Source organism: Dermacentor silvarum, chromosome 10, assembly GCF_013339745.2.
Source record: "Dermacentor silvarum isolate Dsil-2018 chromosome 10, BIME_Dsil_1.4, whole genome shotgun sequence".
Lineage (NCBI taxonomy): Eukaryota > Metazoa > Arthropoda > Arachnida > Ixodida > Ixodidae > Dermacentor > Dermacentor silvarum.
This window is the reverse complement of record NC_051163.1, coordinates 13,838,693-13,910,781: the sequence shown is the minus strand read 5'-3', so window position 1 is coordinate 13,910,781 and position 72,089 is coordinate 13,838,693. Positions and strand designations below refer to the sequence as shown.

Genomic DNA, 72,089 nt, shown 5'->3' with positions numbered 1-72,089 from the left:
TTTAAACACCAAATATTCGTGTCCGAATATTTGAATATGCGGACAACCGGTTATTTAAACCGGATATCCTGAATATCCGATTCTTGAAATCCGCATAACCGGATAACCGGTTTTCGAGACCGGATTCACTTCCCTCTGGTTAAACCGGATAGCCGGTTTGGCGGACATTTGCAAGCACTAGTACGCACCTACTGGCACATGCTTAGTGACCCAAGTTGGCATCAAAGAGATTTATTGAAGACTAGCACGGGCCGAGTGGCACATACACTCAGTGCTCCAAGTCAGCGTCGAAGGATTTCTTCGAACAGCAGTGCCTACCCAGTCCCGCCTCTACAGTGACCCGCGTCGGTGTGAAAGAGGTTCGTTGAAGAACGACAGATATATACACATTACCACATAAGTTGGTCCGATGGTGGCTTTGGAACCCTGTTACCTCAGCACAGGAGCCCGATGCGCTAAACATTCCACCACTGACTACCCATTGACCCAGGTAGGCGGAACAATGGTTAGATACAGACACACATAGATAGATAGCCCCCGGAAAATGCGTGAAGTATCGTAAGAATGCTAACGCATGAAAACTGGTATGACTTCCGATAACGGCTGGTGCTTTAAAAAAAAGATATGCACATCCAGCGCACATGTTGTAATGTGACGCGAAGCTTTCGTGAATCGCTTCTCTCGTGCAGACGTGCTACGTGACGTGACGCACGCGCCATTCGTCTCGAAGAGCTACTTGCCGTTTGCACGAGAGTGCTTGCAGTTACTCTATGCCTGGCGCTATTTGGACGTATCTTGTATAGTATCTTGCCCTTGTGCCATAAAACGCGACATTAGCATCGTCCTTGAGTTGTGTCTGTTGCTGGCGGCTGGAACAAAGACAGGAGTCGATGTTGACAGCCATGTTAGTAGCCTGCCTACCTCATTTCTGACAGAAATGCTGAACTGACTGCCGCACCCAGGTGGAATGCATCCCTTCTGACGTGTCAGTCATAGCCTTTGGCACAGTGAAGGCAATCAAGTGTATTGATTGCTTCGATTTTATCAGTTTATTGGCAGGTCACGATCGCAACACATTAGGGCTAACCTTATGTGTTGCGCACTATTTTCCAGGGGTTGTCCATGAGAGGCTTTACATATTTCAGGAGTCTTGAAAATATGTTTTGGTGAACGCGGCTGCAATGACAAACTCATTTGTAGCAAATATGCACCTATATGGGGTTGCTTTTTCCCCCTTGTCGCTTAATATATCCGAAGGCAGTGTTAATTTTGTAGCTGAATACTGTCAAAGTATGATAATTGCTGCTCGAATATGTTCTTTACCACAAATTAAGTGGCGACGAGGTTTGTCTCGACAGAAAAGCCGCAGAAAGTTTCTGCAACTTTAAACCCATCGCGAGGATTGGCCAAGAATAAGTACATGCATGCCCAATGGCCCAAGAATGAGGCAGCCCAAATGAAAGAAATGTGAGAAAATCAAAGAAGCCGTTCATTCATTTCCTTGAAGAGGTGTGTGTGCTTTAGAGCCATGTGGCTACAATAAATGTAGAAGTCCTATGTCGTGATTTATTGTTTGATTACGCTCCCTGACATTCTCCGGCAAAATGTTCTGCACACTAAACTAGAGCATCCGGTGGGACACACCCAATGGACTGGAATATTTTTTTTTTTTTTTCCGGAGGGCGGAGTGGTCGCAAACGCGGCACCTGTCTCGTCCGCTTTTGTTGGAAGAACCACCAGCAGCTCTTCACGTTTCCTGATGGTCACCCTCACGAGGACTGACCGACAGTGACTCATCTCACATCTCACAATGACTCATCTCACGAGGACTGGCCGACAGTTTCTCATCTCGTTGCCTTTGGCGTCACTGTATTCTGGCTACAAAGGCTAATAGCTAATGCGTTGCAGCCTGAGTGTAATCAGGCTCTGGGTAGCTTTACTTAGCTTGTTGCCCTGTAAGCAACTCTGAGTGCGTGCCCTTTGCGCCTGAGTACGCTCAATCACGAGCATGCTGCGCACACTCAGCCGTGAGCATGCTCATGCCAAAAGGTACTAGTGCAGCCTTAATTGCAATGATACGCCAGCTCATTTAGGAAAACAGTGTAAACTAAGTATTCAATCTGTACTCCTCCTTATTGCTGTTGTTGAACCCTGTCCTTGGCGCCTTGTCGAAGAGAGTGCTTTGCGAAAGCTTTCGTGGTCTTTGCAAGTAGTCCGTGCTTGAGCTATATAATGGGAACAGAGGACCTGCATTGCGGGCAAAGCCGTCTCGACCTTCGCTTTCATGTAGCGTATAAGCGCCTGAAAAAGCCCGCACTTTGCGACCGAGTTCATTCTCTGCATTCCTAATTACTTCCCCCTCTTCCTGTCTACGTTTTCGATCTGACGCGAGTCGGCTCTATGAATAGACAATAGGTTGGCCAAGTTTTCCTCCAAGCCTACAAGAACGAACTAGGCTGTTTAACTGATGCGCTCACTCGAGAAAGCTAATCAGAACCAAGGCGGAAGTTTTGACTTTTAAAACGTGCAAGCGGCTCTCATTTATCCTTCAATACTAACTTTCCCCGGCGTTTGAGATTTGCTCGTTAATTTTCGCTCTAACAGCCTACACCCGACAGCCTTCCTTTGACGTCCATAGACACCTCTCACTGTATATTTGAGTGCGTGCAGTAAAACAGTTTGCACCTCTAAGGGTGCTGTCTTGTCGAATGATTAAACCCTGGCTCTTAAAAAGTAAGATCGAATCGATGATGGGGACAAATACAGTGTTGTTTCTTAGCAACTTTCTTTTCTTCTTTTTTTTTGTGGCAAGTAAACATGATGGCACGATAACAGATGACACGAAAATTGCGTGAAATCAATTTCGATAGCTATCAATGTCGAACTCTCGTGTCAGATATTTTAGTGCGCACCAAGTGGTCGCAGTTAGTATACTGCAGTTTTCAACGACGGCTGATACCATGGCAGGCGTAGTTTGAGCTCACTGTCGTGTACAGTAAAAGTTTTTTTAGCTTTTTACACCTATAAGATTGAGGCTGTTGGCTCCATGGGCCAAACGAGCCACAATACGTGGGTCACCATACATGCACACAAGTTTCCTAATCTCGTCCATCTAATCCTCTGACGGCCTCGACAGCGTTTCCACTCTGTTGGGATCCAGTTTGTTACTGTATCAAACCGCCATTTATGTGCTCCGCGCGTCACACGAGCTGACGTACTCCATTTACCACGCTTATTCTTAGTAATATAGAATACCATGCACACGTGATTGCTCTATGATGACTATAATGCGTCTTTGCATCTGCTAACGGTACGGGTGCCAGTTACTGTTCCGTCGGCTCATTGGAGAATCCTTAGCACCTTTTTAAAATTTTTTTTCTAGTCTTATAAGTTTCGGTGCACCCGCCGCTATGGCTTAGCGGCTATGACGTTATGCAGCTGAGCACGACGTCACCGTTTCGAGTTCTGGCCGATGGGGGCGGGAAAAAAATCGCTTGTGTACTTGGGTTTAGTTACACGTGAAAGAAGCACAGGTGGTTGAAATTAATTCAGTCATTCACTAAGGCGTCCCTCAAATGTACCATGTAGTTTCGGGACGTGAAACCCTACAATTTAAAGAAATTGCCGGCGCCACACTTGAGTACCGGCCGAGTAGAGTCATTACATAATATTGATTTTTAGGATATTGATAAGGTGCCCTGGATTATTTGTGAGCGCCTGTAAGATGCAATCCAGTTTTGTTCTGCTGATTTGGGCTCGCTCACGTATATGCTCTATTTCGAGCCACCTGAAGTGAACGAAGACAAAGGTTTTATTTAAGTGTACGCGAGAATTGAACTTTGTCGCAAGCCTGTTATTCACAATTCTGTTATAGTTTGAAGTTTCAAGTTTGGCTCGTTGGTAGTTTATGGTTATGACGCCAGCGCAGGAGATTAGGCGAGCACGAGAACTATTGTGTAATAAGGGGACAGACTCCAAGTTATAGCGAATAGAGGTACACGATTTATTACGCTCTCGATTCTCGAAGACGCACGTGTCCGTTTTCTGAACAATGAAATTAGAGTAAAATAATTACATTTAGCCACGTTACAATAGCGACGAGTATACTCCTTTCTACATAGCAGTGACATCAAGAAGCAAGAAACATAAAGGAAGATAAAAAGAAACGTTAGAAGCTTAGCAAATTGATCACGAAGATCTTCAGTAAGAGTAATCGGCATTCTCACGTTGTCTGAGATTCACAGGATCACGTCCGTGTCGCTATCGGTGAAGCTTCGCATCACACCGGCTTCGAGATTGGCCCGTGAACAGCTTGCCGGTGTGCGCCTTCTATTAAGAGATGATCGTTGAAGGTCTGCACCGGTGCATGACGCCTGGATAATCGCCACTTTTTGTGTGTCGTGTGCCTTCAGATGTGCCTTACGCAGTATTCCCTTGCCCGGGCATTATTAGACAGGAGCGAGCTCTACACGTGTCCTTTAATCACATAATTTACTATGCGCATACTGCCCTGAGTCACCACTAAGCATTGTCAAAGACAGGGCTACTCCGCCCGCGGGAAGTATCACTCCGCGTCACACAGCTTGCTCGGTTAGCCACGCCAAATTTCTTATAGAGTGTACGTACACGAAGTGCTGCTGGGCAAGTTTGGACCGATTGCTGATTGATTAATTTATTTATTATGTATTGGAAACGTTGGTAAGAAGTGTTACTGGCTTCTCCGGAGCGTTTTATTGTTGAATGAATGAAGGATGATCATTAGTTCAGTAAAATCTTTCAGCCTTTTAGCAGTTCATTACAAAACGGGGGCGGGGGGGGGGGGGGGGGCAGTTATTTGAATAAAAAGACGGGTAAAAAAATATACCGAATGTGCTACACGACTTTTTGAAAGGCACTAAAAGACATGTGCAGTGAAGTCCTGCGTTTTCTTTGTGTGTACGTGTACTTTTGCGTATTTCAACATGTGTCTTTAGAAGTTCAGCTGTATTAATAGCCTTCTCTATAGAGCCCGGTTTCCCGTCTAGGTACTTGTTGCTTATGTCTGTCATTATCAACGCATGCGCCGACCTATGATTATGGTGTCTTGAGTTTTGTTCTTGCCAAACTCTTAAACAGATTTCTCTGATTGTCTTGTAGCGCACGCAGGTATCGTCTTTCAGCCTGTCCGACGAGCGTTCGACGCTGCAACAGTGGTGAAAACACGTAATGGGACAACCCTAGCTGAACTGGGAATACAATTCTCTGGAAGCAGTTTACCGTATTTGCTCGCATAATGAAGCCACCTTTCTTGTTTTTTCATAAGTGTTGACGTCAATATGGGGCGAGGTTTCAATACGCGTGGCATAATGTTTGGCATATATATTTTTTTTGTAGAAGTTGAAATTGTAATAGTCGTGGCGCACTACCCGAGCAACACGAAAACGTAGCGGCGAAACGGTGAACGGCTGCATGGTGTCGACGAAATTGCGCGATGGACATGTTGCGAACGCTCGCGTCACCACTGTTAAGCATCCTTCGTTTCAAAAGGTTGCTTGCTATATCACGGCGCGATCCGACGATTTCATTACAGCCGACAGTGCCAGCGAATCACTCCTAGATAAACAGATACTGAAAACTGGTTCCTAGAGGTCAGTCACTGTCAGCCGTGCGTGTTTTTATTCCTGGTAAAAGAAAAAAAAAGTTTCTTAAATTCACTGTCTGTCTGTCTTAAGGACAAAAGTTGGGGGATGGGTTCATTACGCAAACGGGTTCGTTAAGTGAGTAAATGCGTTATGCAGCGTCTACGTGGAACATGTTTCGCGCGCACTTTCAACAGGACCGCTATCTTACGCTGCTCCGGTACAGCGTCAGAAACGTGTTGTAGTATGTATAGTGCCCGCTTCGAGGGACTGCCACGTGCAACCCAATTTGGCCAGGATGGAGGCCGCACGTGGGCTCCTCGCGGCGTAAGATATACGCACGAATTCCCGCGCCAAAAATAATATGCCGCATGCGGATGTGTATTTGATCACCTCACAGTCAGGTGCCGTTGCATTTGCGAGGAAATGTATATGCCCAGATCGCGGACTCTAGATATGACTTCTTCAGTCATGAAATATGAGCGCCGGTCGTTAAGGCTTCCGCATTTGTATGTTTGTGTGGAGAGAGAGGGGAGACTTGACTGAAATATAAAAAAAAAGGAGCATCAGCATGGATGCTTAAGCCTCTGCCGGCCATCTGGCATATTTGTTGAAGTTAATTATTCATGCGTAGTCTGCTATCATGTATTCTTCGGTTTTTAACAAAATGAACAAGAATATCCGCTGGGCATAGGTGTGCTAGTTAGAGATAAGTTAAATGGCCTTGTGGCAAAATAAAGTACATCGGTTACCAGCGCTTGTGCAGAGCAACATGTTGAAATTTCCAATGAACGCGGTAATGTCTTCATGAAAACATCAGAAATAAGATGTAAAGTAATAGCACGTGGTAAATCCAGTGAGTAATGTAGTCTCTGTAAAGCGCAGTCCCCTGGGTACTGTAGGAGTGATAGTCTAATATTAGGCGGATTATGTTTCTCTAGCACCGAAGGAAGCAAAGATCGCACAGAGTGCCTGCCCTTATTATAGGTGCAGGCGTTCGGTGATAATGACACAGCTTACACGAAGCTTAAGAAACATTGTCCTGAGGAAACGAGGTAAACCACAAACTACGGCGACGAGCACGTGGAGGAAATTATCTCGTAGCTATCTCGTGATAGGGGCGCTGTCCGATATGATGGAGGTGCATCGGCAGGCGAGCATCATAAATGAGGCAGGAAACTTCTGGACAAAAGCCCGTACTTATTCCTCCGAGAGGCGAGTCGGTCAGCCTCTTCATTGCCAGTAATACCCACGTGCGATGACGTCCAATGACTGAATAGGGGTACACCGCGAGATGCAATTGCGGAAGCATTGTTGGCAACGCGACGCACGCTATAGAACTGTTACTGCCTGGTTTAGGCGACTGAGCGTTGCGCGTGAGTCACTCAGAAAAACCTTGCAAGCTCTGAATTTCTCCTCTGTGTATTTGAGCGCTACATCGATGGCTACGGATTCAGCACTTGTGACCGAGGCTGAATACGATATACGGACGATACGACGTGCTGAACTGTTTCTGGGCGAAAGAACGCCAGAGATGCGCCCTTGTGGTTTAGGTATAATTCAGGTGTCAGTGTATATATCGGTGAGGTGGCATTGCACGTGGCCGGAGTGTTCTTCGGATAGATGGGAAAGCGTTAGCTAGTACAAAGCCGGCGCTAAAATTTGCTACTTATAGTGAATACGAAAGACGTAGAGGCACATCGGGAACTTTACCAATGCTTAGCGACAACATCTGTGACGAGTCATGCTTATCAGTGATACTCACAAAGATCACCGCCATTTCCATCCATAAGACAATAGTGATTGATTATATTATCCACTGTAAATTGAGATACGAAATTGCTTTCCGTTAGCAAATAATGTAAACTTGCATTAAGAGCTATGATTGTTTTTTTTTTCCTGTGGGCACTGCCCACACAACCAAGAACAGGTTTGCTTGTCTATATGTAGAGTCACTGTAATTGACGGGGTTCAGCAGGGCCCAGTGTTCGCGTCATTCAAACAGCGCAAGAAGACGCGATGCCATTGAGCGGCCGTGCAAAAGGAGACGAAACACACACACACACACACACATCCATGCGCATGTTTTGTCTCCTGCGTTGTGTCTTCATGCTCCGTTTCATCATGCACTATTATGCCAACTTTCTCGACAAGCTACTATTCATCATCGTTTGCCTATTTTATGTTTACTGCAGGGCGAATGCCTCACCCATCGATCTTCAAATACCCCTGCATTGCTTCAGCTGACTTCGCCCTATTGCGCAAAGTTTTTATTTATTTCACCACACACCTACTTCCCTGCCGCCTTCGACTGCGTTCCCCTTCTCTTGGAATCCATTCTTTCTCTGTAATAAATAGGCCACCGGTTATCTGCTCTACGCATTACGTATATCCTGCCCAACACCATTTCTTCCTCTTAAACTCAACTAGTATATCGGCAACTCTGACTTGCTCTCTAAATCCACACCACTGTCTTATTGTATCTTAAATTTACATTTATCATGTTTCGTTCCACCACTCGTGGCGCAATATACAGCATCTTCTCAATCGTCTTCGTTAACCTTCAAGTTGCTGTCTCGTGTATTAGTATGGCGGAATACAATGGCTGTACACTTTTCCTCTCAATGATAACCGTGTAAGCTGCCGGCCATGACTCGATAGTGCCATTTACTCTTATGCGGGTCTAGTACTCGGATAACTGCAGAATCGGCAAATGTTCAGCGGTCTCTGCCACGCAGTGGATGTTTCTTCTTGTTCTCTAAGGTACAACCATTCCGACCGCGGTAGTTTAGTGGCTATGGCCTTGTTCCGCTGAGCTCACGGTCGCCGGTACGATCCCGGCAGCATTTTGACGGGGGTTGAAATGTAAAACTCTTGTGTACTGAGATTTAAGTGCGCGTAAAGAACCCTAAGTGGTCAAAATCAATCCAGAGTCCCCCGTTACGGCGTGCCTCATAATCAGATCGTGGTTTGGGCGAGGTACAGCCTAGCCTGTCAAATAAGCGGATGCTTCAAGTGCTCAGTTTTAACAGCTGCTCAACAAATTAGCAGATATCTTCCTATTAGCACTGTAAAGTGGGAGATCACGTCCGATGACCACTCATTTTAGACTCCAAATTTAGTGTGGTAGAGTTTCAGACTAAGAACGCTAGTCGCAAAGCTGGCGCAGGTGTCTCCCCGCGCTACCGCTACAGCTATTAATCCAGCAGTGTTAATGACGCGCAACACGGCTTTGCCTAAACTTCATCCTTCTTGTTTCAAACACCCCTGAGTGTTCTGATGATGGCGTTTCTGAAGCTCTATAATGTTTTGTATGGCGACAGTGAGCCCCTTTAACGTCTCATGTCTGCCATTCGATCGTCTACCAAACATTGCAATCAAAAAGAATTGTTTATAACACGAAAAGTATATGTGCGAGGTGAGTGTTATTTACCAACGTCGCACACTTAAAAGGGTCGTGATTTATTTTAGCACTAGCTATCATTCAATGAAACGAATTAATCCTGAATGAAAGGCTCTACAGAAACGCTGGGGTAATTGAAGTCTGCAGTCTGACGAAATCTCATCTGGTCTGGAAGTATCATGAATAAACAGGGCTAGGCACTGACCAAAGGTAGAAAATTATTACAAACTCGATGTTATGGCCTTACACGGAAACCTTGCTCACAATCACATGCCTGCGATCACGTGTTTAGTGCGCTGAGAAAGTACGCAACAGAATGTAGCTAAAATAAGCAGAAAAGAAGCTGCAATGTTTTTTTCTTCTTTTTTCTATGAATGCATGCGAAATCACTGAAAGAAATCAGTGTGCCGGCCACGATTCTCATAGTGGTCGAGCGGTTGCAGCGACAAACTTCTTCATGATGCAACTCTATGCCAAGTGGACCCACCGCGGCGTTTCAGCGGCTCTGGCGTTCTGCTGCTTAGAACGAGGTCCCGGGTTCGAATCTCGACCATCGGCGACCGCAATCCGATGGGGGCAGAGTGAGAAAATGCTCGTGTGTACCGTGCGTTGGTTGTACGTTAAACAACCAGCTGTGGGCAAAATTAGTCCGGAGCCCTCCCCTACGACGTCCCTCAAGAAGCACTTCGCAGTTTCGGCGGGACGTTAACCCACACAATTTAATTTTCTATGTCAAGTGCTATACCTTGTGACAAACGCATCCTGTGCAGCAAGTTGCGTAACGTTCCAAGACGTGTCTCCTATCCGTGGCTTTTTAACCCGAGGAAAAAAATAAATAAAAATAAAATAAGGAAAAGCACGTTTGTCGCCCCTCTGAAGTAACCAGCTGTTTTCTTAAGCGTTTGTGGTCACGATCAAGGCAAACCTTGTGAAATCCGCTTTTGCACGCTTCTGGTTTACGCGGTGAGTCTCTTGTATGTGGTTAAAACTTCTTTACAGTTTTAAACTGACTCAGTACTTAACATGAGATGCCCGGGTTGAAGCTTACAAAAGTTCGTGCGGATGTTCGGTACTCCTGCAAGAAGTGCACTTCGATATTTGTAGGCTGCCATTTTGTTAGCATGTATTTGACTTCTTAGCATAAAAATGTCAAAGAAAATCTTTAGGTTATAAGCATTACAGAATTTGCGCGCTATAATTGGAAACAGTAAATTACTAAATCTACTACAGAACACCACTGAGCAGCAACGTGCGCGTATATTAATAATCGGAGTGACATGGCTTTGAACTTCAAGCTTCAATCTCCAGAGATAAAAAAAGAAGAAGGTCGTACTGTGCATGATGTTCATTCAAACATGATTCGAGCGGCAACGACGGCTACGTATTTTTTGAAGGGGCAAGCGGGAAAAGCGTGATATGCTAGCCGGTTTCTCACCTGGATTTTTCTCACGTCCACTTCCCAAGAATTCCGCTGCTCCAACGTGGCGACACAAAGCTGGTTTCCTTACCACCGCTACCACTCACATATTCCAGCGTTATCAGCTCCGGCAGCAGCAGCAGCTTTCCGATGCACTCTCAAGGATGGAGCCCGCGCACCGTGCCTGACAACGACCCGTCTTTTCTCTTCCGCAGCAACAAACCTTTCGCTCTCACGTTTTGCCACTGCAGGGGGACCACATGCGCTCTCGAGTTCGACGGCCCTGCAGGAGAGTGTGGTCCCTCCTCGCCCCCGTCAAAAGAAAAAAAAGTGCGGAGCCGGGCACGCGAACGAAGCCGATGAGGCTGACTCCGTGAAGCCCAGAGAAAGCGAAAGCGTCAACCGCTCTTCCACCCGGCGTTTCTCTCCCACCCGGCACAAGGAACAGGGGCGACCCAGTTACCTGAAGAGAGAGCCCGAACCGGGCCATACAGCTGGCCGCTTCCTCGGCTTACCGCTTCAAAAGGCGCCGGCCTTTCACGGCACTAGATGACGTACTATGCGCGCGAGCGCGCGTGTGTGTGCATGCGTGTGTATGTGATTGCTGCCGAGCGGGCAGCGGCGGACGTCTTTCGCGATATCCGCGTTGCTCACTCCTACCCCCCCCCCCCCCCCCCCCTTCCCTGCGCCCGCCTTGTGTCGCCTCGTGACTGTTAGGAACCACTTCTCGCGTCTCGGTCTTCTCCTAGAGACGCGTCACTCGGAACGCACGTCCTTGGAGCATCGCTGTGTTTGAGCTGACCAGACACGAATGTGTGCAGACATCGCCCATCCGTCTGGAGCTTGGGGCATTTAACTGCGCACGAGAGATTTTCACTGTCAACACCGATTGAAATGCGTATGGATATATATATATATATATATATATATATATATATATATATATATATATATATATATATATCTTTCGCTGCCTATAGCGAAAAGCAATGAGCGCGAGGATGCATGACGGGTCTGGGTGTGTCTCGAAACTGGCACTTGAAATGAAAGTACCAGAGTTGATCAGGAGTCCTTACTCTCGTCTGAACGCCTTGTTTAGTTCACGCACTTGCTGTGCCAAGGTACCACTGGTAAATGGCGAAAAAGCACTGAGTTTAATGGTCTCTCGGAAGCCTGTAAAGCTGTAAAGTTCACGTCAGGGGTAGCGGCCGGCTATGAGACCATCTGCCAAATCCGTTGTAAAGAGTTCTTTTAACCGCGTAGTCAGAAGATACGGGAAATACCTTCGACAAAAAAGCAGTGATCGTTGCTTCTGGTGGCAAGATGATACGAGCACATCTTCGGTACACGCGACAAGAAAACAAAAGAAGTTTTGAATGCTAATAATTGAATAAGTGGCTGACTGACAGAACGAAGCGGAACAAAGAAAAAAGCCGACTGATTGTAGAACTACAGGAAAGCGATTGGGTGGAGTGGCACTTGCTAATCGAATTATCGATGAATGTCCAACTGCTTTGACTGTCAAGACCGTAGTCCGTGTCAAATCGTGGCTGAGTTCGGATCAAATTATCTCCCCCCCGCTTAACTGATCAGGACTGCTGCGCATATTCAACGTGCGCATTGATTTTTATGTACCTATGTCTCGCGGTCTAGACAGACAAAGTACCTCAGCTAATATTTGCAATTCTCCTCGCACTTTACCAATATAGAGTCTTTCAACAAGTATTGCTACACACACCATTGGCCATTCGTTGGTATTCGTCAGCATGTTTTTTTCCTCCTGTCATTGGCGCCACGGTTGTCTATACGCCCGAACATTGTGATCGGAACTGATGACGGCAGCTGTAGAATCTCGCAGTTTCAAGGAACGCAGCTTTAATTGAAAAGCTTGTGCCACGGTAACCTTTAACAAAGACGTTCATTCTTGTTTTTTTGACCGCCTATAAATCGTAATTCATACAATTTCAGCATATTTTCAGGGCTACGTGAGGGACAGCGTTAAAGTTGTATTGCGAGAATAAGCTGATGTAGGCGATATCATGTGGCTTCGGTATCACCGCTGGCCCCCGCTTCTGCTTACAAGTAAGGGTCAATTCTGTCTCGCACAAACATTGTAGCCATCATATCGCTCTAAAATGCAGTTGATGTCATCACTTCAACCGATGTAACATTTAGGCTCTAGGTAAGAAATAAATAGGCATGATTTGAAAACCACTGCGCGACTTTTCACAATAGGTTACCGTTCGAGACGAAAATGCGCACTTTAATATGGCTAGAGATTAACAAGAGTGTGGAAGGGATCCTGTTCGTAAGTGGACCGTCGTCTTTCAAGGTTGAATCAGCATCACTTCCTGCTCGCTCTTGTGGAAATGACTTTGGAAAGACTACAGGCTGTATACGGATTTCTTCCAGAGTGCCTTGCCTCCTTATATACGTTCGCCGTTTTCATATGTCGCCTATAATAATAAATAATACTCGGAAGTCGGTAAAGCTTTATTTACATTGGTCTATCGTAACCTACATGGGTGCAATTCCGCTCGCTTCATGTGCAGAAGTCTTGACAAGAAATATAAGGCCGTTAGGACTCAGCCTGCCTATGGGAAATATATAGAATTACCAGGAAAACGAGTACACACTTTTTATGTGCAGCATAAATAAATGTTTGTTTGGTGGGCGCAGGCCCTACAGGCACGTTTGATGGCAATGACAGTTTGTGCGAATGTATAATCTTTGGTTCCGTTCTCATTATCATGAACGAAAATATCTGTGTTCGTTGCCACTGGCGCCTCGAGCTGAAACACTTTTCCTGTTGTGCAAGACATATTGCGCGCAGGACGCGGTTTGTATAGCCGAAGACTCTTTTTTTTTTAAATGCGAAGCATTTCTTGCCGGCGGCTCTGTCCGTCGCTCCCGCGTCCCACACCCCCACAGCGCATGCGCGTGCCCTCCCTCTCTCTCCTCTCCTACGCTCCCCCCTTTCTCTCCTCTAGGAATCCTGTGTGGAGCGGCGCCCGCGTCCCACACTCCCACAGCGCATGCGCGTCCCCTCCCCCTCTCTCCTCTAGGAATCCGGAGCGGCGTGCACGACAGGTGGTGCTACAGCTGCATACTCCGCTGGGGGCGCCACGGTAGTTCCGCGGTATGAAAATGGCGGAGCGCGCGCGCCTCATTCTCTTTCCTGTGCAGCGCCGCGATGAGCGCTCGGGCCGCTGCCGCGAAACCATCTCCCGCTCAAGGTAACCATCCCCCCGCTGCTTCGCATCCACACATGGTACCCTTTAGCGGGAGATGGAGTAATTTTTTTTACTTTCCTCTTTATAAGGATTGTTGTGTCGCCGGAAGAACCTAAGAATAGCCAGTACGTGTTCTCTGTGACACACATATTTCTTTCTTTCGCATTTCTCGCGTGTACTAGAAAGACTGGTGTTGTTGGTTTCGTCTGGACGACAGCAGAGGTCACAGTTGGAGCCTTTTAGGTCACGATGTACCTTGGCACTCTCACCAGTTCGGTATAACACAGAAGTCAGAGCGCTGCGCTTTTTGTTGTATTGACATGCAACACAGAACAAGAAAAACAAGCAAACAAGCAATTACTGTGCAATTTGCGGCTATATCGCAAGTAAAACGTTATTTGCACTATAGAGTTCGAAATTGGGCCAGGAACAGAAGAAGAAAATGGAAGAAAGCACAGCTTGTCTGTCCAATTTCCACCAGTTGCCTACAAAAATTGCTAGGGGGAAATTTGGCGCTAGTGTCTATGGCAGCTGCAAGCACGGTAGTTCAGCCAGCATTGAAATGATAGGTACAGTATATGGGTTTGCCTAAGCCTCGTTTTTCTGGCCTGAAACGACTTTGTGACTTTAGAAATTCCGCATGCCCAACAAAATATTGTGCCATCAATTCAACAATTTACAATGATTACGCATTTGCGCAGAGTAATACGACCTTCGTGTGTTTAGAAAAATACGGCTGCTTGGAAATTTAGGCTGATAGAGGCAGATAAGGTGCAATAAATTTAGCCACGAGGGTGTCTGAAGCCACAAGCAGAAAGATTAGACAAATCCATATGCTACCATCATTCTTATGGATGCTGAATGATCTCAGCACCGGAGTTATTCACTCTAGTAATTGTAGTAGGAAAATATAGTCTGCGTACCTCTTGTTTTGACCGTCTGCACTACTCGTCAGGTCAAGTGCGCTCTGTATATTAGACAGCTTTAGCTTTTACGCAAAATCTGTTGCCATTCACGAATAATGACAGAATACCAAACGCGTACATGTGAGCGCCAGCAATGCTGCTGCCATCTGGTGACGCAGGGCTCAAGGAGAGCGCAGAGAGCTTTCATTACCGGTCCGGGTTATGTCAGTGTGTCGGAATGGAACGCAACAATCGCTTGGTCACGTGGTTATTGCATATACGCGTCTCTTCCTCCTTACTCGCCATCATATTTCATCAATATATTTTTATTTTCTTTCCTTTTTGCCCAGTGTGAAGAGTAGAAGGCCTGAGAATACTAGCTCAGGCGGACCTTTTTGCCTTTCTTTTAATTCTCTGCTTTCGAAAATGTTTCACACATGTGTAGTTCACCGAACCGCCACAAGACGTCGCTAGCTGCGCTGCTGCTGCTGTCCTCGTCGCCTGTAGTACGTCACAAATGTCTTAGAAAATAGGGGCGTCTTTTTCATTTTCACATTTCGAGCGCTGACGGCACTGCAAGAGAGAATATAAAGCTCTGGCCAGGGTCCTTTCTACAGCTTAAAAAGTAATAGCGAATACTTCTTAGAGCAGTTAAAAAAAAGACAAAATATCAAGAAAGTCATCGTGATATTATCACATAGCGGCTTTTCGTTAAAATGGAGTGCTTCTGGCTATGGTATGACGACCTTAAATAAATAAATAAATAAATAAATAAATAAATAAATAAATAAATAAATAAATAAATAAATAAATAAATGTTACTGACACTACTCAAGGCACTCCTCAGCGTAGACAGTGTACGAGCCAGAGAACGAGTCAGCATATGCGTAGTCACACGAGAGGCAGAAAGCGTGCTCGCGTTGCTCGCGCTTCCAGAACCAGGAATGCTTGCGTGGTCAGCGGGGCTCGTTTGAGGATGCTCGTCGCTAGCGATCCGCGCATTGTCCGTGGTAAGAACAATGGCGATCGCACGCAGGCGGCCTGGCTTTTGAGTAGACTTTCGAGCGTTCTTGGCACGTTAATGGCTGCCGCACGGCACGTCACGTGGGAGCGACGGCGGTCACCTCGGTGGTGCCCTCTGTCGGTTTGAGAACAGACAGCAGCGCCGCCGCTCCGCTAGCCTAGACTGAAGCAGGAAGCGCACTGGCAACTGGAGCGGAGGAGAAGAGGAAGCTGAAAATGAGCAAAGAAATAACGTACACTACGCACTCGCTGTTTAACTTCGCTTCAAGTGACGCTCGCGCGCGCGCGTGTGCACACCTTGAAGCTGTAGGCTTTGTGACGTCGCGAAAGACGAGAACAAAGGCGTAATTTCTGCTCGCGCGAAAACACGGGGCGAATGGCGAAGGTTGCGAGAAGCAAACAGACCCGCACGTTGTCATGCGAGGGACGAGGAAAGCCGGCGCCGTTTCGTAAGCAGTGTCCTCGAGCGTTTTATTTGCGTGGTAAAGGGCGAAAGAAGAGGAAGGAGAAGAGATGAATTACGCAAGATTGTCCTGGTGTCGTGAGCTTCGAAATGGTCGCTTTACCGCACCGTATGGTTAGCCGCATTTGTTTCATTGAACGAGCTCTTGTCTTTCCATGTCCATATTTGAGCACTCTTTCCTTAGGTACATGAGCGATGTTGGATATTCGTGTCTTGCCGCCTTGCTCGTGAATGGCTTTCTTGCCCTTGAGCCCAAATATTCAGAACTTTCCACTGCACAAGGCAAGTTGAATCGCGGCAAGTTGAACTTACCGGTACTGCACCTCAGCATGGGGCTATATAATTTGGTGCTAGCACGCTTTTTTGTTTCAACCCTGTAGCAACATATGCATTTTGCTGTCTTCTGAATACAGTCAATACACCCTTTGAGGTGGCTCAGTGGCCGTGCCATTTTGATGCCGAGCACGAGGTCGTGGGTTCGGCTGCTAGCCGTGACGGCCGCATTTTAATGCCAGGGCAGAATGTAATCCACGTATTCAGAAATGCATCTTAACTTGAAGCGCATGCTTGACTTGATCTAAATGACGCCTGGCGAGAACGTGCCCAGGACACTCATTCAGTTTCCTTCGGCGCGTTTGCGATAGGCTTCATTTAGATCAAGTCAAGCACGGACTTCAACTTAAGATGCATTTCTGAATACGTGGGTAAGACGGTCCTGTGCTGCGCTTTGCGCACGTGCGGGCCTCGGCAACTCCTGGCCTCACCGCGTCCCGTCTACGCGGTCTTGCGATGCCTTGTAATATGTGGTGTGGGCGGCAGAAGACGCTTCGCTTTACGATTCTGGGGCTGAATTCACGAAGGGTTTCGTTCGTAAGTGCTCTGCGCCATTGGTCGGTTGCATTCGCTAATGTCTAGCTTCAGAATTGGCTAAAATTTTATGTTACGAACAATTATAGCGTAAGGGCGTTTTGTGAATAGGGGCCGTTTGCTTTCTGAAAACGAGCAGGGGGTGTATTCTGTACGTGTGCACCCAATGGGTATGTCCATTTCGTTTGCTTCTGAAATTCTGTTTGGATAGGCTGGGGTACACGTAAGAAGGAGACAGGCGCCCTCAGCCAATCAGCACTTCAGCAGCAGACGAAATGGACATGTCCACTAGGTGGACACGTACAGAATACTGCCCCATGGTTCTGCGCGTGTTTGTAACGTATGCCCAGTGGTATACGCAGTTAGCGAGCGTTTTCGGGGTCATTGTGCGACAATGCTTACACGATGAGCATGTATGAGAGAAGGTGTCTGCTTTCAGATCATCCCTGTTAATAAACAGAAGTCCGAATACAAAAAAGCTTTTCGTTCGCAAGTGCTCTTTGCTGTTGGCTGGCCGGTTTCGCCAGTAATATGTCCACCACCGGGATTGGTAGGAATGTGCTATTATGAACAATGGCATAAGAGTCTTTTTGTGAATATGGGTACAGTTTAAGAGTAGCAGTCGCCCTCCTTTTTGCGATTATTTGCTCTAATAAGTATGCAAGACTAAATCAGCCGTTAGCGCTTCAAGGCGACAACATTGATATCAGATATCGTTTTTGTTTTTATATACTGAAATAGGTGAATTACATTGATCTATTTGAAGCAGTTTACTTGTTCAAGTGATGAGAAGGTATTCTTATAGCAAGTAAAAGACACATGCGATGTGATGCGATATTAAGAAAAAGAAATTCGACATACACTCTCGACCGAGAATAGATAACTTACTGAAGATCTACCAGTGGAATTCCATCAAAGTTTCCTTACTCCGTGGCAGCAACCGAAGTAAAAAAGACAAGAATGCACTCGTGGGTTTTGAAGAAAGAAAGCTTTAATATTCGACACATATATTACTATCATTATGTTAAAGATACACAACTCATTCAGATACATACTCTCAGTAATGTACTTCATATTAAAAAAGGCACGATTTGTAGCCGGCAGTTCTGATGAATGCACTGGCGCTACATTCTTTATGAACACTCCTTCAGCGAAGTCAACCAAACAGGGAACAATTCATGGATGCTCGCTACAACCAGAGTTCGTGGGGTGCCCCCCTGTAAGGACGCATTCATTTTAGACACGGCAAACCGTGCACCCTGAGCATTTGTCAAACAAAATCTGCACTCATTTACCACTGTTTGAGTGAGGCACACGGTACTGGCAAGAGTAACGTGAACACGGCCGAAAGCACCGGAATCGTGGTGCCCCAAACAGTGATGACTCTTGGACAAAAAAGCATGTTGCCAAAAAAGAAAGAAATCTATTCGTAACAGCTTTGCTGCCTTTACCAGTACACCCAGCCATGATTACAGATTTAACTTTTCAGTGACCGCGCCTTCCGAGGAAACACCCTGTTATGTCTAACGCCACGCAGCGGCGTGTGAAGTGCTCATAAGAAAGGCACCGAGGGTGGCGGGTGGCAACTGACATTCGCTAGTCACTTAAATGTCCGGCAATTACTATACACACTGTCCGGCAATTATTCTATACATACCAAGAAAGGGAAGCGGGGTGGGCTGCGGGCCGTGCGCCGGGTCCCGAACTACTGGAGCTATGGCCCAAACCGTACTCTGTGCGTTCATCAAGGGCAGTTTAGAAGTGCATATCCGGTAGCAAAAAGCGAGAGAGAAAAAGAAATGTCGACTTGCTGCGCCACCTTCAACAAGTTTTGGGCGTAACATCAGCTACTTGCCGGAATACAATCATTTACAAGGGCTATCCGAGACACTCCTTATGCCGGCATTGGAAAATTACAGCCCCTTAGTTCGGGGCTGCTTGTTCGCACTTCTCCACCGCGACTACCCCATGTCACGTGACCTGCTTGAAGCTCGTTGCCGGATGTGGCCACCCGCGCTTTTCTTTCTGCGTCGGTCTCTGCTACAACCTATAGCTTACGTTCAATCGACACCAGGGCAATATAATTGGTGCCACGCTTACCTTTCTTAAATACTGTACACTTCCTGCTATCAGTGTTCACGAATCGCGTCTTTCGCGGCAGTGTATGTCCGAGGCGACGACATCGAAACATTTCTCTCCTATCTACCTGACGCGACGAACGAGCTGAGCAACGCAGTCCTAAGAGTCTTAGGCCAGCGATGTGTGCGCGCACACGCACCAGTCGCGAGGGAACATCGAGATAACGACAAGTATCCCGCAGTCCACACCACGTGCTTCCGTATAGGGGCCACCTTTCGCCTCAGGCCTGAATATCGCGACGGGAAAATATAGTACACTCCATAGCGTGCCGCTCACTCCCTAGGCCTTACAGAGGAGACGTGATGGGCATTTATAGGACTAATGCGATAAGCAGGAAATGCTCTTTATTTGTTTTAACTGCATTATTGGCGAGGTCAGTGTACTCGAGGAGATGCTACTTAGAACGTGTCGTAGTGACGTAACAATATCTGCCACCGTTAAGTGGAATGGGAAAGAAAAAAATATATATCGCGATAGAACTCGCGCATGGCGACTGCGGACGGAAAGGAACGCGCTGCCGTCAATGACAATTCGTCATTGGAAATATGCAGATTTGCGAGAGACCGAGAATCCAGTAAGAGAGGCACTTGCGCTGATTTGGAGCCACTGCAACTGCGCAAAGCCGCCTCGGCAATTTAAGATTGTCTATCTTGGGGCCAAATTTGATTTGCCTATTCAAATACATAGGAAGCGCTGGAACGCTCTCATAAGACTATCACGGAATCAATATGTGTGAAATTTATTGCGTTTAATACGGAAACCTTTATTGTAGTTACTCTAAGAAGCATGATTTTTATGTTGGGCCTCAAGCTGCTTTGAAAAAATTGCCGAAAATCTGCAAATAAGAAACAAAATTGAACGCGAAGTTTGTAATTTCGTAGCTAAGCATAAAAAACAGATAACAAAATTCTGCACGCTACATCTATTAGAGAGACTTGAGGGCAAGTTTGATGTTTATGTTGCCAGCTCACGTCAAATCGTTACACTGTTTACGGAGTTATGCAAAGGCTTGATTCATTAATTATTTATGTATGTTCGAGTGGTCTATAACATATCTCTTTTTTACGGTTGAGATGTCGCAATAAATGCTGCAAAAATATATCTTTTTTACTGGTTTTGATTCATTATTATTTGTATATCTTAAGTGGTCTCTTTTGTACGGTTGAAATGTCCCAATGAATGCTGTAACAGAATTATTATATATTTTTTACTGGTGCTGCATGGAAATGTAAATTTGCTGCTTCAGGGGTTTAATATTTTCGATTTTCAGCAAATTTTGCATGCAATTTGATTTCCAGCAAAAGTCGTGGCCCAAAAGTAAAATCTCCTTTATAACAGTGGTTGATTTCAAGTCTTTCGATTGAAACAGCCTTCATCAAATTTGGTGTTGGATGCCTAGAAAAATGATATCTGTGTTTTCATGAATCCTAATATACGCTCCAGAGGTAACGTTTCGCCCAAAGAGGAATCCTTACCAGAGGCAGTTCGTATTCAAGTACATGCACAGTATGAAATAAATAAATTCTGTAAATAGCTACGCACTAAACTTATTTATGTGAAATTTGTTCCATTTAGGAGTGAATCGAATTTAAGTGGCGCTATTGAGAGCAGCATTCTAATTTCGGTCATCGGCTGCTTCTGTAAAAATTCACGGAATTAAAAAAAATATATATGTAAAGTTTGACTATGCCAGCCTTGTAACTCTGCAACAAAGAAGAAATGTCGCAGTTCCGTTAAGTGAACATGTTACAGCAGTTGAAGCAGAATACATTTATGCATTATACATTACTATGCAAAATACTGCTATATATTGTGAATAGGACTCTTGCGAACTCACACGACCAGAATGGTGCCATGTTAAGTACAACTTAAATGACGACTTTGTGTGACCTAAACATTCTATTAGTTTCTGTGGAAAGACCTGTTTCTCTTGCATAGTTAGACTTTGAAGCGACGCTTCGAATTTCCTTTCGAACGTCCCTAGCTGCGTAAATTTTGCTAAAAGCTTTCAAGTCCTCAATAAAAAACGGCCGGAGTACGAAAGCACTGACGCAACACAATGTACGTCACTTGCTATGTGACTGTTTTCGCGCTGTTTTCGTCTTAAGACCTTTCTACATGGCAGCAGTTAATGTTACATACCACGAACACAGCGAGCAACATGTACTTAATGAAAAAAAATTAAAAATAAAGTGACGTGTGTGTGTTCTTAAGCGCATGCGCAGTGGCTCCGAAATCGCACTGGAACAGGATTCTCGGTCTGCTAGGAAACTCTACTGAATGTGTGATGTACTGAAGAAAACAACACAAAAATATATATTTTTTTGCGATAGTACAACAAAAAAGTTAACAAGCAGTGCCAACCAGTTGTCGCTTTGAAGTGTGCAACACCACTTTGGTAGGACACCGCAGACAGGCTCAGTCAGGTAGAAGTTCGCGAATGCGTTGAACCAGTAGGCATCCTTGAAAAATCCCCCCCGCTATTCAATTGAGTCCCGTCGGTGAAGTGTAGGCTTAGGTGACGGTGACCCCCAAGATTATGCCGAGGATTACGCCTATCGTGACCACCGCCAGGATGATCCAAAGCACGATGAGGTGACCCTTGCAGCAGACCTACCGTGGAAAGAGAAAGACAGGATTACTCTTGTCATATCATTACCTGCCGCGGTAGCTTGGTGTCTATGGCGTGGCGCTTCTAAGCGCGATGTCGCGGGTTCGTTTCCCGGTCGTGGCAGCCACATTACGATGGGCCACAGTGAAAAAAATCGCTTCTGTACTTGGACTTTTAGGTGCACGTTAAAGATCCCTAGGTAGACAAAATTATTCCGGAGTTCCGCCACTTCGGCGTGCCTCATATCATATCATGGCTTTGGCACGTAAGACCCTAGATTTCCATTTTTTATTTTTAAGTGCCATATCTTTAGGACAAGAGGTATAAGGCGAAACTGAACAGAAACACAAATCCAGGTTAGTCTGGTAAAGTACTCTTTGCAGGACTCGATTTTTGCAGATTCGGCAGTTTGATTTGCTTGATTAGTTTGTGTACATCCTCAGAATGTGGGAAGGCACAGGCAGAAAGTCACAACTTCGCTTGAAGGAAACCTGAGTGCCCATTGTACATGGCGTACTGTTGAGAGGAAAAAAAAATAATTATGAGGTTTTACTTTCCAAAAACACGATCTGATTATGAGGTACGCCGCAGTGGGGAACTCCGGAATAATTTAGACCACCTGGGGTTCTTTAGCGTGCACCTAAATCTAAGCACACGGGTGTTTTCGCATTTCGCACCCATCAAAATGCAGCCGCTGTGGCCAGGATTCGATCCCGCGCGCTCGTGCTTAGCAGCCCAACACCATAGCCACTAAGCAACCACGGCGGGTTGTTGAGAGGAAACCATCAATATGCAGTACATCCAAATTTAACAATACAGCAAAAGACTGGTTTAATGAAAGCATAAAGAAAAAGTACAAAACGTAATTTTTCAATGATCCACAAAGTTCACTAAAAATTAAAAGCAAACATCCGATATTAGATATAAAATCTGCCAGAAGGTTAAAAATGCTATAAAACTTCCTTATAATGAACTTTAAGTGCAGGGGGGCAGAATTACTTCGTTATAGCCATCACTGCATGTCATCATCATCAGACTATATTTATGTCCACTGCAGGAGGAAGGCCTCTCCCTGCGATCTTCAATTACCCCTGCCTTGCGCTAGCTCATTCCAACTTGCGCCTGCAAGTTTCCTAACTTCATCACCCCACCTAGTTTTCTGCATGTACTCCACTCTAAATCTCTGTCAGTTTCAAGGGCAATTTCACCCACTTCGTTATATCCATTATTTCGTTACATTCCACTTCGTTATTACGAGGTTTGACTCTGCTCGCACTAAAAGGTATCAGAGTAAAAATGATGTTCGTGATCTCACATGCTGCAGTTCCCACAATGAAATTGAACGGGAAAATATACTTTCCTGGAATTTCGCACCCGAATCGGCGACGCGAAACTAGGCGGCACGTAATTCGCTGTCGTCATCGATTGCCGCTTTCTACCATCGTTTTCTCAAAGCTCACACTTTTTTGATTGACTGGTTTGAGCGAAAGGTTGTTTTGCTGGCAGTCAAGCTATTTATAGTGTATCGTCTTGAAGGTTTACGAAGCGTTGGTGCGGTGTCTTGTTGAGTTGCTAGGTGTGCGTTCTACCTGCGACTATAGAACACGCGTTGTGCATCTGCAATACGGTATGCAGTGGAAACACAATCACTTGCAGATAAGCAGGGGACCAAAAAGAGATGCTTCAACTTGACGGCAACGTTCCGACATGGCGACCTGTCTTCCTCTGTGGCCTGAACAAGCCTACCCCAATAAAAAGGACCCGTATGCTCAGTACCATAATTCAATATGGCCATATGGTTTATACGGGATCATATTCGTTTTCATAGAGGAATTCATACATGATACCATATGATAATACAAGATTATAGATACAGGGCATATGAGGTGTATGGGTGAAGTCAAGAGTTGGACGGAACATATATATTATATTCGTGGTCGGTGTCCATTTTAATTGTTGTCATGCATATTCCTGACCAGATGGGTTTCCGTCCAACTCTTGAATTCACCCGTATACCTCATATGCCCTGTATCTATAATCTTGTACACACACACACACACACACACACACACACACACACACACACACACACACACACACACACACACACACACACACACACACACACACACACACACACACACACACACACACACACACACACACACACACACACACACACACACACATATATATATATATATATATATATATATATATATATATTGTTAGTGTGTGCCTGGCTGACTGGATCCAGTGTAAATAGCCTGTAAATAGCCTCTTTCGTCTGTGTCCTTCTACACGTAACAATATTTAAACTTTGGTGGTCGGCGTCCGTTTTAATTGTTGTCGAGGTATACGGGTATTTTCAAGTTCCGTTGGTGAAATGTCGGCTTCAGGCTGACTCTTCTCGTGTTCTCTCGCTATTGATCACTTGCTGTTCCTGTCGTCCTGGGAAACGTTTGTCTTGTTTGAACGACAGTCAGAACATTTGTCAAATTTAGACGATCAACTTTTGGCCGATAAAGTTGCTCTTGGAACCTTGGCTGGACCCTCAAAATCGGTGGGATGTTCTATAAATCACTACCAAGTTCCTGTACAGGGGTGGCCTGAATTTGAGACTTTGAACAGACTTCATGTGTTCATGTTCATTAAAACCATCATTTTTTTGCCCTCCCCATCGTCACTTTCTCTTGCGCTTGCCGCTGTTTTGATTCTGCACAAATTTCGCAGGAAGGCCGCACTCTATGACCCTGGTTGTTCAATCTGCAATTATGTACCGCGTCTTGTATGTTCTCATTTATGTAATTTGAGTAATTATGCTTCCTGCCACAATGCCTCTAGCGGGTGCTGTAGGTACCTGTTTAACTAAAAAAGATCTATAATAATTGGCACTGTTCATTGCCTGGTTTGTCAAGAAATCAAGAAACAAACCCGAAGTCACATTAGTGCAAGCCGGTCGACGTGCTATGTGTTGTCTTAAATATTGTAGCTGTGACGTCACCTGGTCGCTTCGATCATCAGCAGTAGTTCAAAGCATGACCCTCGGGATTAATTGCCCTTACTCGCTGGGGGATGCGATGCGGACATCATGAAGGCCGCAGACGAATGCGAGTTTCCATTATTTTGTTTTTGACAAATAAATAGCAAAAGGAACTGTTATACTGAGCGATAGGAATAAGAAAGTCATCTCTGTGCCAAGTTTGAGCAACATCAAAGAAGAGGTAAACGCGAAAAATTTGTTAAATGGTTTTGAAAACATCAAAAAGCAGGTGATTGTAGATTTAACCGAGCCCTGGGAACGTTAGGCTGTCAGCCACCTGCTCTTGGGGCTATTATGGCGGGCGCGGAGCTTTTTCCTTTTACTTTTTTTAAATGACAAGGTTATTGCTTAATTTGCCTTTCGTTTCAAATATTTCGACAGTACATGTTCAAAAATTTGCTTTCATCTTTATTTTCATTGACTTCACTGTCTGTTGGCTTTGTGAGACTGCGGCTGCGCTGCCAGTATTGTTGAAAATACGCCTGCGCTGCTTCTCCCGTTTCTGCTTTCATCTTTTAATCGCCCACACCTTAAACCACCGCGCAGGTTAGCAGACCGTAAGTAGTTCTGGTTAAGCTCCCCGCCTTTTCTCCCTATTATACAGGGTGTTCATTTTTAGGTTTTACGGAATTTTTAGAAATCGCCTGTGGCAGGTAGCATAATCCTTATCATTGAGCTAGGTTATTCGATGAGGCGAACATTAGCAGCACTAATCGCTTTCTCTCTGCTATATTAGGCCCACAGGTGGCGCGCATGTAACGCTGCAGATGGCCAGTACGGCAGCACTGCCCAAACTCATAATAAATTTCACGTAGACCAGATCACACTTATAAAGTCAGGGTTCCACCATTGTCCGACTACTTAATTTTCTAATTCTTAACTACCAAACATATCAAGCGAGTGGAATCACCTCCATGCATTAGTTGCAAACTATTCTAGACCACCATGCATTCCGAATGCCCTAGCTAATTTGTATACTAAAAATTAATCAATTGTTTTATATTTTTTTGTTATATTTATGGACTTCTGTGCAGTAATGAATATTTATGCGTATTTTTCTGTCATAGCTATAAATAAATAAAAATTGGAGGACGCTTAAGCTTCGCCTCTAAGAGTAGAACGCGATAGCGTTATCGGGAACCGTTCGCATCGCATCGCTCGCATACGGCAAGTAGGCTTCATTCACTGCAACACTGAACGTGGGAAAGCCAACTTACAAAGACCAAGCTTACACGGATCCCTTAAAGTCGGTTTCACTTTTAAACTGAAATGCATTGCTGGAAAGACGTTTTTCCCAGGGGCAATATAAGTGGTCTTATATTAAAATGTGAAGGCCCTAGCACCTTTTTTTTATCATTTTATTAATTGTTTGCTATTGCCCCGACGCGCGCAGGTCTCGTAGAAATGCTGGAAAAGGAGTTTGTGTTTGAGTTTCCCCGTAGCAGAATTAGGTTTTCTCGTCCATTCAAATTACAGTCCGACGCCGATTGGTAAACAATCCGACGGCGAATCCGACGCCATTTTTCTGACGAATTTCACTGTGAGAAATTCAATTTTGTTCACCAATAGCTGGCACCACGTGGAGTGCCTGCGCGGTCGATGTGGTTAGATGATTTTCTCCGCCACCTGTGATCACACGCCGGTTGCCGACGCCGGATTTTCTGCGACACGGGGCCCTAAACGCTATCGCGTTAATAAATAAATAAATAAATAAATAAATAAATAAATAAATAAATAATAAATAAATAAATAAATAAATAAATAAATAAATAAATAAATAATAAATACCACGCATTCACGATGATCAGGCCGCAGAAAGACGAAACAAGTGATGGGCCAACACAGGTCTACTCTGCGTTCGTCTTTCTTCGCCCCCCCCCCCCCCCCCCCCCCCGGTCATCACGATTACTTTCCAGCTCGCCCAATTCGCAATGTCCTTTTACCGAATACCCCAGTCGTACCTGGTCCACCGAGTAGTAGTCCTGTTCCATCTTGGGCTGCTGAAGGACGGGCGTCTTGGAGCGGTACGGGTCCCGCGTGGGTAGCGGTTCGGCCGGGTACACGTACGGCCGGGGCCGCATCATGGGAGGCATCAGGTGCGGAGGGGGCAGGAACGGCGGCGGGCCCATGGGGGGCAGGGGGGGACCGCCCACCGGGGGCAGCACGGGGGGAAGAGGCGGGGGCACGTTCAGCACGCTCATGGAGCCGTGCATCGACTTGCGGTCCAGCGGCGTCAGCGGGTAGAACCCGGGCCGCACGTCGAACATAGAGCCGAACCTGCGTCGAATGCGGAGCTCAAGAGACGCTCGCTAGGTTCTTTACGCAGGCCTGAGCATCTTAGTTTAGTACGTACTAAGAGTAGAATCCTCAGAAAAGATGTTGAAGTTGGTTTCGTTTTGTGCACGCTGGATACGAAAATATTCAGAATATCCTGCTTATATGTGGGCGTCGGTCCTTGATGTTTGCGCAAATAATAAAGCAAAGATATAAGGTTACTAAACTTGAAATCTGCAAATGTTTGTGAAAATTGATGCAAATGTGATAAGTGGATTATACAAATTTAATGTTAATGATGTAAATGCAATGCAATATTTATGGAAATATGACGTAGGAATGCAAATGTTTTGAGGTGGGTGTGGCGTCCGTTTCAATGCGGCTGAAATGCACATTAAATTTATTAAACAGAACGAACGTGTCTTCGTATCTTGAACTGTACCTCCGTACTACCACTAACCAAACGCAGTTTCTACAAATTACACATCGCTCCAAATGTCAGTGTTCGTGATTCCCGATGCAAGCTCACCTAGCGCAATTTCATGCGGTTGCATGGTCGTCGTGTCACGAGTGGAGGCGATGCGCTGAACTCGTGTCTCGCGTCTGCTCAACTAGATGCTTGTTTTTGGTGTTGCTGGTGACCTGGTACAATAGCCTGAAGCCAGTGGGGCCCTGGAATTGGGCCCCACCCATAACGTTCCGTTCCCATTTCTCCTTTCCATCTTTACAATAAAGTTTCTACGAAGAACCGGCGCGTGCGTCTGAAAATTCGAGATGTCTCAACGTATCCATCCCTTTGGTGAACGCACAGCCAATCACACGACCAGTTCACGATGTCAGCTGCCGTGACAACTTTCTAGAGTGGCAGCTGACGGAGATGCACACGGACGACGAATTCCACGAATGTCGGATAACCACCGCTTTCCCGGTTTTCGTAGGTCGACGTTAGTCTCCGGTAAATACCGATGACGGCTTTCTCTACGTGATTTTGCTCTGCTAAAACTTTCGGGCAGATAACCGACTAAGATTTTATCACTTGCATTTACTGCCACTAGTGTCTCAATGTGACAATTAGATTCTGCTTCGCGATAGCTACGATTATGAACGACGGGTACCTTCGACCGTTGATTTTACACACGAAGGAAGGTATTTCAACCCGAACGTGCAAACTGCCCTCTGGACTTGTGTTTCGATCATTAGCCCATGTTCGGGCTCGCCTGGCTGTCATCGAATCCATCACGTCCGTCACCTTAATTAAGAATGTATTCCTTGTTTCTCTCTCAGGTCTCCTTACACCACTACTCGTGAACATGTGCTCACCTTCTCATGGTTGCCTGGGCCGACATGGGTGGTGGTGGCATGCCTTGCTGCGGAGTGGCTGGAGGTGGCGGGTGTCCGTGCGTCGGCGGGTAGAAGGCGGCCGGGCCGTGGCCGTGGACGGGCACGGCTCGCCGTCCCACGTGGCCAGGGCCAGGGCCGGAACGCTACGCGTGGACCTGCACATGCGCACACACAAGGTTTGACGCTTCTGTGTTTTTCGAGAACATCAGTGTTTCTAAGATCCGTGGATATTGCGGGCAGGGTCCGCGGAGTGGTCAGCGGAAAGGTGTACGGACATTAGACAACATGTGCATGATGAGCATCACCTAGAGCTGCCGAGTTTTTGCATTTGCCTAGGGGCTGCCGAATCTATGCATTCTCATGGAGTCACAACGTTCATTAAAGTCACATAGACGATACTTTCCGATTAGTCCAGCAAGGAACCGACTACTACCATCGCATGTTCATTCTGTAACAGGAGCTGATGTGGGCAGTAGCCATATTAGTGATTGCACTTATTTCGAATCTACAGTTTTTCACACAGGGTTGTCGCAGCACCATTAGGTAAAGTGTCTATACAGCATCGAGCTGTGAAGCTCTACAAGCGCGAATGGCGTGGATAAATAGTGTTCTTTTCTAATTCGAAAACTTAAAAAAATGTCGTAGTTTCGCCCGAAAGGCGAAGCATCAATTGCGATAGCAAATTAGTAGAGAGCTATTCGGAGTAGGGAAAGTAGTTTTATCGGCTGCATAAACTTGGACACATTCGCTTACTAACTGAATTAACAAGCGTGGTGTCAGCGCGCACAAGCAAACATGAATAGATCACACTGAATGACCGCAGACAACGACTGTCAGAACGCTGGCAGCAAGCGCAGCCGCCGCAGCGGGCGCAGGTTCGTGCGGTCTATCGCTTCAACGGAAATTGAGCGGCGAATGCACAGCGCACGCAAAGGTCAGAGCCGTGTGGAGATAAGAGACGGTGCGGGCGACCGCCACAGCCGGGCAAAGTACGAGCGTTGGCAGAGTAGAAGCTGCGCCCCCCCCCCCCTCCCTCCCGCGCTGCCTTCCCGCTTTCTTGCTTTCACGTGGGAGATTGAGCGGCAAGTTCCCCTTGTGCCCTGGTTGCAAGATACGCCTTCGGTGCCGCAGCACAGCGTCACCCCGCCACCCTCCCTCCCTCCCTCCCATACCCCCACGGCCTTTCGCGCGACCATCGCGTTTGCTTTCCGCCGTGCGTTCGCTCTCCGTGATAGCGCGCGTCCCCCGCGCGCTTTCGCTCGCGCATACGGCGCGCGGCGACGATTTATCGCCCTTGGACTTTATACCTCACGGCGACGGCGATCGCCGACGGCAGAAATCCGGTTGAAGTGTCCATATAATTGCTATCGCAATAAAAAGCCCAGGAATGTTGCTCGATTCAAGTCACTATAGATGAATTATCTATGCCCAAGCGGACATTATTTGCAAGAAAAGCCAAATCAATGAATTCGCTAATGTAATTGCGTTAATTACGAATCTTAGTTACAAACTTTACGGCAGATGTTTATACTAGAAAGTCGAAGGGAATCGTCATATAAGTATAGTTCTGTGCTACTACATTTCAGAACGGCTGTGTGGACCGAAATACCTGGCGTCAAATTATTCGTTCAACGTACATAATTCTGCGCGAGCGGTGCCGGCAAAGCGCGGCTCTCCATCCAACCCCCCTTGTTACGTAGTCAGGTGGCGTAAAAAAGGCTTTGTCATGCCGCCCGATAACTTGGCCTGTCCCGCCCCTGCCGCTGAAGCGACTATGCGTCCCTCTCGTTGAGTTGCGCAAACGGCAAATCGGAATCAGTTCGTGGAAAGAGAGAAGTGCAACAGTAGCTTCATTTTACGCCACACTAATTACAGCACAGAGGGGTTGGACAGGAGGCCGCGCTTCGCGGTGCCGCGTGTGTAATCGGGTAAATTGTACGAATAAATTTGCGCAACCATCGACATTTTTAAATGTAGAAAGTATAGGTTACAGCTGTAAGTAGACGTTTATGACTATTCGCTTCAATTATCCAGTATAAACATGAGTCGTAAAGTTCGTAACTAAACAGTTATTTATTGTAATTAGTCAAACTAGTGAATAAATTCTTTTTTTCTTTTTGGCTGATAATGTCCAGCTGAGCGGATAATTAATCTGTAGTGATGTAATTTGATTAGTGTTTGTAGGTTTTTGTAAAGTCGTTCATCGGCGGACCCGCTGTCCCTAGGGTGGCCTTGGAGATTCTGCGCCGCCCACCTCATTATAACGCTAGGAGCTCTCCTGAGGCCTCCGTTTGCTGGTAATATTATTGCGATAGCCATTATATGGACACTCCAGGCGCATTTCTGCCATCGCCGTCGCCGTGATGTTCTGTATAGAGCCCAAGGGCGATAACATCGCTCGCTGCTGTAGCCGCGCTTCCTCACTTCAGCGTTTTGACAGCGAGTGTGCGCGGTCATCGAGTGAAATGTGTTCATGTTTGCTTGTGCGCGCGTGAGACCATGCTTGTTAATTTAATTAGTGTGCCTATGTTTACAAGTTTATACGACCGATAAAACAACTATCCTTACTTCGTATAGCTGTCACTACTTTGCTATCGTAATCGATGCTTTGCCTTCCGAGTCAAACTGACTTCATTTTTCTCATCAAGAACAGCGAAGAAGCTACGTTGCTATATTCACGTTGTAGGTGCAGAGCGTATCTAGATGGTGCCTAATTCCAAAGGCGCAGGTGTGCCTAGATACGCGGCGCGGTGTGCTTGCCGTGCCTTCCGGGCGGCGGCGCCGCATTCGCCGGCTGGATCGGTGACCTTTGGTAAACTACCGTTCCTTATGTTTCTGGTAAAACCGCTTTTCGTTGCGAAACAAGGAGATAAAGGTGTACTATCGTGTGGCGGGTGTACCATAGAGCGTAACTTGTGCCATCGTGTGTGGTGCTGCATCCTGGATTTATGTCAACTTGCGGTGTTCGAAACGCATTTCTCGGGTGCTTATATACGCGTAAATCGTCGTCTTTTTATGGCAGAACGGTCTAGATCAAATTACTGTCAAATTTCCCGAACGATAACGGCAAGATTATCACTAAGCCACTCGCACACGTTTCCACATGCACTTGACTTCATATCCGGGAAGAATATATTATGAGCCACTTATCCTGCGGACGAAGAGGCAGCTTGCAGTGCAGCAAACGAAAGGGAGGGCGAGGTGTTTCCCGGTCGGCCATTTTTTGTTGTTGTTTTGACGCCACTCGCTGTCGTAGTGTAAATAGTGTACATAAACTGTTGTTTTCATCTCCCTGTAGGATCCTTGGTAATTACATAATTTCTTCCGAGATAACACTGAGAAGGATTCGAGGCAATGAGCCATATAATCTACCAGGGGTCTCTGGGGTATGTATACATACCCCAGAGATACATGCCCGCTCATATGCGTTCAAATGTAGCGCATAATGCCTACCCTCCTTTCTGAAGAGTAGGCAGGCGTTGTGCCCCTTCCGGTGGCAGGTGCCAGCCTTGCTCCTCGCTTTCTCGTTCCTGTGTATATGTTTACAAATGAAATAATAAAAATAATAATACCTGAGCGTTCCGCGGAAGTCGTGGCCGGCGCCCGGTGCCCAGTGTTTGTTCGGGTGTCCTCCTCCTCCTCCGGGTCTCCGCACCAGCGAGCGGGCCATCTCCTCGCGGTCGTCCGACGAGCTGCTGGTCTCGTCCGACGGCGACGACGGACGCCGCGGTCCCTGGTGGTGGTGCTGGTGGATGTGCTGTTGCTGCTGTTGCTGCTGCTGCTGGAGCTGCTGCTGGAGCTGCTGCTGCAGCTGCTGATGGTGGTGGTGGCTGTGCTGCTGGTTATGCCGGCTGAACAGCAAGAAAACGCGACAGCGTGAACACTCGCCGAAACGAGGGAACTGTACGATGGCCTCTTTCCGACATGCAAGGGGGCCAAATGCATGAAAGGCTAATTTGGGAATGATCAACAGTTGGCGATCAAGGGATGTTTCAGGCTGCAGCCAACGTTTCAGCAAGGGGATTTGTTTCAGACAAGTCTTCTTTGTCACTCGTTCTCTCCGTAGTCTACATAAAAGCACTCTCTTCAAGCACTGCGGGCCACGAGCCCTAATGACTAAACTTTGCAAATATATCCAAGCGTATACGTGTGTGTGTGTGTGACTGTATGTGCTGTTAAGTGTTTATCACTGTATATATCATAATCATCACCCAGCACATGGAATAGCATGTCAGGCGAACATCAAGGCTAAAATCTCCAGCATATCATTAAAGCTTAGTCTCTCTCTCTCTCTCTTCAAAACCGAAACTGCACGCGTGGCCACGGATAATGCAGGCACAGATGTGACACCAGCGTTTCTCATTCTAGCATATAAGTTCTGGGGTTTTACGGGCCAAAACCAAAATCTGGCTATGAGACACGTCGTAGTGGCGGACTACGGAATGAATTTGACCAGCTTGGGTTCTTTAATGCGCACTTGAATGTAAGCACACGACCGTTCTTACATTTCACCTCCAACAAAATGCGGCCGCCGCGGCCGGGATCGAACCGGCGACCTCGAGCTCAGCAGCGCCACGCTATAGGCGCTGCGCTATACCGCGGCGGGCGCTTCTCATTCTAGTTTCCCTCAATAAAGACTTTGCATGTACCACAAGCGGCATATACTGCACTTGAAACCCGCCCTCTGCTATACGTATAGACCATTTTACGGGAGCGTTGGGAGTGGCGCCATCGTGGGCTGTCAACACGGGCTTTTTTCCAACTGTAAGAACCAATCGATGGTACTATACGGTCTTTTCGTACGCCTAAAGATTGCTGCACGGACACATTCGGTGTTGCGTGACCGTGCTCGCTTGAAGTCACAGCGCATAAGGTTGAGGTATCGTTCGCATAACAGCCCAATATGGCGACACCAACTAAACGGAAATAGAACCGCTTATAAACAGAGTATTAGTCCGGTAACATCGCTGTATGCCACAAACTGCGCCATTTCGAAGATTTGTAATGGCCGGCGGGCATCGAGTGTGGTTTTATCGCTTCCGGGCGCATGGCGTGTCCGAAAGGAAGCTGTGTGTCGTTGATGGCCCTGGAGACACAACCGGCGCTCAATAAAGGGACAAGGAAGACTTCCGACTTGCAAGAAAAGACGGGAATCGACTCGGAGTTTTCTAATTTCCGGCTTCCGTGGTCGCTCGGCGCGATAACGTTGGACACGGCGTTGCCATATACGACAAAGCGCCACGTCAACGGCAAGCACTATTAAAAGTGCCCACGAAGCGAGCTCTGCAGACGCGACGCCATTCGCAAAGGCAAGCCGTATATACTTGTGGTGAACCACAGGTCACAAGACATTGATCTCTCGCTACCACTGACCTTCCTCTGAGAACAATGTCCTCGCAGGAGGATTCTGCCGTTGAGTGAAGCTCGCATAATGTTTTGGCGCTCAGCAATTTTACCAGAGAAGATCTTGTTCGGAAATATACGCCGACGTTCTTCCAAACCCCTTCGCGGTAACTTACTGCTAATGTGGGCATCGTTTGTTTGTTTATCCCTATTTTAATTTGTTTTATTTTATTTACTTTCTTGTCATCTTCATCTCAATTCAAACGCTCCGTCTGAAGTAGCAAGCCCTGTATATCGCACGGCTGACAAATTCAACTTTCATTCTACTTTTCTTTAGCATCTCACTAATATATAGTAATTAACAACGCAACGTTGTGCAGAAGTGTACTTGTTGCCAACATTTACAATCCATAACAAATCAATAAATCAATGAACAACGCAAAAGGGTTTGTCTGTTCGCTTGGTCATTGATACTGCAAAACAACAAAATTAAAAAATAAAATCTGTGGTTGTACGTGCCAAAGCCACGATATGATTATGCTGCACGTCGTAGGGAGACTCCGGAATAATTTCGATCACCTGGGGTTCTCTAACCTGCACCCAATGCACGGTACACGGGCGTTTTTGCGTTTAACCCCCACCGAAATGCGTCCGCTTCGGCCACGATTTGATCCCGCGCCCTCTGGCTTAGCAGCGCGACGCCAAAGCTGCTACTCCACCAGGGCGGGTAACAAAAGTTGCTACTGCAGCTGTTAAGAAATTTTAATAAGAGGCGACTGAATGCAAGGATACGCTTTTCGCCGTATACATTCAAATGAGCGTAATAAAAACAAAGTTCGAAAGACCCGTAGAAAAGAACTGAAGCGAAGTTAAGCTTCTTAAGTATACTAAGCTGCCTTGGTTACGCAATCTAAGTCTCCCTATTCCCTCGATATATGTCGCCGACGCGCACCATTTGCGAACTCTCGGTATGCGACGTCCCAGTTCCGGTGTATCCCTGGCTTTATTAGCCGCCCCTTCTAAGAGGAAGGCTAGGTGGCCTATACTCGCCAGGCTGGAAAACAATAGGAACGCCGCTTCTGATCCGATTGCGCGCCCGCTCGAGCTATCTTCTTAAGCGGCCAAGGGGATCGCCTTGGCGCCGGAGACTCGCAAGGAACGCGAGACCTCTATGTCACGTCGGCGAGCTTGGCGGCGCGCTTGAAAGAGAGGGCGAGGAGGACGAGAGGGAGAGGGGTGTAATGACGGGATGGGACGCAGTGTTGTGCCGGAGCAGCATTCCTCGGGGTTGCATTATACTCCCGTTAACCCGCAGGGTTGCGAGGCGAGGTAGAGCGGCGCAAACAAAGGAAGGAGCGCCCCCCGTGCCGGACGCGGGAGTCACGTGATAATGACGGAGCAGCATCTCATGAGCACGCTCTTCCGGGAAACAATGCGGAGAATGGAACGTCTCGTGTCGCAGGGAGACGTGTCGTTCTTGGGACACGTTTTATGGGTGGAATACTTCCTCCGAGCTATGTGGTACTAGTTTCTGTGGACAGTACAAGCCTGGGCTGCCATCATATGTATATCGTCACTACGCTGTTCAAGGGTGCGTTTAATTGCGTCGTCATTATGGCCCATTATATTACATTGATTGGGAGCTTACCACTGTCGTTGAAAAGAAAGTGTACAATCATTGCATTCTACCGGTGCTAACATATGGGGCAGAAACTTCGAGGTTAACAAAGAAGCTCGAGAACAAGTTAAGGACCGGACAAAGAGCGATGGAACGAAAAATGTTAGGCCTAACGTTAAGAGACAGGAAGAGAGCGGTGTGGATCAGAGAACAAACGGGGATAACCGATATTCTAGCTGACATTAAGAGGAAAAAGTGGAGCTGGGCAGGCCATGTAATGCGTAGGATGGATAACCGGTGGACCATTAGAGTTACAGAATGGATACCAAGAGAAGGGAAGCGCAGTCGAGGACGGTAGAAAACTAGGTGGAGTGATGAAGTTAGGAAATTTGCAGGCGCAAGTTGGAATCAGGTAGCGCAAGACAGGGGTAATTGTAGATCGCAGGGAGAGGCCTTCGTCCTGCAGTGGACATAAATATAGGCTGATGATGATGATGATATTACAGTGACACAATTTACCCCTTGACGCGCATTTATACACTTATGTATTGGAACATCTGCTCTCTTTATGTGGTCTCGTTTGCCTACCATGGTGGTCTTTTCACATGTGCATTATCACTATCCTTTGCGATGTGATATGCCACGGTGAGTACTGCAACACCCGCTGCAGTGCAAACCAACCTAACATCAATGTGTAGAGATGGCGGCGCGTCCTGTAAACATCCATGCAAGCGATGTAGCGCTACTCTAAGTTTCGAGTAGACTCGCCTGTTGTGCGTTTTGCGTCTTCCTTTTGTCGTCATCGTTGCCCATCATGCCCCTTTTTCTTTCGTCGGGCCAACATTGTTACTATAGTGGAATATCATGGTCCAATGCACGTCCAGTGCTGCCAATAAGAATACATTTTCATGCAAGAGCAGTGGTTCGCTCTAGCAGGCAGCGTGACTGGCAATAATGAGCCATCTCACCGGTAGCTCTAACAAGTGTCGATTGTAAATTGACATGTGGCAGTACATGTTATCGAGACAATGCTGCTGGATCTGCAATATTCGACAGCCGACGTCATACGTTCGGTCAGCGTTGTCTCGTCGTGCATATATATATATATATATATATATATATATATATATATATATATATATATATATTGACCAACAGTAACAGCCATGCTGTTAATTTTGGTTGATACCCGTGATACACCTCAAATAACGGTCGTGGGCTTTCTGCAAGTGCTTACGACCCTTATTCGCAACGTGTTCTTGAGTTCTTCGCGTATGACAGTGTTCTCGGCCAGACCTTAATTTTTTGCTTTGTCTTCAGCTGTGATCTCGGCATGGCGGTCTCCACAGCAGTAACACTTGCCACTTTGTCGCAGCTAATAACGACAATGTAAATGCGTTGCACCTGGGCAGCCGTTTTCTTCACCTCTGTAGCTACCGTGCATAGCGAACGACCTTTATCATGACGTGTCATACACGCACACTGGAAATTGCTGCCGGTGTTGAATTGAATTCTGGGGTCTTACGTGCCAAAACCGCGATTTCATTATAAGGCACGCCGTAGTGGGTGACTCCGGATCAATTTTGAACACCAGGGGATCTTTAACGTGCCCCCAATGCACAGGACACGGGCGTTTTTGCATTTCGCCCACACAGAAATGCGGCCGCCGCGGCCGGGATTCGATCCCGCGACCTCGTGCTTATCAGCGCAACGCCATGGATTGCTACCGGTGTACCGGTTCAGTACACTTAGAAGGTGTGCAATACCTGGGTGGCCTGTTGTAGCTGTTCTGCCAGGCGGCCTGATGGTGTCCGTTGCTCAGAACTGCTCCGTTGGGCTGGCGGCGTCCATTGGACGAGGACTGGTGACCGTCCTCATGCGATGAGCGCTGCTGCTGCTGCTGCTGCTGCTGCTGCTGCGAACGCCGCGGCTCAGACAACATCCCAGGGCCAGGGTCACCTGCGATCAAACACATACACGACAATGAAGTTAGATTAAGTTGAGTGCAGTTTCACTTTGCCTGTTGGGCACTCTTGCTCGTTTCACTCTCATTGAGAACACAAAAAAAAAAAAAAAAAAACAAGATGTGACAAAGAAGGAACAAGGGAAACTGCTGACTATAAAGGTGCTTGTCTGCACCTGACTAGGTCCCTGACCCAAATATTTTGTTCACTCGAGCAGCAACGGTCACATCGTATCATTATGTTACAGATCTAAATAAGCCATAAGAATTGTCACACACCATAGCGATATCAACTTAAATACAAAAAAGGCAGAATTATAAAGATTTTTTTTCTTTTTTTTTCACCGAGAGGCAAAAATGTTTGAAATCCGGCGTTCAAGAGACATCACATAACTGAATAAAATTATATGGGCCATTTAGCAAAGAGCACACTCTACCTGTTGTGGCATAAAATCGATACACAAGTGAAATATACAGTGTGTTCCAACTATTATGCACCGAGATTTAAAAATATGCAAATGCCACGTAGCTGGAGAGAACAAAAATAATGTTGTTTGCTGCCGCTTGGAGATACTCAGATTGTTTTTTGTATTCCCCCTAATTACATAATTAGTCTTGGTTAATTAATGAACTTCTCATATTAGAAATCCATGAAAAGTGTCAATGCGAAAATTATAGAGCAACATGAAAGACTCCCGATGCAGCTTTCTGTTGCTCAAAATGGGCTACATAAATGTGTTTTTCCGAGCGTGAAAGAAACCCGCGACGTACACGCTAAGTGCCTCGAGCGGCCAGTCGCGCGGTAATTTTGCATGTATTCGCGGGCTTCTTTCACGCTCGGAAAAACACATTTATGTAGCCCATTTTGAGCAACAGAAAGCTGCATCGGGAGTCTTTCATGTTGCTCTATAATTTTCGCATTGACACTTTTCGTGGATTTCTAATATTTGATTAGTTGATTAATTAACACTAATTATGTAATTAGTCGGAATGCAATTAAGCAATCTGAGTATCTCCAAGCTGCGGCAAACAACATCACCTTGGTTCTGTCCAGCTACGTGGCATTTGCATATTTTTTAAATTTTGGTGCATGACAGTTGGGGCACCCCGTATATACGTATACAGACAGGCATCCCGGCACAAGCTAGACGCGTCAAGATGACGTGCGCGCAGCGCATGATGTTCTGTATTGCGGTAATGCGCTCAACGATTAGGCGCGAGAGAGTACTTTGGCTCACGACAAAGCGATTCAGACATGTCCGCATTCGTGGACGTAATCACGCAGTGGTAGTACGGGAGCGACTCTGCACCTGCTGTCAACACCTAAATATATAGCGAAAATAAAAGAAAATAAACGAAAGTGGCGCTGCCATTATCCGAAGCGAGCTCGCTGCCAAGCCTTTTCTTTTCTCCTTTTTTTGTCGTATCACCCATGCACAAGAATAGTCGATACGTCGGCGGACGCGAACTATTACCAGCGGCTCCCTCGATAGCCCAGCAGTACCGCCTAGGACAGGTGCGAACACGTGAGCGCTTACGCGGCAGTTACGAGAGCGGCTTCGCTTCAAACGCGTGCTCAGATGCTTTCGTCGCAACTTTCTCGTCGCTTCGCTTTTATTTTTCTCCTTATTTATCGCCGTCACGCGAATCCCCCGACCAAAGTCGTGCGGCACATTGGAGAAAGAAGAAGAAAGTTCGCGACTTCCGTGCGACGCGGCTTTTTGTTTCGCGCTAAAGCCCGCGCGGGCGACTCTTCCGCAATGAAGGCGCGTGTAGCGGCGAAGCACCGCGGCCGAGCAGAGGCGGTCGCGGCGCGTTAAGGCCTACGTGCGCGGTGTGGCAGTGATTCGGTGCTCGCGCGCGTGTGACCAATCGGCGCAGGATGACGCACTACGTTCGCCGCAGTTTCGAGCTAGCGCTCGTGCGGGCTATTTTGCAGAGAAGCTGCTAAGGAAAATTTCGCAACGGTGTGTGTTTGGATCTACAATCTATGTAGCGCGTGAAAGACGTTTGCACGAACGTATAAGGGCCACAAAGTATATATATATATTGTTCGGGTAGCGGCATTGACAGACGTCAGTGAACTCTCCGTTAGGATGTCGTTATCGTTATTTGTTTAATTCAATTTATTTATTCAGTATTATTATTATTTTGTATTTCTACTTTCTGTTCGTTGTGTAACACAAGTGCAAAGTGCAGCAATACTAAGGCGCAGAGATGTTATTAGGCACTTTCAGAAATAAATGAAATGAAATTATTATTACTTTGCTGCATGACATAGAGAAATGGAGCATCCAAGATGCTCTTTAGCTCAGTCTCTCCACAGCAGCCCCTGCATAACAGAACAGGTCAGAACAGAACGGAACGGAATGGAACTGAACGGAACAGAACAGAACGGAATGGAACGAGGAACGGAACAAAGCAGAAACCCGAAGGCCGGCATGCTGCGGTGTGGTTGGTATAAAATCGGTATCAGCACTGCAACCGGCGTCCGAACCCGAATATAATTATCATTATAAAATAAAAGTCACCTCGCGTACACGTCACTCGAATAGACATCTTAATTGCGCGGTTAAATTCAAGCCACCAGAGAAATATTTTTTTTTCTCGAGGTCTTCCGCAGACATCCCTTTCACGGAAAATACGTTATCGCCCGCCATGGCTCAACAAACCGCAGGACACGCATATTGAGGCAACGTACACGTACATCCATCTTGTACTATACCGCTACAGATGCTCATTCTGACATTATTAACGTACTGCGCGAAACAATCACCGCTAGGTTGCGTTATAGGTTGCAAACTGCGCTCTTTCCTATCGTGTCTCTCCGTTCCGCACCTCACGGTGATTGTTTCGCGCAGTACGTTGAAAATTTTGTCACTTATCGATGGTGATGCATCGAAATGTATTCTTCCACGGGTAATACGCATTTCAATGCCATGTAATTGAAAACCAATTGATGGCTACTTTGTTTTTGAGGCAGTCAGCGGCCACAGCTTCTGCAGTAACCTGTAGGTTGGTTCAGAAATCAAATATTCCTAGTTTTCTTGTTTCTCAGGTCGCGTTTCATCGGCTGCACGTTGGATGTAGCTGGGAAGAGCCCAAATCCTCCCTATTTTCATTTCTGCATAATCTGTCTCTATGTGTGAACTGACAGAAGGGATGTCCTACCCGCCGCGGAAGCTTAGCCGCTGCGGCATTGCGCTGTTGAGCTCGAGGTCGCGGTTCCTATCCTGGCCGCGGCGGCCACATTTCGATGGGGACGAAATTAAAAAAAACCTCACGGCGACGGCGACGCCGACGGCAAAAATCCGCTTGGAGTGTCCATATAATTGCTATCGCAATAAAACGCCCGTGTCCTTAGGGGACTCCCAAAGGACTTGCCTCATAATGAGATCGTGGTCTTGGCACGTAAAAACCTCAGAATTGAAAATTTGTTTTTAAATGGATGTGCGTATACATTTACCTTTAGCCAGCTGCCTGCAAGAAATGCAAGCACGCCGTAGCGCTTTTTCATTGCCAAAGCGACACCGGCGACAAGCAACAAGAGACGAAAAAGTTGGAGTCAGCTTTTTCGCGTCAAAACTCGCCGGCGTGTCGAAGCGCGAGCGGGTCGTGACGCGAGAAATGGTCGCTCGTGCGACAAGGTGCGTTTACAGCATCACACTGCAGTCGGCGCAACGTGTTGCACACGGCCTTTAGTGACGTCACCTTCGTAGGGCCAGTTTACTTAGGACACCGTCTGCCGCGGTTGGCGGCGCCCGCGTCCTTGCATATCTGAGGCGTGACAGAAAAGCGTGTAAGACGCTATCCGACGCGTAGTGCCGCCGCACGTGACATTTGCGTCACGATATAGCTTCCACTGTGCTCTATCTCAATAACTTGTTGGAGCATCGCGAAAGCCGGTCCCATCACCAATAAGTGCCCAGATTTGCAGAACTGTTCGCGCGTCAGCCCGTGCGTCTACCAATCAAACTGCTGACGCCATAGGCTAGAGTAGTCGTCAGCCAGTTAGTAAACAGCGCTGATTGCGCGCAAAAGGAGAGCGTGACAGATTATTATTGTTGGGGAAAAAGCAGAAACATCTGACTCAACCAGTGTGCTCGATACTCATAGCAGCCTGCGCTGCTGCAGGCAAATCGCCAGAAACACTTCATTCTGAAACAACTCTTACAGCAGAGTCATACCGGAAGTGGTTGCTCAGTGCCTGTGGCATTCTGATGCTAATCGCGAGGTGGTGGGTTTGATTGCTAGCCGCGGCGATCGCATTTCGATGGGTGCCAAATGTTGGTATGAGATGCTAAACCTCACGAATCAATCAGTCAGCCCGAGGCGTAGTTATCCGAGTCCGGCAGCTTCAGAGTGTGTCGGACATACTGCGCCACGCTGATTGGCTTGTTGACATACTCGCTGAAGACAAACATGTGACACAACGTGGATGGCCTAAGTTATTGGACGGGTGTCACCTCAACTTTATCTCGCACGAAGAAAAGCATATATAGATACTTCTCGCTGATTCCGCTGTGGAGCCACAATTCGGAGCGCACGATTTTGCAAACGAACTTATCGGACCTCGGATCTCTCGGCTCGCTCTTTCTGGTGACTATAGTACCGCTTACGGCCCATTCGACTGGTCACTTACGAGCGCTCTAGAGCCCTCTCGCGGTGCGGTTTACATTTGGCTGGCCAAAATCCATCGCTTAGAACACTTTCGTCAATCAGAGCCCCGCGCTTAGCGCTCGGAGGCATACCTTGGAGCTGTGAAGGTCACCGAGATTCGACAGCATTCCGATAGCGTGGCTCTTCCGATTGCCTTAGGAGCAGCTGAATGTTCCTCTGTGGCATGCTTTTTCTAGCTCCGATACCGAGAAGGCCCCGCGTCACTGCAAACCGAGTTATAGAACGATGTATGAATCACTCGAACCTGCTATTAGCAACGACTGCCCACGCTTGACCTCCGCGTTGCGCACTGCACCGCCCTTGGCTCGCCTAGACTGAGTCAGCTCTTGCGCTCGTTCTATTCTTTCTGTCCCCGTAATGCGTCTTAAGAGGGACACCAAAGAGAAATGCGAAATCTTTTATGACAAATTAAGCATTGGTCAAACCGTTCTCTCGGTTAATTTCACGTTTGTGCTTTGATCCTCTGAAGAGAGAATGAAGGTCAAAGTCCCTTTATCGAATTTAGCGCCATAACGCCAGCACAGTAACGTCAATGTGACGTCACGTTGTGACGTCATTTCAATGCATTTTTTTGCATATTTGGGCTGTTGTGGCTCAGTTTACGTTGATGAAACTTGCTGGTTCATTTAGAATACAATTTATTCTATCTTTAGTGAAAAACAATGAACTGATTATAAACCAGGAGACGCTGTCAAAATCCATGATGTCACGTCGAGTTGGTGCGGGAACTTCAAGGCCTCTTCGTCACTCGTCTTTCGCTTTTGCGTCTTTTCTTGATTATCAAACCTTTTCTCATGGTAAGGGTGGCTTTTTTGTTGTGGAACCGTAATCTACTGACAGAGATCAACCTAACTCTATTTCTAGTGTTTAAATTTTCAGTCATGTCCCAGCATGCGTAAGAAGAATAAGACGTACCGAGAGGATCAATTTGCTGTTCTTCACATTATTATTCATGTTATTCTATTGGCTTCATTAGGTCATCCAAGCCAACTAGGTTAGACATACACACATTGTTGAATTTCACTGTTGATCAGGTTACGCCGGCTCTAGGTTTCGCATCAGCGGATGCTATCGGAGACATAGAGGCGCTGGAAAACCTTAAACATTCCAAAAAAAAAAACCACGCACTTAAATGACAGGTTGCCTTTCGAGCTCCAAGTGCCATTTGTTCTGCCTCCAACGAAGATGGCGATTTTTCTTGCGGAAGAACACAAAGTGGTGGCTAAGATCGAGACCCCGACCACGCGAGTTCTGTGCGCTCCGCCAACTTTTTCTCACGCTCGCACGATTCTCGAGGCGGGCTCGCGCGCGTCGTCACACTCGCGCCTCCGCGAAGGTCTCGAAGTGTTCGCAGAAAGAAAGAATAGAAGCACGCCGTCGCCGGCGCGTTTGCCACACGCACGCACGCGCGCTCGCGGTCACTTGTGTGTGTCCCTTTTTCCGGGGGGAACGCGCCCAGCAGATCGCCATTAGTGGCTACGCTGGCAGTGGGGTGCCCGCAGCTTTGTCGGCCACAGCGCTCGAATGGCGTGAAAAGAAAGAACGAAGAAAGAAAGAAAGGAAGAGAGAAAGAAAGAAAGAAGTGCCAAGGCAAGAACTCACAGTGAAATCTGGACCTTCCCCACGCGCTCTGGGAGGTCACGGAGTCAGCGTAGAAACCGTCTTCGTCGGAGCAGCTATCAGGAAACCACTGCTTCGAAGGCATTTCTTCCTCTCTCCGCGGGCACTTCCTGTGTTTCTCTATATAGTGCAGTGATTCCAGAAAGGTATTACGATCGTCGACTCGTTCTCGGTCGCTTGGCGGCTTTTCGGTTCATTCGTATTCCAGCGGGAACACTGTATATATGCGTCTTTAACCGCCGCTGCGCTACCTGGAGGCTACATTCATAAAATGAAAGTGGAACATCCCCGGTTGTTGGCAGTCAATGTGCGCCCGGCGTGGACCTCTCACTGGTCATGGGCAGACGATGGTAACTTGTTACTGGCTGTTGGGCTCTGATGAACCATTTGCAGATCAATGCATTGTCTGAGTAGTTCGTCCTCGAACACCGTATTTGTAATATGACGGCGGGAATTGCAAAGGCAAGAGAGGGCGACTTTCAGAGGTAAGGCTCCTGACGTCCCAATTTTCAAGCTTTTTTAGAGCACATATCGAAATACTCGAGCGTAGGCTTCGTCACCGCCGTATTCTCGAAGCGCGAGCATAGCGCTTAACAAGGAAAGTTCAATTTTGTTTCTTTTCACTCAACACTGATGGTCTTCGCCGTCTGGAGCAACCCTTGCACGAAACACTCTCGTCAGTCAACAGTGCTTGCGAACTCGCATCTTCAAGGTTTGAAGGTTCCCGTCATTTCCTCGTCTCTCTGGGTCCGCGATCACGCGAGCTTCAAGGTTGCTCTATTTCTGGATTCAACAAAGGGCTTTTTTGATGGTTTTCTGGACGACGGATTCTGAAGAGCACAAATCTTGCGGTAACCTACGCAAGAAAAACCCAAGAAGCACCGATCGCCCGAATCACTTTTCGTTCAGTCTATGGTCCACACGCTCGAAGCCGGTCACTGGTCTACCGGAGGAGATCCGTGTAGCAAGCTTGAAGCAGGCGCACTGGTCTTTAGAACGATGCGGTCGCGGTTTGCCTGAGAATGACGGAGCCAAGGACACATAAATCGCGTGGTGCCCTATAGCAGCAAATCCTAGGATTCTTCACCTTTCACCCGATTCACATTCCAGAAATGGTCGAAGCTAGCCACTGGTCTTCAAGACGAAACATTCCAGATGCACTCCGGGGCGACGCGGGACCAAACGTGCACATGTCTCGGGGTCACATTTCGACGAAACGTTCCAACGACCACATCCCCGTCACTGCGTGCAGGAGGCATGACGTGGTGGCCCGCAGAGCGCGACTGAGCTGGCCACAGTAAGTCTCGAGAAGTGCCGCGCAGGCAAAGCAACGCACACTGTCGGCTCGCCTCGAAGCGCTCCCGAGTGTCGTCTCGCGTGCCGGGTAGTTCCACTCGTTCGTTCGTTCACCGTAGCGTTTTGTAAGACGCGCTCTCGTCGCCTGCCCGGCGAGGCTCGAAGACAAAGCAGCGCGACCTTCTTTGTTAGGCCCGTGGTTCCTGGTGACAATGAGACGGCTACGCGTTCCACCGTCGCTTCTTGTTCCGGTTCTCTTTTCAGTTCGACTTGACCGCCTCTTTGGCTCCGCGCACGCCTAGGCCCAGCAGACCTTTGCAAGGTTCCTGCCCTATTTTCTTTTTTCTTTTTTTTTTTTGGCTAGGCCTTCTGTGCGGATGATCTTTCCCGTCGCGCCCCAACCTTGTTCGTGTCAAACCTTTGGTTGCTTTCTTTCTCGGCTAGGCTTCCTTTCGGCTTTCATCGACAGCTGCGCTAGTCGGCGCTGCTTGAGGGTTCGTGGACCGACCACCTTTGCATGGACGGCAGAAGCTCCGGACAGAGACGCTAGGGCACCTAATTGTTCATATAGGTGAAGGGTCGCATGACCTGGGCTTTGTGCATCGCGTCCTGCAGGCAGCAACAATAGTCTCGAGAGTTTGTGTATGTTGGTGAGCGTGTTGTGAGCAGCCGCCTATCGGCGGTCTACCAATTTGAATTGTGTCCAGCGAAACGTCTACATAGCACTCCCTAGTCAGCAACGACAAAAAGAAAAAAGAAAGTATCAGCATACTTCAGCAGTTTTTCCGGCCTGAAAAACCATTTACTGCGACAGACAGACTACTTAGTGGCGGTGCAAGCAACGCTGCCCTCGGCTGTTACACTATTGCATGTTGGTGGCTTGAAATACATGCGCAGACGTCACAACGCTTGCAGTCTGCATAGGAGGTGAAACCCCGCACAAACTCCAAGCGTGACAGCTGTGCAATCAGGCGGTGGTTAGCGCGTCCAGCTCCCCAACTGGGCGTTGCTAGAGTAGCATTGGCTCGAATACCAGTGGTGGTATAATGGGGAAAGCTTTGTCTTCGTTCGCTTTATACGACGAGCTTGCAGCTGAGGACGAGAAGGTGGCCTGACAACAGCTTGACAACGGTTGTAATCAGCGTAACGGAAACTATAGACACATAGATGAACGGTCGGACACGTCAAACCTGTTTCGAGCTTTTAAGTTCTGTCGAAGTCAAGAGCGCACGTGCGGTGCTTTCGCAGCACCGCATCACTTCACGCAACGCTGAAGCCTCATCCCACTTCCAACGCATGAACGTGCCAACGAGCGTTTTACTGGCACTTGCGCGGATACTGGGGTTCTGCGTGTAATGTCATTGAGTTGCCAAGTATTTAGGTGTGTACGCTTGTTGTCGAAGCTCTGTGGTGCACAATTAGTCACCGTTTTGCCTATGCTTAGGCACGCATCATCGCCGCGCTTGAATCGCGCCTTCGTGCGGACCTTGTACGAGCAGTAGCTGCGCCCGATGCGGTAGAGCTGTCGCTCTTGGTTCGGCTGCAAGCCGGGTGTAATGACAATGATCGGCGTCCTAAAGAAATTGCGTGGTCGGCGTTTGATCGGACATTGTAATGCGATGCCCGATAATTGACAGGTTGACGTGGCCATTCTCGCAAAAGAGTGCTGACTTGGACTGGCTGGTACGTGTTGTCGATAAATAGAGTAAAGGCGAATGGTAAATGATGAAGGGATGGCGCTTGTACACATTTGTCCTGCCCTCTTCTTGGTCCTGCCTCACGCGCCATTACTATATTCATCTACAACATGTAATACTTGCCTCCACGCGAGAACGTTGGCATGTTCGCACCTTAGGTCCTCCGATACCTGCTTACCCACTCTACATGCAGCTGTCATCAAAAGCTCTGAATACAGGAATGCTAGATTTAGATCTGTGTAGGTACCAAAGCTATCACATTCTCTTGCATATGAAACCCGCTGGGCACTGCGGCAAATGATTCGTAATGGGTTCGCTTCTACGGCGGAAAGGGCGGTATACACACGCTGCCAGTATGGAAACACGGGCCCTCGCTATGAGAGGTCTCGAAGAACTGGGCGCCCCGTGGCTCAGGGCGTGCTTCAAGTGCGCACCCGTGAATCGCTCGGCGGAAGCGGGCCGGATATAACGATGGCGCGCGATGCTGTATTTTTCCGGGTCGCTGCGCACGCGTACATGGATGCCCTCGTGAGAAACAAGGCAAGCGTGAGACGCGAGGATGGAAACGGTAAGACAAAGGCCACTACGTATGTCGCTATATTTCTGACTGTTTCTTTGTAGCTTCACTGCCCCCTCTCCCCCTATCTCCTCTTTTCTTTTTTTTTTTTTTTCTTTCATGGAGGCAGCAAGGCCAAGCGGGCTCAGGTCTTGCACTCTTCGCGCAGTTTATGCATGATCCTCTGGGAAGAGCCGGCGCCTACATTCTGGGTCAATTCGATCCTCGTTCTCTCGGATTCCTTTTTGTCTGCAACGCCGGCGTCGAAAACGGGCGAGCGGAGAGCGGACAACGAGATACATGAGAACCTTTCAAGGCCAATCCACGCATACTGTTTTCCCGAGGGCCGCTCGACGCTTCTCGGAATATTGCGCAGCAGAATACAAGTGGACGGTGTACCGATCCGTGCCACGCGTACATATGGCTGACTGCATATGTGTCACGTTAGACCTATTGTACGCTGAGGTGACCGAAGTTTAGTGGTGTGGATGTGTCCACGTCAAGTTACCGTCTTCATTGAGGCGGCGCACAACAGCTCGGTAGACTAATGCTGGTGATGACGTAGTACAGGCACCGAGGCAGTTTGATTCTTTTCAGGGACAGAATCGCTCAGGTGGGACGCAGATTGTAATACCAGCGCTGCGGGCTACGTGTATGCATACAGGAATAAATTAACTCACACGAACAAACGCGCGCGCGCCGGCCCGTGCGTTCCTGCTGTACATACTCGAGGGAATCGGTTTTCATCCTTGTCAATATTAGACTGGAAACGATAACATAAAAAATCAAGGTGCGTAAAGCACGGCACTATATATGAAGCGTTTAATCATTATTTTTTTTTTGCCACCGATTTTTGAGAAATGCATATATTGCGTGAGACGTTGCGTCTTCAGTGTTGTGACCGCTGCGTCATCACCGGCGACGAAAAATAAATGTATAGTTCATTCTAAAATTCTGCCACGTGAGGCGGCAACCCAGGATCGAAAGTAATGTTAACGAACCGCCAGGTGATGTCAAACATGTATCTATGCGTTTAGGCGAATAAAGTAAGTTTTTATCGGAACAAACTGAAGAAATGGTCCACGCATATATGGAGGTGCCGCTGCAAGCATGTACCTGTGCCACCTGATCAAACAGATAGATTTCCAGCTTCGTAAAAGACCAGTTGACAATGCGAACCGCATTATGTCACTATATGATTTTTTGGGGTATTGAGGAGGGTATAACAACAGCATCAAAGACAAGCAAACCGGTGAATAGTGTCTGTCCAGGCTTTTGCATTTTCATCTCAGTTAAAGCTGCCCAATTCGAGGGCCACTGTTTACAATTCGGAACATTTTATTAAACAATTGGCTTCCTTGCGGCCATTTTGCTGGTAAGCTTACCGGGACGAAAACAGCCGGCGAGTTATCTGAAGCGTAAAGATGATCACCGTCGTAGTTGCAGTTATCGCGGTTAAGGGTGACAGAGCGACGCGTACGCTTAAATACGTCAGTTTGTAACAATATGAGCCCATTTTCTGTTATGAAAAGTGGGTATTTAGAGTATTTAGAGATAGAGCGGCGTTTAATCCATGTTCGCTGATCCGTATAGTTTGTGTTCTGGAAACCGTCCGGGCGTCGCCCAGTAACCAGCCGCCCGAGTAAATAGCAAAGTATTTTTTTTTTCAGGCGGGTGGCCGGTGTAACGCATACATTTGCGGTTCACCGCACGGTAGGAGATGTAATGACGCAATTTTCGCAGTGGGCGTCTTCCACTACCCGCGTACGGGCTCGGTGCGGGCCCCTTGAGGCGTAAATTGCCGGACGACATTTTCTCAAATAGCTTCGCCTACGAGTCCGTGGGTGCCCCAATTCGCTCTTAGGCTTCGCGTTCTTTCACGTTTTGTCACTGTTTGTTTGTTGAGCGCTGCCCTCATACTTAATGTAACTCCGGAACACTTCTGCGCCCTTTAGGCAGTGTAAGCGCTAACTTGTGATCGAATGATTAGCTTTGGCGTTATGCAGAAAGCAATCATTTAGCCCGTAAAAGGGCGGCGTACGTTTTTTCTCTCTATTACACACGTAGTACTTTCTCGGCATTGAAGCGGGACAAATTGGCTATTGCCTGTTTAATGTTCGCATACAGTGTTACCTTCGCTGAAATAAAAGCCAAGTAGAAAAAAAGAAAAAAGAAAAAAAAAAACAAAGAAAAGCTCTGACATAGTGCAGTGTTAAAACGTAGTCATGACTTGAAACACCAGTCGGAGAGGAGTTTTCTTTTCTTTTTGTAGTATTGTTGTTCAGTGGCATTTTTTGATGACCGTCCCATTGAAGAAAGACATTATGCGAAGGTCTGTTTGGGATTTAAAATATGACTGTTATTAAAACGACCTCACACAGAATTGGGGTTCAGGTGGTAGAAGTATGCGTTACACAGTCACATGGGACTATTCGCTTTTGCAGGGTGTCAGCTGCGTGACGCATGCAGTCTCGCTTAGCGTGCGTGCGTATGTATTGTATGTATATATATATGTATGTATATATGTATGTGTGTATGTATATATGTATGTGTGTGTGTATATATGTATGTGTGTGTATATATGTATGTGTGTGTGTATATATGTATGTGTGTGTATGTATGTATGTGTGTATGTAGATAGATAGATAGATAGATAGATAGATAGATAGATAGATAGATAGATAGATAGATAGATAGATAGATAGATAGATAGATAGATAGATAGATATTTTGTAATGAAAACTGGAGAGGTTTGCCTGGCGGCACGCTTAGCTTGGTACCCCAGATTATTGCGATTATGAATCAAATGATACACGCAGTACATACGACACTTAACAAGTACACTTAACGTACAATTTCAAAGTACCTCGTTGAGACCAGTGTCTCTCCGAAAAGTTACGAGCGCCTTCGTAGCGTGGGACACACAAGCGGCGCTAGTCCGCAGTCCAAGTACGTATTGCAGCTCAAGGTGTGAACCCTGAGGTACGTTTAGTGCTGTCATTAGGACGATCCCTTGGAGTGCACATAGATTGCAATTGCAGATTAATTGTGACATGGCGTCTCGTACAGTGCACGCAGTGGACTGTGCCGATTCTACCCTCTTAATGTTACGCAAGAAGTAGTACTTTGTATGGGTAACGTTTATACGAATATCAGCTAGCACAAGACAGGGGTAATTGGAGATCGCAGGGAGAGGCCTTCGCCCTACAGTGGACATAAATATAGGCTGATGATGATGATGAGGATACGAATATGATAAAGACATGCACGATCACGCCTGTAAAGTCCACACGGCATGCGAAAATCGCACACTGGGTCTGAAATCCGAATAGGTGTGCAATGCTGCACCGGGCTGGTCCAGATAGCACGTTGTGTGAGCGCCATGCAAGAGAAGACACAATGGCTGAAACGTATGTCCGAAAACAAAAACAAAGTATTACAATTTCTCGCAGGAGTTGTGTGCTAAGACAGCAGGGCAGTAAGCGCGTGCGTTGCCCTCTGTACGCACATTCCACGTGCACCTAAGGGGTCGTAATGTGTGGCAAGCTGCGGCACACTGCATTCTCCGAATGCCGCCAACACAGACGGTCAGGATCGACTGCAGCGAGTCTTTGATTGGGAGTTTCTTCGTTGCGCGATCAAGAAATGACAGTATAGGCGCCCTGTGTAAATAAGGGCTTCCTTTTGGCGTAGGAAGACGCATGGTTACGTTTAAAAAAAGAATGTGTACCGAATGTATCGCCCGCGTTTCTCTCTTCCTAATCTGTACAGCCATATCTGCAACGACGAAGGTTTCCCTGCGCGCGAGGCTAGATGGTAAATAGAAATCCAGTTTGTAATCTTGGCGATGCATAACTGCCAAGGCACGCGAGAAGAATCTATTATGCACATCTCAAGCTTAGTTTCACAGTGTGTGTTTTTTTGGGAAGCTGTTCGTCGTCAACTAGAAGTACTGGTGCACATCTCCGTACTGGCACCAACGGCACTCCCCGCAACAGACACTAACGAGCCTAAAGAAACAGCGTGCCAAGCGCCATGACCCATGCACGCTGTTTGCTATGGCATCTCGCAGCTGCGCATAACACATACGCTCAGTCCATTTAGTTGGTGTTTGCATCCGCTTGGGTGCGTGCCAGAGTGGCCAGCAAACTTAAAGCGCGAGTGTCTTCCTTCTTCAGGGCAGAACCGGTAATTACGGCTGCAGATGAGTCATACGCTATAGCCGACCATTCGTTTTCAAAGTGACTAATATATGATTTCGCGCTGCTTTATGAACAATATGCGCATATTACTAATGTTGCTACTTGGCAACGCTGGAGCGTAATTTGAGCAGGAAACGTAGTGTGTTACAGGACAAGAACAAAATTTAAACGAGACACACACTAACTTACAACAACAGGTGATCTGGCGCCGGGTGTGCCACGCTCACTTATTTTGTCCGCGTCTGCAGACCGCTATACGCTTTATGCTCTATGATAAACGTTGTAGTGGACATTTTAAATGTCTCCTTGTTGTATGGGGTAGTTGAGAGAGATCCATATGGGTATGCCTGGTGGTCAAGACGACATAATGGCATACGGGGGCTGCTGCTGCGGATGTGTATAAGCAACACGCGATCTATAAGTACATTAGATAACGGTGATCGCGCGTTTTCGATCCAATGAAGTCATAGCGCACATGTTATGCTGGCTTGGAGACATCTAAAAACAATCTTGCTAAGTGCCAGTGAGCAAAGCTGCATCGCGATGAAATGTTGTTCGCGTGTTAAGGTAACAAGCTTGTCTTCATGTGGGAAAATTTAGTTTCAACTTAAGTTATGTACAGCCCCCGCCAGACTTAACCCGAACAATAACCACACCCCCTATAGCTTGTTAACTTTAACTAACACAGGCTTTAAGGTAGAAACATCGAATGCCTTGGAAGGAAGATGCATTAAGCTTGTACAAGGCATCCCAGTGAAAGCTTGGTGCCGGCTGCCCGTAGTTTTCATCTCCGATTTGCATTGCAGTCTCGTAGATTTCACACGCAGCTTGTGAATGACATGCGCTCAACTACGGTGAGCAGGAGCTCGAAGCCCGACCGCTGCCACTACCAACTGGTACAGCGCTCCCACCTCGAGGTCCAAGTGGCCTCTATACATGAGCGCGCATCAATCTGCAGTACTGCGCCGAGTCGGGTCTTCCGAGCGTATGTATAACGCCGTGTCGATCGTAGGCGACGTGCGCGAGCGATCGCCCTTGGCCCGCTCGCGCATATAGCCGCTGCAGCCGCCTCCGTGGTGGGCGTGCCGCGTCATGGGCACGATCTTCGCGCGTGCCGCGGGCGTGCCTGGACACCCGACTCGGCCGGCGAGCACGTCGTACAGCGGGGAGCGCCGACGGCGAAGGACGACAGTGGAACCCGCGCGGCCTGACCACGCATACCTGCCTGTAAGCGGTCGACCTTTAACCGGTTCCAAAGGTGCACCTGTTTTCGGTGAGCGTGGCTCCCGTAATGTCAGTGACGGTGCCGGCGAGAAAACAGAACGTTTCTCGTCGCGCCTGGTCGAGTTCTTCGCTCCATGCCGCTGAATGACAAGCACACACGCACGCACGTGCAGAATTGGGACAAATAACAGCAATAAGTTATCCGAACAAGTGCAATAACTTATGCCCGCGAAAAAAGGAGATCGCCTCTGCAGGCTGCCGCTTTACGAAGATCCTGCGTGAGCGAGCGACGTTGGGCTAGTTGTTGCTGCATTTGGACGGGGAAACAGCGCGTAGGACGAGGAAAATGAAAGGTCCCTCGGAGCATGTGTTGTTGATCTTTCATTGTCCTTGTCTTACGCGCTGTTTCCCCGTCCAAAGATCCTGCGATCGGCTGACCCCGACATTGTACTATCGCCTTCGACCGAACGTAGCATTCACGCATAGGGCGCACCGCTGATCCCTACTGTGATAACTGTGACAGTGTATAGAGACAGTGGGACACGTATCACTTGAATTCCCCGCGTACTGCGACGAGATATCTTTATTTGAGCGCCAAATGGACACGGTACATGATTTTTCACGCTCCACTAACATTACGTGACATCTTAGGTGCTACGCCCTGCCCTTCAGAACAGCGGCGGGCACTGGATTTGTTATTTCATTAACTCTCGCAAGTTGGCCTTCTCGGAAAGCTTAATAAAGAAGGTTCACTTCATCATCCAGGAAAACTTGAATTCGCCCATCTTCTCACCTGTAAATATCGTTATCAGGTTTACTGGCTCATTTTATACATATCTTTATTTTCCTTATTTCCGCTCTCCTCCGGAATCGTTTAATCCTCTTCCCCATCCCCATGCAGAATAGCATTACAGTGGGGCGTATGAACGCTGGCAAAAAGCTATGCCTCCCAATGAAGAGCCTCTCTCTCTGGGACAAAAAGAAAAAAAGGAACAACTTCATCAATTGATATTCATAGCAAGTATGAAGGAATCTATTTCAATCTGATTTCGAAGGTAATTTCTTTAGCGCCACAATGGTAGAACTTGAGGACCACGCATATAACAAAGGACGGATCCCACGCATACGTGTGAATCTGTGGGGAATAAATTTCTTTTATGTTTACTGAAATGTCTTCACTTCACTTTTCCTTCACTTGTATGTAGCTGAGCGCTCCTTGCTCATTTGCACGATATGGTCCCATTTTAATGCGATAGCGTTAAGGGCGCCGTGTCGCAGAAAATCTGGCGACGGTAACCGGCGTCGGAGTGCGATGTCGGCGGGTGGCGGAGAAAATCATCCCCGACCACGCAGAACCTCCGAATATATTAAGGTACATGTATATGTCACGCCTTCTTATATGACATGCGGTATACACGGGTTATATTGCCACACCATTCTATAATTAATGTTGCTCATACCTTGTCTTGCATTCTTGGCAAAGCTATTCCTCGGAATTTGGAGAATGACAATCCACAAACAAATAACATGAAACAAAACGCCCACAGCGCATGCCTTTTATGTTAAATCTTCTCAGACTGAAATATTAAAAGTACGAAACAAAAATGGAATCCTGAAAATTATGCAATTTGTTTGGCGCTAGCTGTGCAATATCTCCGGGACCGCCCCACGCAAGAGGCCGCGTTTCTGCCAGAAAGACCGCCTTCGTGCATATAGCGTTCGCCGCCAGTGTTTCCCGGTAACCATTACGGCTGCTTAAGCTGCAGTTGTCAGGATGCGTGAGAAGCAGTGAGGGATCTTTGAATGCTATCGCGTTCCACTATTAAAAGCGAAGCTTAAGCGTCCTCCAATTTTTGTTCACTTTCTTCTCCACACTCGGCTGCTTCTGTTGCCGTCTTTTTCACTTCTCTGTAGCCGACTATTTTAAATTTCCTGTTGTCGGCTTCTTCACTCCTTGTCTCTTGTTCTGCCTGTCTATTCGGGCAGTTACCTAATGACATATACGGTATACCCATTCTGTAGGATTGGCCAAGAATGTTCATAAACTCTGTATCACACACCTAGTCACCAAAATGGTCTATTCGGAAATATACTCAGTGTAACATACCACCGGAGGAAGGTTCAAAGAAAACTTCGCTTTAAGACCCCTTGAAATATACTCCAACTTGTCTACATTCAATCCCTGTGGTCCTACTTACATTTGTTGGGGTAATCGTTGTTTGATATATCGGATAAAACATTCCGTTTATTATTGGACCATCCTGTATATACGTACACACCTACGCAGGCACACTAAAACCCACACACGTATAGAGGAACTCCCGCGCACTAGACAGTGGGCATATATACGAGCCGTAACAATCAACCAGGTAGGCGAACGCAAGGGCGCGCTGGCAAAATTATGCACAGAAGCCGCTGGCCTGGATTTCATTCTCGTTGTCAACAAGGAACACGTACACGGATGCCGGGTTTCTTGTTCGCCGCTTCTCCTTTGCACGAGGCGGCGTTTCTATTCAGCTGGGCTCTTTGTCCGATGGACGGCTTTCGGTCATACTGTCTACAGCAGTCCCGGGTCCTGTCTGCGTCGCGTTCCCACTGTAGGATAAACTCAGAGTACGTCCTGCTTGCTCCAGTTCAACAGGCATCTGTAACCGCCTGCGTCAAAATTATCCGCATCGCGAATCGCTCTTGCTCGCGCCCCTCCCTTTCCAAACGGCCTCCGAGCGGTATGCCACGCCTGGTGCAGCGCAGAACGGCTATCTATCAAGCGTATTTCATTTCACTGCACGCATGTTCTATCATTTGTATCATAAGTAGCCTACTAATGCCTTTACCAGATTGTCCTTGGGCTTAACAAGTTTTTTGTTTGAGCTCTATAAAGTTCGACGATTAAGGCAGTCCAGAGTCAATGACTACGCTCTAAGCAGCTCCATTGCAATGTACTCTTTCACATGAACCCAACTTATACAACGGAACGAACGTGTAAGCAATGATAGGTCTTCACCTAAATGCCAGTGTGAACTGCTCAGTGACTCTTGTCACTTGCTGCCCCCTGCAAGTGGGCAAATTCATCCTAAGTGGCAGTACGGGTTATCGGTGACATGGTGAAACTTGTAATTATCCGGTTCATCATATGCGTGACTCAGTTTCACTGTGAGTGGACTTCTTTGCTCAAGAACTGATGTGAAATATGCGACTCCAGAGTGACTTCGTGACCGTGGCACGCGAGGTCACGGTATCGACCCATACCAGGGCAATATGGCCGATAAGGGAGGAATGCTCAAACGCCATTGTGATGAAAAACTGGGTGCACGTTAGGAACGTCAACTATGCACTATAAGCCATCCCTCAGTGCACAGGTGTAAGCTACTGCAGTATACGGCAACGTCTTGTGAGGCTACGGCGCTCACTGAAAAACTGTTTACTGGGTTGTTATCGCTGAACTGTGACCAGCGTGAGGAAATGTTTGTTTCTGTGCGGTACGGCACATGCCAATGTTATACCACGCGGCTGCGTCCTGCTAGCGAATTTTAGCTCAACGTTACATCACTAACACGATGGTGCAAAATTTGGTGGCCGCGGTTAGTAGGTGAATTTGCCTTCAGTATTCCCTGTAGCGCCTCACATCTTAATACTTTCTCTTTTATTTCTTGCGCTCCTGGCAAAGACAGGAACCAAGGAAGCTGGATGGGATGACCATATTCACCAGCAATCAAGCGCCTTTTCTCCTTCTTTTAAATATCTCTGCCAATCTCCACTGTCATCGCTTGAGCCAGGAAACTACTGTACCTTGACGTACGTTCGCAGCATCAGTGCCTAGTTTAGAGTGGTTGGAGTGGTGACGTAGCAGTAGGGCGTCGACTTCAGCATAAATCAGCTTACTATATATCCCGTGTAACCGCCCCAACGTGACCTATATATAAACAAGACTCGGAAGCGGGCGCTTATACTTCATCGGAGCTAAGTGTTTCCTCCTCCTCCTCTTCCTGCAATGCATGGCACGCTTGCAAACGTTTGCGTATAGCTTGCACAGTTTACAATGACATCCAACATGGCGCTTGCCTGCGACAGCTTTTGTTAATCGAGTCATTACGCGTGCAGCTCAATGCGCTTTCGTGGCGATTAACGCCTATAATTGATGGGCGTCGCCTGTCTGTTGGCGGCCGCGGTGAAACGAGTCCTGGAACACGAAGGGTACTGCGTTCTTTATGCGCGCCCTGTCGCAAATCAAAGAGTGTTGTACGCGCCGCTGTCAGTGGTTGTGTGGTCCTATAACTGCATACTTGACAAATTTTTTAAAGCGCGAACAAGAGACACGACACAAAAGGACGGTCAAACACAGGACAGGCCCTTCCTTCCTTTTGTGCCGTGTCTCTTGTTTGCGCTTTAAAAAAATTGTCAAGTATGCAGTTACTAGGACCACAGAAAGTTCTAAATCTATAACTATACAGTCACGCGGGCGCATGGCAAACCACATGCCTTTGGTGCAATAAATTTTAGTCTTGTGTTAAGATCGTATTCACACTCATGAAAGCTTTTACTATATATAGTAAAAGCCTAGGTGGTCTAATATTATTAAAGACGGTGCACAAATTCGGCACATTTTGTAACAACACGCCGGACATTTTCCGACTTGAGGCCTGGCTTCAGCGGATCATGGCTACTGGCATTTCAGTCTGGTTACAGTACTGTTTGGTCTCATCGCAAGTTCGAGATCTTTGTAAAAGTTCATGGCAAAGCGTGCTGCTTGTGGTACTGAAGGACGCGAGCACACGTAACTAGTCAACGTTTTGTCTGTGTCATCCTTACGTCCACTATATATATAGTTACGTGTTTCAGCGTCTCAGCGTCACAAGCAGCGCGCTTCGCCATGAAGTGTGACCAATTAGCCCCGTTTGCAGCCTTGATAGCGCGTCATAACAGCGCTAGCTACTGCTTATGTTGAGCGACACTTAAGGATTCCATCGATTAACCGCGTGAAATTTCCCCCCGTTTTTATTCGGCAATGTTTCCTCTACCCACTTTGTGTGATTGGCTAATGGCCGTGGAACCAGGACCTTGTAACTTCTTGCTTGTTCTGTTTGCTCGGCAAACGGGCGTCGAGCGGTGTGACGCAACACAAAGTAGTAGTCACGAAAGTATTTCATGCGTGTGTTCATTCGCATTGTTCCGTGCGAGATCTAGCCAGCAATGAAGGCGACAAAACGAAAAATTAAAAACGCAGTTGTCTCATAAACAACTGTGAGGCACAACGGCCACAGTAGTCAGTGCCACACGTACTCAGCGTGCCTCTCGAACCACGTACCGCCAAATGAAAACATAATGGCAAAATGTAAATATTAAATAGTCGGGATGCGCTCTGCCGGGCGTGCTGATCGGCATGAAAATAAGGGCCGCAGATTAGCGCGCAGAGAGCGAAGAGGCGGTGCCCTTTTTTTTTCTTCCTCGGCTTCAAACGCGAAGTCTCAAGCAGGCGACCTCGTTGCTCTGGAAGCAGCGTTCAATGCGTAGGAGGAGCAGCGGCCCGAGAACAAAACGAGCTTAAAACACGTGACGGGGCGAGGCAGAACGGACTCTGGCGATCCGCTCGTCGAGTAAAAAAATACATGCAGTCGGAGCCGCGGACTCGACGGAACGAAGTTCCATTGTGAAGTAGGGCGTACGGGCGTATTAACGAGGAAAACTAGATGCTAATTTCCCGCGTCCGTAATTGGGGCGCGGAAGAAGACCATCACGGCGAGATTTCCTCTCCCGCTGGCGTTCCTGCATTTCCTCACCGCGAGGCGACGACGCTTATAGATGTGGCTTAACGTGTGGGAACCGTAGGCAATCGCGTTCGCTTGCATTTTGATAGCTTGGCGATATGGCGGTATATATGTGGACTGAAAGAATAGAGTAATCTAGGTGCTACGTCCAACGTTAACTGGTAGTGGTGGTCCTGCCTGCTGGTTATATATATGTCGACACGCTGAATCAAGAAGGAAAGCCTTTTTCCCGAGAATACGGAACAGCAGAAACAGTGACGCCAGAGAAGGAAGTGCGTAACCTACTACTAAACTAAGATTAGCCATGGGCAGGAGACAGTCGACTGATTGCAAGCGCGCTATAAATCAGTGTGCAAGTTATGAGCTTCAGATATGGCTAAAAAAAGATTTGGCGGTTGTCGTGAAGCGTATGTGTACGGAGATCTCATCGTTCAGGAAGGCAAACGTTCATTTTTTTGTGTTTTGTAGCGCCTTACTCTTGTATAATACAGTGAACTAAAGCGAGGTTGGCCAGCGTAGAGACAGCCGAATTTATCTGAGCAGGCTATGAAGCACTGTGTAACTGACGAGGTTCGGGTAAAGCTATCATCAAGGCAAAAAATGTATTAAAAGACAGAAGAACCTGAACGGATTTAGTAAACTGCATATAGAGGTCTCATTGTCCAAGAGTGGGAAAGTTCTACTACGGCGCTCAGAAGCCATACTTAAAAGGAAAAAGAAAAGAAGAAAAATAAAGCAACGAACACTGACGTGTAGAACGTATTTTTTTTTCTTTGTGCGAAAACGAGAGCCGTGAGAACGCAAACAAACTGACCCGCCACAAAGGCATTGCTCCAGTTCCAGGCATCCAACTCGTTCTCTTTGTTTGCTAGATTTTCCTCGTTGTGAAGCTGAGGAATCCAAGAATACGCAGCTCTGACGTCACGAATGCTCCACCGCACCAAACATTGCTCCCGACTTTCACCTCGCTCACCGTGTATACAACTTGGCGTAAACCGTCACTATAAGAGGCCGATTTTTTATTTTTTTATGGAATCTAGAAAGGTTACCCGTGCACACACACCTGGCACGCTGTTCGACATCACAGGGCCGATATATCAAACGTCAATCACGCTGCATCACGACACATATTCATAAAGGAGGCGGCTCCACCGCTGGAGTCGGTTGACGCGAGACACGGTTCGTTCGAGATCTTTGATACAGGCTTTCATACTGCGTTGAACATAATGTAGGCTGATGATGACGACGATGGTGGTATTCGTGACTTGCGACGCATCTGCAGAGTGTCTGCAATGCAAAGGTAGAGCAATCCTGCAGACATGATTGAGAGCTTAAGACAAATACTCTTTCAAACTTTTAGATGGACGTTAAGCGGCTGGAAGAGCAAATTTTGCTCTTGAAGTCCTTCTACTCAAGATGAAGTTGAGGTTCTAGTACAGCAAGCAAACCTGCACCACCGCCCCTGGGTGCATGCGAACCGTCGGTCGACGTCAACTGCGCTGTGGATATAGGTCTTCATCCCAACCGGCTGCCTGCCTTAACTTTATGCGGGAGAGAAGGCTTCGCAATTACGTGTAGCAAAGTTTTTAATGCCGAAGGAGAAATTAACGCTAAGGAAAGAGTCCTTCTTCATAGTGTGGTCAAAGCAACTGTGTTCCTGTCTAAGATATGTAGGTGCCTTAATTAAGTTACCAGCCGAAAGTCAGGATAGGAAAATGAGTGAGCTTCCTCCACATCATGATGCGACTTTACCGCTTTACGTTGCCCATAAACGGGAACAAAAATAGGTTTCAGCCTACACTGAGCACGCCACACGTTCTACAAATACCTTCGTTACATATGCAATAGCATGCGAACAAATTTTGATCACTAAATTTTTCGATAAGTAGAGTTCTGCCAAGCCTTTTATGGTCACCGGGATATCGCAAAGGCGTAAAATTTGATGAGGAAATCGTAACTACAGGTATCTCCGGAGTGTTCTAAAGCTGTGTAATCACTGGTAAAACGCACGCAAGAGGCGCCAACAGGAAATAAACAGGCAATTGTTCTATTTTCATTCTTCTCATTACACTGTAACTCCTCTCTGCAGCGAAACAAGCCATCCGTTTCTAGCGAGGCGCAATAAGTACGTACGTCACTCTATACTCTAAAATTTACTACCCTAATGACACATCGTGTTAAAGCTTTAACGCCAGCTGTATTTACATAACATACAGCAACTGAGCAGTGCACACTTTTTTGAAAGCTTACGAAATATTACAAACTTGTGTATCATTTCTTTAATTAAGTGCGCTTTTTTGAGGTCACTATAGATGAGCTCTTTCTGTAATGCTCACGACTTGGGCTTTTTTGTTTATCTCACATGTTATCGTTTTCTCTCCTAGAGACAGAGAGATAATGATGAATGAGATTGAGATGATAGAGAAATATGATTGAGATAATAAAGACTTTCTTGGAGGCATCATGAACTATGCAGATGAAGAAACTATCCAAAGTGACCTTAAAATACACGTCGCTGTGCACTGAGCAGTCTTATAGGGCTATATGTACCCAGTGTGATGACGACTACTGCAGGTTTGTGCACAAAGCAGTCCAGTACGAAGGGCAAGCGTCAATAATGACGGCCTAATCGTTTCAGAGGTAGCGCTCCTCTCATCTCATGGACACCGGAACGCCCAAAAAATCACCAACTGAAATCCATCCGACAGCCATTTATCGTAGACTTTTACTTCCCCGTGAATCGACAAATTGCAGGCCCCGGAACGGCTCACTAATAAAAAGAAAAGTAGTGCCAGGTAGGCATAGACGGAAGCGGGTGAGCGAGCCTTCGGAGAATCGAAGCAACTCTCATTAAGGACAGAGGGCGCACGCATTATATCTCAAGGAAACCGCTCAGACGTGCACGCGACGCCCTTCCTTATGACATCGCTGCCTTCTTTGTCGGGAAACAAAGGCTAACTCCTGTGCACTGCCACGCCGAGTGATAGTCAACCAGGAGGGGTGGGTGCTGTCGAGTGTAAAATTCCGGACAGACCTGCATGAAGGAGACTTCGCACCCACGAAAGACAATGGCCATTCAACAGCTTCTTTTATTATTATTGATTCAAAAAAGAGACCCCTGCGTGATCCACTGATGGTGTGAAGAAACGGGACACAGCAATGACGGCACACATTGGTGTCACTGTCTGCCCATATATTACTGAACCAGCTCATTCAGTCGTGTGCGTCAGACATCGTAACTGACAAGGGAAATTTGTGTCTCACGATTGCGTTTGGATGAAGCGGCCTTGCCAAATGAATGTCCAGACCAGGTGAGAAAAAGCAGGGTACATCCCACTGGAGCTTACGATACCAGCAAACAATGGCGATCGAGCCGAGGGCCGGCGTTTCGAGCCGACGAAGTATGAACATGTTTGCTGTGAACAAATAGATCGTACGTGCATGGTAATTGCGTAGTAATTCTTCATGTGATCGTTGTACTCACTGCAAGTTGGATTCCAAGATTCAGATAACCGCTTAGCACATTGGCGCGCCAGAGGCCATCTTCAATAACGAGGACTACGAGCAGGGATGCAAGGGAAATATCAGCAATAGTTGTGCGCGTTGGTGCTTCTGTGCCATGGTGGATTGGACCTACTGCCATCTCAGTCGGCACGTTCGAAGGCGGGGAAAAGGGCAACTGCCGTTAGCTGTCTGGATTGTATACGATCCAGAAATAGTGGCAACATCTCATTTTGTTTAGATTTCGTAATCAGGCGCGCAGACTGTTGTCGGCTCGCTTCACTCGTACCGTCCTTGCGGTTGTCGCTGAAACCATGGATTCTGCAGTGGCTAAGACTTCGAACGAACAAGGCTAGCACGGAAACCCCAATGATAAATCTGGAGGCTTGAAGTGATGCCTTATTTGCGCGAGATTACACCGAGAAACGTAGTTAGCTGCCAGACATATTGTGCTTGCAGTGTTCCCTGCTCCCGTCTTCCGTCAAGCTTGAAAAAGAATGCTATGCCCTCGCACTTGAAACAATGCCAGCAAAATGTGGGAATGTGATTAAAAAAGGAACATCATGGTACCACTTTGACGAACTCTTCCCCAGGAGTTGTGCATTAGAGGCCGAATTTACAAAGATTTTCGTTCGTAGGCGCTATTTGCCATTGGCCGACCACTCTCGCTAATAATGTGTCCAGCATTACGATTTGCTGGCATATTTCCCTACGAACAGTCTAAGCGTAAAAATTGACTCGCCATGCCGGTCCTGCGGAAGTGGATGCCCAGCGAAGCTTTTCAAAACCACCATTACAGCTGTTGAGGGAGGCATGCAATGCTTTATTGCTCAGTTCCTCCTCCGGCGCGTTATTCAGCCACAGGAGAATGCGGACGTGCGGACCTCCCCTGTTCTGGAATTCCACGGCAATACGACCAGCGGCAGCATCCCGCCGCTAGTCATATTGCCGTTTCTTTTCCCTTTGTCGCTCCTTGTATTCACGCTGCTTATCGGGATTCCTAACTATGCGTTGCCTACCCATAGCGATGCTACACCAACAATTAGTGGCTAGGCTGTTTTTTTAATATATGAAAGGTTAATGACGTCACTCCCCACGTCGCAAGCTGCCGTCGCCACGGCAGCTTGCGCAACAGTAATCTTTACCGGGAAACGTAAGCGCGGAGCGTTACGTGCTTCGCATTGTTAGGAGGTTCGCCTTATCATCATTTATGTGGTTTGGATGCTTGTTTTGTGCTTGTCCTTTATTGAAACGAATGCTGTGCTCTATGTTGTATGCCTGATACCAGATAATATATGCACTTTTCGCTTCAATCGCTGAACATATTTTTATCCCCGTGAGGACGACGCCGCGAGAAATCCCGACCAACTAGAGGCTAACAGCTTCGCTGTAATACCTTTTTGGGGAATACGGGTTAAGATTCCTTCGTTCTGTGGTGAGATTTATCATATGGGACAGACCAGTCACTGCGTGAATGACAGAGTGATGGAGCATGCGCAAAATTTTAAATACCGCTGACAGTGCTCACTTGGCGACCTATAATAACAGTTGGGGTGTGAGAAGTGATTCAGCGACGGTAGAATTCTGGGTAAGCAGACACCGCCGCATGATAAACTCTGAAGGCGTTTTATATTAAGAAGTATGACAAAGAATGTGTCACTCATATGACTGTTTCCTTATGTGTTGCAGGATTTGCATTTTGGTTTTCAAATATGTGATACTACTAAGCGTCACTTCGCGTCCCTTTAGCGCCTTCTTTGCGTAAAATTGTTTTTATGTTATAAACTCCGGTTCATAGTGGCGTTTGTTCACGTCCTTGTGTGCGTTTCTCGTGCATAATTTTCGCTGAATTGAACAACGCCAACAGTGGACGAGGATCTATGTGACAAAGCAAAGTGCTGACTTCCATTAAAACTTATTGAAGCGATCTGAGAATATGTATGCAAGCTAAGCCAACTTGCGCACGCGCGCTGATTAGCCATCTTGAGGCCCAGATCAAACGAGAACACCCGAAATAAAATAACCACCCATCCCCTCTAATTAATGCAGGAAAGAAACAAATACATAAGACAGTGAGGAGGCATGAGAGAACCACGAGTACCGAAGTTTCTTTTTTTTTGTTCACTCATTTGTACACTTTGCTTTAGTTTGTTATTATGTGATTTGTGCGTCGAGATGGCTGACAACCGAGCGTGCGCAAGCTGCGTTAGCTTGTTTTTTATATTCGCACCTCTTTTCAATAAAATCTTGTCTCATCCGTCCTCGTTCTCTCTTCGCACTGTTCCATCCAGTATAGATCACAAACACGCACGTTCGTATATAATTTAATTTTCGCGCCTGTCTACCTTGTTATGAAAAAAAAAAAAAAAAAAACAAGTACGCTGCCTCTGTGTCTTCAAACTACAGTGCCACTGAGCTACTTACCTTGGACTGAGCAACATGACCCTGGGAAGGTCTACCGGGTGAAAAATTGACAAAGGCAACTTCCTCGTGATAAGTGACACTCTTCAAAAGCGATTACGCTTGTTTCCTGCAGACGATCGCTACGGTCAGAGAAAACAAGTATTTTGCAACGCACGATCTCATCGTACGGCGGCGCACACGAAGGCTATAAGTTCAAAGTGACCTGCCGCGGGTCTCGTCAGACGGAAATGCTCGTCGAGCTGCGATCACGTCAAGAAAATAGCGGCCAGGCGCCACTCGACGTCAAAAGCCGAGGCGGCCGAACCGGTCCAGTCACGTCTTCGAAGAAGCCGCGTACTGGCGCACTGCTGTTAATGTTGGCACGGCAATAGTAGAGGGGGTTCTGAACATTGTAAGAGCACTGGAAGGCACTGGGCTGCCCCTGAGCCGCGTACTGCACTCGGTTACTGTAGTATGAGACGGTCAGCGCTGCACTAAAGCCTTAAACAAGCATCTGATACGGAGCTTATCTCCGTTTCACACAAAAAAAAAAAAAGAAAGCAGGGAACACTATACGCGCTTAGCCACACCCCTTTGTGCTCCGCAGCAAAGATCCGGGCATTCCTTGCAGAAATGGCAGCATATGTATGGGCTGTGCCAACTATCCTGTGAGGTAACGGTTAAAGCGCACGGTCGATGACATGCGTTAACAATGTTTAGCGGTGCTTTGTCGGATATGAAACCACGCACTGAAAAATTAAAGTTTAGGGGCTTTCCCTCTCAATATACTTTATACTTATTCCACCTTGCGGATTTCTACAGGGCATGTTTACCACATAACCGACGTATTTCAGCGCACCGTAGTACGGCTGGAGATGTATGATGAAATGCGGCGATATTCTGACGTGTAGAGCGTAAGCACTTGATGAGTACACGTCATTTCCAACTGTGTTGTTGAATAGCGGACGCAGGCTTAACATTACGGCGAGACACCCGGCGACGCAATATTGCCACACCCTGGAAGCGTGAGATGTGTGCACCAGTGTAATTATATTACACTACGTCTGAACTCTTCAGCCTTTTTCCTCCATCTTTACTGACACGTGGCATGATACGTGACCTTGAAGCGTGATAAGAAACATCCTTGCGATTGAGAACAGCGTTGCAGTCACTACTGATTTCACTCATTCTTGCTATACTACTGTTTGTTTGTAGCATTGCGTTTGTGCGTGTAAATTTAATTTAGACTGTGGATAAACCGTCTTTTGGCACATATTTATTGACTGACAGTATAGTTCTGCGCCTTTTTCTTCATCATACCATCAAAAGTACACGCGGCGTCATTTTCTGCCGGTAATCCAGCAAGCATTTCTGAGGAGCCCCAAGAGCAATGCCGTGAGCAGTGAGGTTGCCTCGCTGACCTCACACGTACTGACAGCACTAAAATACTACAGGCCACATAGCGGTTATATAAGCCAGCAATGCCTGCTTGCTAATGAGCGAGCTAACCTTGCTAATGAGCGAGCGAGCCTTGCTAGTGAGCGAGCGAATAAACTTTATTTGAGGGACCAAACTCTTGGTGTCCAGAGGTGGGCGGCTACCTTATTCCAGGTAGCCGTGGTCCTGAGCTGATAGCCGAGCCCCGTTGACCAACCGTAGCTGGTCGTCAGGAGTTGTATTTGTCATCTTGGCCTCCCACTAGTCTTCTGTTGGTGCTTGAAGGGGCTTTGTCTGCGAGTTCTTGTTGCATTCCCAGACCATGTGGTAGAGGGTGTTTGGCGTATTGCCCTGCTAACCTAAAATTTTAGTAAGCCCTGCCAATTTAGGTTTGAAGATCTTATAGCGTATAGGTTAGGTTAGTCAGGCCTCGCTAACCTAAATGGCTGCATAACTTTTAGTTTAGTGTTCCGGTGTCTGTTATGGGTACGGTCGGGAAGGCAGCTTTGTTAAAAACAAATGCCACCAGATGGTTAGCTCTTACTGCCGTAAGGCTTTATTACTCGAAATTACGCCTACTTATTCAATTAAAGGCAGTACTTTATCATTTCGACGAAACACTATCACACTGTTGCGTTGTGTGAAATCACGCACAGAATACGGGAACGATTTGGGGCGCCGTTATCTTCCAAATTGATGGTCTTTTAAGCGAGTGCTCGCGGAAAAGATTGCTCACGAATTAAGGCCTGCCGAGCGCAAATCCTGTTGGCGGCGTGACGTTATCTTGTTGGCAGTCGGGGCTGCTTCGCCCATCGCCTATAGCGTCTCTTGAATAATTCACTCAACCGGAAAGCGGGCGAGTCTCCGCAGGCCTCCTGCTCGGTCCGTAAAAAAACTGCTGAAATTCGCTTTTATTATGCGGCCCTACGATGATGCCGGGGGGAGGAGGGGGGGGGGGGGCGCAGGCTGCATTGTTATGCTCGCCATGCTGCGCATTTCACGTCGTCATGGGACCGTCCCACTTGCACTCGTGGCTATTTCCCCTTTGGTACAGCAAGTGTGATCAACTTTCGACTCTGTCTATATAGACATCATGTGCGCTCAGTAAACGACAGCATAGCTCCTCAAGCTTAGTTGTGTGACGACAAAATGAATAAATAAACAAAATAAGCGAAAGCTGTGATCTCCGAGAATAAATATTTCTCAGTGACCGGACTCAACTTATGGAGTAACCTGTAGTACTGCGCATCTTCCCTGAATCGCCTGTGATATTGAACATGTTTCGCCAGGAGTGAAACAAAATTATGTTTACCAGGGTACGGTACAATCGTGCCCATTACGATAATGGAAGAAAAAGCTTGAAACATTTGTTTAATTCCCCGTGCACGACCGTGTTCTCTTGACGAAATGTGATTACGGTTCAATTGTACTGACACGGACGTCGTTATGTACTAGTGTATACGAGGCGCGAGTCGTTCCACACCCAACTGTTGTCCAAGTGTAGCGTCAAGAATTTATTAGATGAAGGAGCTACTTGGTTGTTAAAGTAAAAACAAACGTGGAGGAAAAGGGGACCATCAATCACCTTCAACCTTAGCTGACTGCCACACTAACCGGAACCCTCCTTATACGACCTAGTATCCATTAGAGAACTATGTTGTGATTATTGAAGTGACATTTTTTTCTACATTGTTTATATTTATAAGCTTCAATCTTAATAATTCGGCAATGAGACCCAGGTGAAGTTCTGTGCTGGGAAACTGTCGCCCATTTTACTACAGCATTGTGTCTTCGATTTCGAGCACAATGTGTTTACCGATATACCATTCACGTTGCTATCTGATTATCTGCAAGCGCTTTCGTCGTCCTGAAGCCTGGTTCATCACTCAACTTGGTGTGTGTGTTCACAGTGTTGCCACGTTCTTCTAATCTACAGGAAACCGGCGAATTTCCATTTCATCCGGCTTTTCGGCGTAGTGCCGCTCCAGCTTTGGCTAGGCGAAAATGGCCGACGGCGTCTCTACCTGCGTAAACAGACACGCACTAGTGCCGGTGCGACCGGCTTCGCGGCATTCTAGAACAGGACCTAAACAGAGCGCGTTCTGCGCGAGCCGCGTTACGTCATTACATATATATACGCACGAAAGCGAGGACGACACGGCGGGGCTCCCGGAACTAACTTCCCGGCGGGAAAAGTAGAAAGAAACCAAGCAGTGTGCAAGCAGCGCACGCACCGCACTTCCTTCCGGACCACCCACGAAAAGAGGAGGCTCGCCAACTCACCTGCCTTTGCCGTTCCTCTTCAGAAATGCACAAAAGAAACACGAGAGAAGACGTACACACGCCGCCGCGTCGTCAACCCGCGGGCACCGGGAATCCAAGTCGCAGGGAGCGTACGACGAATCACTGCCGAGCACTGCTTCTAGTGGTCGGATGGAAGCCGCACCGCATTCCTCGCGAAGAAGGCATCGTTTCGACCGCTACGAGAAACACCAGCGCCCGACACAACTTGAAAGATGGATGCTCCTCGAGGAGTGATGCTGGGACTGCGATGGCCTCGGCGTCGAGTTTCACACCACTCGTGGCTTGTTCTCTGCGATGGCGACACGAGCGAGCAGAGGTTGCGCCGGGTACTCTCCAGGAACGCACACACACCCACGGGCACGACGCACTCGCGGCGTCACGAACGCACAGGGGCAGCGTCGAAAGGAGCGGCCGCCAGGTCCAGCGTGGCGCGTCGGCTGGTTTGTCGGTCGGCCTCTCGGCGGCTCTTTCCACCGACGTCGTCGGCGGCCAGGTGAGAGAGAGAGAGGGAAGCTGTAAGAAGGTGCCGCTACGGCCACAAGAATGACGTCTCCCCCCTCCTGTTCTCTTACCTTCTGGTGGAATCGGCAGTGCGTGCCGGCGCATGCGCCGTTACTTGCTTCTCCACTCCCGTGGCACAGGCAACGGGAGAGTCGTCGTGCCTGGTCAAGCCGGTGTGCCGTCGCCGGCACCGCCGGGGTCTTCAACGTAGGTATACGTACGCCATGCCGTACGGCCGAAGCACCCTTCCCCGTCGCCCTCACAATCTCCTCCCGCCTTCGCCTTGGGTGAAACAAGTTCAACGACTTTTTGTATCTTTGCTTCGTTCCGCAGCCGCGGAGATTCTCCTCTGCGTGTCGGACCGGCAGGGCGGCTGCTTTTGTATTGCCTCCCACCACCACGACCGCTGCTGCTGCATTGTCGAAGGGGCTTCAGTCGCCTTTCTTGAACCCTTCTGGCGGGACACCAGAGACGCACAGTCCTGCGTGCAGACGCATGGGAGGGGCTTCCGTGGAAAGCGGACATCAGCGGCCGCACTTTCTTGCCGGAATCCCCTAGCGAGATCTTCGACCTCTTCCTGTGTGTGACGCGGCGACGGAGGAAGGCCTGCGTATAGCCCTCGGCGGACTTAGGTCATGCAGTGCTGAATGTACGCCGACTTTTGTCGGATCATCGAAACTATAAGCCGCACTGTGTGGGATCAGACCTTGTGATGATGCTCTCCTTCCTGCCGAGCGTTACCTAAGCTCTTTTCAGATGCTTTGGCGTGTCTGTTGCAGTGTCCGCGGCAACAGAAATCACCCAATACTTAGCATCCGCTATGTTGTATTTTTATATTCCTTTAGGCGTATGAGAAGGTACTCTTTGCTGGTTCTCACAGAGTTAACGTAGCCGAAGGCTTTCCTTATGATCTCTTCTGCAACGTCACACTGTTCCTAGCGATCAGCCGTTGCGATACGCCAGAGAAGAATATGATGAGCGAACTACTGGCCCTGTGCAGCGTCCTGGGCGTTCTGGGACGCACCATGTCCGGTCGATAGTCGTGCTCAGCCGTGTTATGTTGGAACGGCTTCAGTAGTAATTGGTTGTTTAGTTACAGAAATTGATAGATAAATAAATAAAAGAAAAGGACGGGGAGGAAATTACTACTGATCGCAGCAACTGTCTAGCGCAGTCTGCTGACACCTGAACAGCGGTCAGCAGTGGAGGGGGAGGGGGAATTAAAAAAAAAGAAACAGGGAGATACCTTAGCAGAGTGGGTATAGTAAACGGGAACTGTGTGCATTTGCAGCAGAGCAACCAGGTCTAATAAACAACACCATACTGTTTGTGTGTGGAGGGACTTCGTCGAGAGAGTTAGTCAATAGGCACTGTTAGGTCACGTAGAGCAACCGGCAAACGGCTGCGCAAGTAGAGATTGGGGGGCCCTCAGGAAATTGGCGTTACCGAGATATGAATAGATGCGAAAAACTTTGTTGCGCTCGGTCCCTTCTGGTACAGATGTTTTCATCGTTAGCTGTTGATAACGCCTGGTAATACTGCACAAAATTTGTACTGTTTCTCAGATGCCTTTAAAATCAGCGCTGTATTGTGTGCTGCTGCGCGTGTCGGGGCCCGTTCCTCTCTTGGTAATGTTATACATTCATCGAGGAGTAACAGAGTGTACCGTCAAAAACATGGGAATTCTCTATTGAAAAGCTGCAAACCTATTGATTTTAGAGAAGCGATTGCAGGATGAAGGTATAATAGTATTACGTTCTTCGTGTAGTTGAATAAGGAAAATGAAGCACTTGCCACGATTAAGCTTTCTGGTATGCTAAACAAATTCCGGCGCAAGGCGATTACAAACTTTTCATGTGAAAGTCACTGAGCAACTCCCTTAACCGTGACTTAATACGTATACACTTAAACAAATACATATTAAACACAGAAATGTTTTTATGAAACAAGCTAGCCAATTTGAATGACATTTCTTGCAGTTGAGCGAGAAATTTAAGTCATAGTGACTGTATGAAGCAGAACTTTGAATTAGAACTTCTGATTTCTACAGGAATTGCCAAAAATCGGCAAGATTAAAGAAAAATAAAAGCGCGAAGTTCACAAATTCGTCACTCTGCACCAAGAACAGATATCGCAGTTCTGTAAAATGCATTCGTTCGGGTACCTAAAGCAGCCAAATTTCATATATGAATTCACCGCTGGCGTGAATTTTTTTACATTGTTTCCATGAGTTTTTTTTTTAAAAGTCCTTCTCGCATTTACTTGGTATATGCCAGAGTGGTGTATGGTACATAAGTTTAGTCCGCTTTAGATATATTGTTAGCTTCAGTTTACAGAATTGCGATATCGTTTTTCATTTCCGAGTTACAAGACTGTTAATATCATAGTTTCGTTTTTTGGAAAGTTGCAATTTTCAACCGTTTTAAAGCCTTCGCTTTTATCAGCTAGTCGCTCAGTTTTGCGCCGTTGGCGCATTCCGCAGTGGTGCACTGATCCAGGAGATAGTGCAGTCTACCGCTCTCACGGGTACGTGTCGCTGGGTATGTTCCATCGTCGTGACGAGTTCGTCGTTACGCCGCCATCATCACGCCATCGTTCGTCATTGAAATTAAATTATGGGGTTTTACGTGCCAAAACCACGATCTGATTATGAGGCACGCCGTATAGTGGGGGACTCCGGAAATTTGGACCTCCTGGGGTTCTTTAACGTGCACCTAAATCTAAGTACACGGGTGTTTTCGCATTTCGCCCCCATCGAAATGCGGCCGCCGTAGCCGGGATTCGATCCCGCGACCTCGTGCTTGGCAGCCCAACACCATAGCTAAGGAGCAACCACGGCGGGTGCCATCGTCGTCATATAGTCGTCATCTGATCCTCGACATGGTTATCAGTGTAGTTCTTATTTATTATCACTTTAGTCAACGTGAAATTTCGTTGGCTTTTATCTTAGCTAATCAATAAGGCATCAGTGCAAAAGTTGTGGGGGATGTCTGTGACAGTGCTTAAATTTAATTTAAATTCCTTGGTTTTACGTGCCAAAACCACTATTTGATTATGAAGCACGCGGTACTGGGGGATGCCGGATTAATTTTGACCACCTGAACGTGCACCCAATGTACGGTACTCCAGCATTCTTGCATTTCGCCCCCGTCAAAATGCGGCGCGACCTCATGCTTAGCAGCGCAACGCACTAAGAACAGTGCTTAAAGCAATGAAAATTCTGTGAGATTTTTTTTTAGGCAAGAATGGGAGACTTTTCAACACAGAAAAAGAAATAACAAATAAAATCCTACTTGAAAACGCGTTCATTCGCAGGACTCTGGAAGGTAAGCATAGAGAAAGGAATTCAACCAAGAGCGGACACTCCCATAGAGCCCAGCGGCCGAATTGACGGCAGCGCGCCAAGCTGTCGGCATCAATCACTTCCGTTTTCGGTTGTGGGCGCGCTCATTTTGAACGCTAGGTAGCACGCCGGCTGCACTTTATTTTTTTGGCCGACTGCGCACGGTCTTTGTGCGGAATCGGTTTATTATTATTTGGTAAAAATGATCGTGTCAAGTCCCATAGAATCTGTGCCACGTGCAATTTCACAAAGTAGACGCAAGACCCCGTGTGAAATAAGGAAATATTTATTTTGCTTTA

The 72,089-nt window shown here is 47.3% G+C and overlaps 2 protein-coding genes across 5 annotated transcripts in view; both read right to left on the bottom strand.

Moving 5' to 3' along the window:
* The window catches only part of LOC119466002 (phytanoyl-CoA dioxygenase, peroxisomal-like), a 73,008-nt gene extending 62,028 nt beyond the window's left edge, over positions 1-10,980 (bottom strand). For 2 of the 4 annotated variants that reach the window (XM_049657090.1, XM_049657091.1), the window contains exon 1: positions 10,457-10,980. The gene's annotated coding sequence lies outside the window, so the exon portion shown is untranslated. The remainder of the gene's footprint in view (positions 1-10,456) is intronic. The other 2 variants (XM_049657089.1, XM_037726484.2) reach the window with 1 other exon arrangement.
* Positions 10,981-17,898: 6,918 nt separating this feature from the next.
* LOC119466631 (atrophin-1) lies at positions 17,899-68,611 on the bottom strand. Its single transcript, XM_037727149.2, has 6 exons — positions 67,926-68,611; positions 37,065-37,257; positions 31,910-32,188; positions 28,322-28,492; positions 26,684-26,999; positions 17,899-21,681 (listed from the first exon to the last, which is right to left on the bottom strand). The coding sequence occupies exons 2-6, from the start codon at positions 37,238-37,240 to the stop codon at positions 21,583-21,585; spliced, it is 1,041 nt and encodes a 346-aa protein (XP_037583077.1). The 5' UTR covers positions 37,241-37,257; positions 67,926-68,611; the 3' UTR covers positions 17,899-21,582.
* Positions 68,612-72,089: the final 3,478 nt, after the last annotated feature.

What these genes read in the sequence shown, in the direction of transcription:
- LOC119466631 (XM_037727149.2), bottom strand. Translation starts at nt 37,240, where the DNA reads ATGTTGTCTGAGCCGCGGCGTTCGCAGCAGCAGCAGCAGCAGCAGCAG. An exon ending in GACTTCCGCGGAACGCTCAG is followed by an intron (nt 28,493 to 31,909) that starts GTATTATTATTT and finishes GCGCATGTGCAG; the next exon opens with GTCCACGCGTAGCGTTCCGG. An exon ending in TGTCGGCCCAGGCAACCATG is followed by an intron (nt 27,000 to 28,321) that starts AGAAGGTGAGCA and finishes CATTCGACGCAG; the next exon opens with GTTCGGCTCTATGTTCGACG.